The following is a 52,716-nucleotide window of genomic DNA, read 5'->3' as shown; positions in this document are numbered from 1 at the left end:
GGGACAGCGAGCAGTGCCAGCAGCGGGACTGAGCCCGGCTGGGGACAGAGGTCCCTCCGCAGTGACGGCAGCTAATGAGGCCAGAGCCTGGTGTCCACCCCGCCCTCATCCTGCACACCCGCAGTGGTCCCGCCATCGCTGTCATTACTTTAATTACTGCCTGCAATTAACCGCAGAGTCCCGGAGGCGATCACCCAGCGCCAGCCCCACAGTCCATAAAGCATTAACTGCACAGCCGGGAGCGGCTCCTGCCAGCTCCGGAACCGTGCCTGCTGTGTCCCGGTGTCCCCATGTCCCCATACGTGTCCCCACACGTGTCCCCGTGGCCCTATAAGTGTCCCCATGCCCACATACGTGTCTTTGTGTTCTCCTACCCAGCTCCCTATACATGCCACTACATCTCCACGTTCCCATACATGTCCCCGTGTCCCTATATGTGTTCTCATGGGCCTGTGTCCCCACACATGTCCCCACATCCCCCTGTTCCCTGTTCCCACACATATTCCCATGTCCCTGTGTCCCTATACATGCCCTGATGTCTCTACATGTGTCCCCATATCTCCATACGTATCTCCATGTTCCCCTGTGTGTCCCCATGTTCCCACTCGGTGACACTGGCAGCATCTGACCTGCAGTGGGGACAGATTTGGGCACATTCCCATCCTGAGGTCGCTGCTCAGCACCCAGTAGAGGGAGAAACCTGTGCCGGGCGTTGTCCCTGGAGCTGTGCTGAGCCGAAGGGCAGAGCTGCTGCTCATTGTCCCGCAGGGCTGGTGACGGTGGCACAGGCTCGAAATAAAGCTCGGGGGGCTGCTGGGGGGTCCAGCCCGAGGGGAGAGGTGCGGGCAGGGCGGGAGGTTGAGATCTGCAGGTCTGAGCAGGAACAGAGGCCACAGCGGGGACTGGTTGGGGTCGGAAGGGAATTAAAGCCCGGGCGGGGCAGGGGCACCTTCCACTAAACCGGGGGGCTGCAGCCCCTTCCTCCCTCTCCTGACCCCATCACCGCCTGCGAGTATCCCGCAGGGCTGGAGCCGCACCCACGGGGAATTTCAGAGTCTCAGCTCTCACCTGCCGTGTTCACACCCACGGGGAATTTCAGAGTCTCAGCCCTCACCTGCCATTCCCACCCGCTGTCCCCTCCCCTCCTGTCACCCCCCAGCCAAGGTGGCCGCGGCCCCGCAGGAGGGGTCAGTGGCCATTCGGGGTTCCAGAGCTGCCTCTCGCCTTTTCCGAGCATCGGGGCTGCGTTCGGAGGAAGGAAAGGAACTTCCAGCATCCCACCCCGTGTCCCCCCCGCAGCCACAGCGGGGGCTTTGGGCACCCGGGAACGAGAACGGCCGAGGTCACCCTGGCAACAGAGGCCAGTGAAGGCGACATTATCCCAATCAATGGCCCTCTGCAATTAGCTGACACCCCCCTCTCCCTCCGCGCGTCATTAAGTGAGCGCCGGGAGGCCGGGGCAGAGGGTGTCCCTGGGGCGCCGCGGTGGCTGTCCCTGTGTGTCCCCTCCCTGGCACAGGGTGGCTGTCCCGGTGTGTCCCCTCCCTGTCACAGGGTGGCTGTCCCTGTGTGTCCCCTGTCCTGGCACAGGGGGACTGTCCCTGTGTGTCCCCTCCCCGGGAGCTGCCCCTGCGCTCACAGGGAAGAGTTCAGTTCACTCCCGAGCCAGGTTTTTCAGGTTTTTCCCTCTCCTCGAGCGGCTCCAGGTGCCCCCGTTCCAAGCGGCTGAGCAGCTACGAAACCCCGTTTTATTTCGGAGAAAATAATAAATAAATAAATAAATAAATAAATGCAATAAAAATAGAAATAATAAAAATAATAAAGATAAAGATAAAGATAAAGATAAAGATAAAGATAAAGATAAAGATGGTGATTATGATGATGATGATAATAATAATAATAATAAATAATTTAGGAGCATTTCCGTGTGGGACAGGGATTGTTTCCCAGCCTGGGAGAAGCCCCATGAGTATACCCCCACCTCCAGCTGACACTTCCTGGGCTCCCATTTGTGTCCTGGAGTGAGTGATGCCCTCAGCACCCAGAACGTGCCTCCAACACCCAAAAGCTCCTCTCACTTCCCTCCCAAAACCTGCACAAGCACTGGCTGCTGCCCTCCTTCCTGCTCCTTCCTCTCTCCTCTTCCTCTTCCTCTGTCCCCACAGCCACCCCAGGCCAGGGGACAGCTCTGGGGAGGGGACAGGGCTGGTCACTGGTGCTCACCCTGTTCCTTGCCCACCCCGAGCCCCTGCTCCCCCGTTTGGCCAGTTCACCTCTCACTGGTAGCTGGAGGCTGCAGAAGGACCCCAGGCCCTGTGGTGACACAGGTGTCACTCAGCTTGTCCCATGGCAGGTTTAGGGCTGGCAACAGGGACCCCAATGCCTGGGGAGCATCACAGACCCCTGCAGTGCACTTTGGGCACAGGGCCATCCCTGGAGGGGACACAGGGCCATGGCAGGGGCACAGGACCATGGCAGGGACACAGGGCCATCCCTGGAGGGGACACAGGGCCATGGCAGGGACACAGGGCCATGGCAGGGGCACAGGACCATGGCAGGGACACAGGGCCATCCCTGGAGGGGACACAGGGCCATGGCAGGGACACAGGGCCATCCCCGGAGGGATGTCATCAAATCCCAGAGTGGTTTGGGTCGGGAAGGACCTTAAAGTCCATCCAGCTCCACCCTGCCATGGGCAGGGACACCTCCCCCTGTCCCAGGCTGCTCCAAGCTGCCTTTGTGTCCTGCTGTCCCTCCACACTCCTGTGAGTGCTGCTCCCTTGGGACCAGGGCTCTTAAAATCCTAAAAATCCCACCTGCTTCCACCTTGAGCCGAAGGAGACTCAAAGGGCCTCCGAAAGAGCAACAAAACAAAACGCTTTGGTCACTGCAGGGGTTCCCTGCTGGCACCTCAGGTGACTTGCACGGGGGGACACGGCAGGAGAAGAGGGGCCCAGGGGATGGGGTGGCACTGAGGTCCCTGCCGGAGCAGCCAGTGCCACAAAGGCCGGCGGAGGTGGCCGAGAACACGAGCCAGGCGTGACTTTTACAGCCTCCGGAGCAGCGCTGCCATCGCCGAGCCATCACCCGCGCGTTAAATAAAACACATTGCCAGTGAGGTCATCTAATGGCCCATTATTTTTTTATTTGAACTTTTTACCTTCACCTCTTCCTCCGTGCTGAATCAGCTCTTTGGCTCGGCACTTTAATTCCTGCCGCATTTGGGAGATTGATACGAGCTCCGGGGGATGCTGAGCTCCCTCCCGGCCCCGGGATGAGCAGGAGCAGCCGGGATGAGCCGGGGCACCCCTGGGTGAGGGGTTTGCACAGAGCCACGGTCCCCCCTGCTCGTTCAGCCCAGGGGGTTGGGATCGCGGCTTCATCCCTTTTTCTCGGCTCCTCCCGGCGGGCGGAGGGTCCGGGGGGGCAGCCGGAGCTGGGAGCGGGGCTGGGGAGGCTGCGGGATGAGGAATTACGGAATGGTTTGGATGGGGCAGCACCCGAAAGGACAGAGGGAAAACGGGCTGGGACCCTGCGGGGCTCAGACCCTGCTCAGCCCTCAGCCCGTGCCCGGGAGGCGCCGGTGTCACCCCGAGCCAGAGTGGTGATGTTGGGGGGACACCTGAGGGGCACCTGCAGCCCCCAGCAGCAAAACAGAGCCTTGTCCCCACTCCTGGCACAGAATCATGGAATGGTTTGGGAGGGACCTTAAAGCCAAGCCCGTCCCACCCCATCCCACCCCATCCCACCCCACCCCATCCCATCCAACCCCTGCCCTGGCAGGGACACCCCCACTGTCCCAGGCTGCTCCAGCCCCAATGTCCAGCCTGGCCTGGGGCACTGCCAGGGATCCAGGGGCAGCCACAGCTGCTCTGGGCACCCTGTGCCAGGGCTCCCCACCCTCCCAGGGAACAATTCCTGCCCAATATCCCATCCAGCCCTGCCCTCTGCCACTGGCAGCCATTCCCTGTGTCCTGTCCCTCCATCCCTTGTCCCCAGTCCCTCCCCAGCTCTCCTGGAGCCCCTTCAGGCCCTGCCAGGGGCTCTCAGCTCTCCCTGGAGCCTTCTCTTCTCCAGGTGAGCATCCCCAGCTCTGCCAGCCTGTCCCCAGAGCAGAGGGGCTCCAGCCCTTGCAGCATCTCCCTGGTTCCTCTGCACTGGCTGCAGCAGCTCCATGTCCTCCTGCTGCTGCTGCCCAGGGCTGGGGCAGCTCTGCAGGTGGGGTCTCACCTGAGCAGGCAGAGGGGCAGAATCCCCCCCTGCCCTGCTGCCCACGCTGGGGGCTCAGCCCAGCACAGGGGGGTTTCTGGGTCAGTGCCCATGGCTGGGGCAGCTTGAGCTTCTCACCCAACAACACCCCAAATCCTCCCCAGGGCTGCTCTCCATGAGTTCATCTCTCAGGCTGTGCTCAGGGCTGGGATTACCCAGACCCAGGTGCAGGACCTTGGACGTGTTGAACCCTTCTCCACCTTGGGGAAGGATCTCCTGGCAAGCCTGACCAGCTCCAGGATGGTTCCAGCACCTCCCCTCCACAACCCCACAACTTAGTCACAGGCAGAGCAGTCCAAGACTCAGGAATGTGCATCTAGTCAACACTCTTTTATTAAAAACAATTACAAAAAGTTACAGGCTACAATCGTTCTGTACAACCTAACCAAACCTCTGGTGCCTGGGGAGGTGATGGCAGCACTGGGCAGGACAGGCTCTGACCACACCCACGGCGTGGCTGGACACGGTTCCACTGTCCCAGGGACATCCCCTGACACAGGCAACCCCCCCAAACCCCCACCCCAAAAGCCTCAGTTTAGGCTGGACCCTGGGGGAAGGAAGGGGAGATGCTGGAGGTCCCTGGCAGGATTCCTGCCTGCCCCAGTCCCAGGAGATGGGGTTGAGCCAAGCAGCTCCACATGCAGGACACCAGCACAGTGTGGCCATGGCAGAATGGCCTGGCTTTTCCAGGGAAGGAGCTGCTCTGGGAGGGCTGGGAAGCAGGGGCTGCCTGCTGAGGAACAGGTGAGAGGCAAGAGCCAGATCTGAGACCTGACTGCTGCTCCAGGGACATTCCACTGCTGCAGCCAGGGGTGAAGATAAATGGGGGATAAACATGGGAAAGAGGCAGAAGCAGAACAAACCTTCCCTCCCCAGCTGGGAGGAACTGAACTCTGTCTCTCCCACAGCCTGGGCAGGAACAGCACTGATCCCTGCAGGCAGTGGGACACGGGACAGGCCAAGGTGTCCCAAGGCAGGGAAGGAGCAGAGCTGGATGTGGAGCACTGGGGGAGCAGCAGGGAGCTGCATCCCCAAAACCTGGGGTAAGGAACAGGCTGCCAGAGGAAACACAGATGGGCTCAGCAGTAACAGCAGTCTTTACAGCCCCACTTCTCCTGGTGGCTCCCAGAGCCTGGCAGAGAGGGTACCCCCTGTTCCCAAGGGCAGCTGAGCAGGACATGCAGGGGACACACAGCTGTCCCCAAACCCTGAGCCCACAGGGGTACAAAGAACCTGGCTCTGACAGGAACCAAACCCCAGCAGCTCCTCTGCCCCCAGACACAGGCAGCCCATGCCAGGGACACAGGGACACAGCAGCCACCAAGGGACACAATTCCAGTGCAGCCAGGAGAGAGGGGGGTCACTGCCCTGGGAAGGGGGTGAAGGTGCTCCCTGACCCCAGCTGAGACCCCATCCATGGGGATTGCTGCCCCCAGCTCTGCTGTCCCCAGAAGCAGCAGGGTCTGGGCAGAGGGAGCCACCAGTGCCACCCAGCCTGCTGGGCTCTGTCCCAGTCACCCCAGGGACAGTCACACTCAGCAGCTGCTTTGTCCAGGTGCCACACACAGCTGGGTCCTTCACCCTCTACACAACTCCCAACATGTAAACAAGTTGAAATGAAGGATTTTTCCCTATTGCTTCTGCCTGTAGCAAGTCCCTGCATCAGGGACAGGCTGGTGGGGAGTCCTGCACACTGCTGAGGCCACCCTTGGGTGTAACTTTGCCAGCATACCCCAAAAACCTTGTTCCCTGAACACAAGCTCCCTGGGGCCCTGCTGGAAGCTGAGGGTCAGGAAAGGACAGCTTGTCCTACCCTGCAGTGATGGGATGCAGGTTCTCCCTGGCTCTGGGAGCTGTTTGTCCCTGTCCTGCCACGTGGCTCCCTGAGGTCTGGGACTGCAGAAGCAGGTGCCAGCCAGCCCTCAACAGGGAGATCACCTGGGGCACAGCAGGTGGCAATTCCCAATCCCACCTCACTCCTCTCCCTCAGCTGCTCAGAGCCAGCTCCCTTGATTGCACCAGGATCTCTTCCCAGGTGCTTGATCCTTCCCACACCAGCTACACAATCCACTCACAGCTTCCTGCCCAACCTTCTTCCATCTCCCCCCTCTCCAAAAACTGCTTTGGAGTACAGAGGCAATTTAAGTTACATTTGGGGAAAAAAACCAAAAAAGTTAACGATCTACCTTGAACTGAACCAGAAAGATCCTTCTGCACATCTCCAACCTACCTCTAACAAGCATCTCCTAGGAACCAAGAAGATCTGGTTGTGCTACTCAAAACCACCTTGCCAGGCCCACAAGGCAGTGCTTGGACCCCAGAGAATCCCTCAGGTGGAATCTGAGGATCTGAGAGCCACCACCTGCACAGGGAGCTGCAGGTGTGAGTGCAGGAGCCCTGCTGGGATGGCTGGGGAGCAGGAACATGCTGCTGGCACAGGGGGACAGAGTGGCTGTGGGCATTTATTGCACTGCTTCTTCCCAGAGGTGCAGAACAGCAGAGACACCAGGAGCAGCTCATCGCTTCACTTTGGCATCCTCCTTGATCTTCCACACCATGAGCTCCATGCAGGCCCTGGCATCCTCACTGGAGTCATGTCCTTCCACTGGGGACACAAACACAGGCCTGGCTGTGACCCCAGCCCAGCACAGGGAGTTCCCTGCAGCCACAGCCACACCTGGGAGCAGCCTGAGCCCCAGCCAGGGATTTAAAGAATTCCACAGAATCACAGAATGATTTGTGTTTTATGGTTTGTTCAAGCACATCCAGTGCCAGCCCTGCCATGGCAGGGACACCTTCCACCCTCCCAGGGAACAATTCCTGCCCAATATCCCATCCAGCCCTGCCCTCTGGCACTGGCAGCCATTCCCTGTGTCCTGTCCCTCCATCCCTTGTCCCCAGTCCCTCTCCAGCTCTCCTGGAGCCTCTTTGAGCCCTGCAATGAGCTTTAAGGAGTCCCCAAAGCCTTTTTGTCTCCAGGCTGAACACTCACAATTTTAAACGTGTTTTTTTCCACTAAACCCACACTTTTTGCTGTGCTTCAGCCTGACACCATCAGCTATGGAAAAGCTGAGAGCTTCCCCAGCAGTGCTCAGGGAAGATGGAACAGGCCCCATTTCCAAGAGGAGGGTCCATCTCAGCTGACCAGAGAGAAGGGAGGCAGCACCTGCCTTGGCAGAGCCACCCCCAGCCTTCCCACAGCACTTTCTTTGTGCCACTCAGCACAGGGAGGGAAGCAGGCAGAGCTCTGCTCTCAGAACAGGGGTCACCCTGGAACCAGCTGTGGCTGAGGCTTCTTGTGCCAGCACATTCCAACTACCACACACAGCAGGGGGCAAGGAGCAAGAGGGTGGGCTTGGGGAGAGCAGAGAGGGTTGAGGGGAGCACAGGGGGGCACGGGGGGGCACGGGGGGGGCAGAGGGAAGCACAGAGGGGCACAGGGAGGTTGAGGGGGGCACGGGTGGCACAGGGAGGCACAGAGGAGCACAGGGGGGCACAGGGGCTCACAGAGGAGCACAGTGGGGCAGAGAGAAACACAGGGGGGCACGGGGGGGGCACAGAGGGGAGCACAGGGGTGCACAGAGGGGAGCATAGGGTGGCACAGGGGGGAGCACAGGGGGGAGCATAGGGTGGAGCACAGAGGGGAGCACAGGGTGGCACAGGGGATCACAGAGGAGCACAGGGTGGCACAGGGTGGCACAGGGGATCACAGAGGAGCACAGGGGATCACAGAGGAGCACAGGGTGGCACAGGGATCACAGAGGAGCACAGGGGAGCACAGGGTGGCACGGGGGATCACAGGGGATCACAGAGGAGCACAGGGTGGCACAGGGGATCACAGAGGAGCACAAGGGATCACAGAGGAGCACAGGGGATCATAGAGGAGCACAGGAGAGCACAGGGTGGCACAGGGGATCACAGAGGAGCACAGGGGAGCACAGGTGGCACAGGGGATCACAGAGGAGCACAGGTGGCACAGGGGATCACAGAGGAGCACAGAGTGGCACAGGGGATCACAGAGGAGCACAGGGGATCACAGGGGAGCACAGGGTGGCACAGGGTGGCACAGGGGATCACAGAGGAGCACAGGGGATCACAGAGGAGCACAGGGGGCACAGGGGATCACAGAGTGGCACAGGGGATCACAGAGGAGCACAGGGGATCACAGAGGAGCACAGGGGGCACAGGGGATCACAGAGTGGCACAGGGGATCACAGAGGAGCACAGGGGATCACAGAGGAGCACAGGGGGCACAGGGGATCACAGAGGAGCACAGGGGATCACAGAGGAGCACAGGGTGGCACAGGGGATCACAGAGGAGCACAGGGGATCACAGAGGGCACAGGGGGCACAGGGGGCAGCAGTCTCACCGTTGTCCTGGATGATGCGTTTGAGGTAGTCGGCCATGAGCGTGCGCAGGGCGCGCTTGTAGGGCAGCCCCAGGCGGTGGGGGAACACGATGGCCGTGTCCACCACTGTGCTGTGGATCAGCTGGGGAGCAGCACACAACTGGGTTAGGGCCCCACTGCCACAGGGACAGCCTGCAGCAGCCTCCTGCTGACCCCTGGGGCACTGCTGGCCCAAGCACAAGTCCCCTGGCAGGTGTGGGGACACAGCACTGCCACACACCCCCAGAGCCTGAACCTCACAGCCAGGGCACAGACATGCAGGGCTCCTGTAACTCAGGCAGGACAAGCCAGTCTTTAATCCCCCAGCCTGGAGAAGCTGGAGTAGCTCTGGACTCTTTCACAATTAAAAATTAAACTGAAGAATCAGCTGTTCACATAGCAGCCTCTGTGTGAGCTGCAGTGACCTTTCAACTGCTTCTCAGGATGAGGCAGCTCAGCCCAGTGAGTGGCATCACTGCCCAGGGCAGAGGATTGGAGCTGGGTAATGGTCCTGGTGCCTTCCAACCAAACCATTCTGGATCCTGAGGTGGGGACAGAAGTGGCAGGATGTGCATGACAAAGCAGGATGTGCACACTGCAGAGCAGGCCTGGCTTCAGGCTGCAAACCAACCCCAAACCCTCCCACCTGCCAGCACTGACTCAACAGGAAGTTTTTAACCAGCACCAGCTCAGCAAGGATGGAATGGGACAAGGAAATTCTATCACTGAATCACATCAGAGTGTTTAGAGTTGGGACTTTTTAAAGGGCTTCTACTCCATCCCCTGCCCTGACAGGTTCACCCCCCACTGTCCCCAATGTCCAGCCTGGCCTGGGACACTGCCAGGGATCCAGGGGCAGCCACAGCTGCTCTGGGCACCCTGTGCCAGGGCTCCCCACCCTCCCAGGGAACAATTCCTGCCCAATATCCCATCCAGCCCTGCCCTCTGCCACTGGCAGCCATTCCCTGTGTCCTGTCCCTCCATCCCTTGTCCCCAGTCCCTCTCCAGCTCTCCTGGAGCCCCTTTAGGCCCTGCCAGGGGCTCTGAGCTCTCCCTGGAGCCTTCTCTTCTCCAGGTGAGCACCCCCAGCTCTGCCAGCCTGTCCCCAGAGCAGAGGGGCTCCAGCTCTCTAATCCAGCCCCTCAGCTATGAATTGTCACCATGCTGGAGGAACTGAGGATGCTGAACAGGTCAAAGTGCTCCCTGCCCTGCACCAAGGGGCCTGGGGACAGCCAAAAGGGCCCACCTGACAAAGTCCATAATCATTGGGCAGGATGGCTTTTTTTAACACTGATTTCTTCCTCTCAGGCTAAGACAAGATTAATCCTTTGCTGCCCTGAACTCCATTCAATGGGACCCAGAGGAATGCAGATGAAGGCAACCCCATATCCTGAGCACAGGAGTGAAGAGCAGGGCCTAAGGGATAAAACCTGTGTCCTGTCCCAACATGGATGACTCCAACAGAACCCTGATAATCCCCTCTTCCTCTCTGCCTCCAGGCTCCAGCTCATGCTGCAGGACAACCCATAACTGGATCAGTCACAGCTCCACAACTGCCCCACAACAGCTGCACCTTAACAGAAACAACCTGCTCCACTCCTACATTATAAACCTGCCCACATTATGGATAATCTCCCCTGGACTGCTCTCAGCTCTGGCACCCTCCCAGACACACTGGTAATTACTTATGTAGATCAGGAAGACTGAGGAAACAGGATAATAAAGCTTTAAATAAAACTTGAAATGCCATCAGCACTTGGAACTTGCCACAGCCATTAGTGAGATATGGCTTTAGTGCCACAGCCCTTGGCCACTCTGCTGAGACACCCCAGGGCTCTGCTGGAGTGCTCTGGGCTCCTCCTCTTGGCAGCAGCTGTGGTGCTAAGAGAAAATCAAGCCTCTAAGAGGCCAAGGCAGTCATCTCGAGCTGATTTAACTGGAAATAATGTTTTTCTGATTATGATGAAGCCTCTCCAAGGCTGGGATAAAGGGTGCCACGGAGAGGTAAAGTGTTTTACAGGCATTAAAAGCTCCTGCTTCCAACCCAGCACTGGGGGCTGGCAGCCACAGAGGCTTCAGCAGGAGAGCTGTGGGATAAAGAATGGCTGAGGGGGGTTCTGGCATGTGAGCACAAAGACTTGGCTCCTGCCTGCCACACGCTTTCCTGGTGACCCAGGACACACTCCCTGGCAGGAGGGGGCTCAGGGATGGGCACACTGGGCTGATGAGAGCCAGGCAGGAAACAGGACAGGTAAAAAGTCAAAATAACTTCATCAAAGTAATATCACAATTCCTAGAAAAGCTGGTACAGAACAGAGAACAGATCTGGCAGGGGTGAGAGACAAATGATTTGGGATCAGTCATAGAATCATGGAATGGTTTGGGTTGGAAGAGACCTTAGAGACCTTCTTGTTCCACCTTCCACTAGACCAGACTGCTCAGAGCCCTGGCCAGGTCTGTCACCCTGGGCAGCAGTTGTCACTAAAAGTTCAGGTGACACTGAGTGACACACATGACCCCACTCCCTTGCCCTTCCACCACAACCAGCTTCACACAGGCTCAGAGACTGGACAAACCATGGAATCCTGGAATATCCTGAGTGGAAAGGGACCCTCAGGGATTATCAGAGCAGCCCCTGGCCCTGCCCAGACCCCCAACAACCCCCCCTGAGCATCCCTGAGAGTGTCCAAACGCTCCTGCAGCTCTGGCAGCCTTGGGACCATTCCCTGGGGAGCCTGGGCAGTGCCAGCACCCTCGGGGGGAAGAACCTTTCCCTGAGCTCCATGCCAAGGCCTGACACAGCTCCAGCCCTTGCTGGGCTCCTGTTCCTGGTCACAAGTGGAAAGATTGATATCTGCCCCTCCCCTTCCCCCACAAGAATGTTGAAGGCCAGGATGAGTCTCCCCTCAGTCTCCTCTAGGCTGAACAAACCCAGTACCCTCAGCTGCTCCTCATGAGGCTCCTCCAGACCCTTTCCCATCCTCACAGCTCCTTTGGCCACTCTCAATGGATGCATGGCTTTTTTACATTGTGGTGCCCAAACTGCACACAGGACCTGAGGCCAGCACACTCCTGGTCCTCCACAATTCCTAAATTTGAAGGAGACACCTAACACCCCCCCCCAGGGTGGGAAAGCACCACAGAGAGATGTGAAGGAAAACCAAGTTACCTTTAGTGCAAATAAGTCACTTTCCAAGCTGTGCCCTATGAGGATGGTGTCTGCACTGAACATGTTCAGTAGGACGGCTTGGACATCCCGCAGGGTGATGCTCGTGTTCTCCAGGTCCTCTTCTGTCACACCTGAGAATCTGCAGAGCAACAGGACACAGCTGAGGTCCTTCAAAGCCTCCTCTCAGCCCTTAGGGAGTGGTGGTCAGTGGAATTTCAACAATTGTTCCCAGCCATGCCACGTTCCTGAGAGAGCACAAAGCTCAGTCCCAAGGAAGAGCATCCTCAGCTGGTGTCACAGCCCCTACCTGGTGTTGTAATCCACCACCTTGGAGTCTGGCTTGACAAAGGTGTCATACACCACTTTCAGCTCTGAGTTGATCACAGTTACTCTTGTCAGCTCCAGTCCTTGCTTGGTGTAGCACTGCAAAGAACAGGGCAGATGTGATGAGAGGCACCAGGCCAACCACAGTGTGGGGTCTGCAGAGCCCCTCAGCCATTCTGCAGCTCCCAGAATGCAGCAAGGCCAGGCAGCAGCACTGCCCTGCATGGGCCAGTCAGAGCCTGCCAGGGCTGCACAGCCCTCCAGCCAAACACACCAATCAATAGGAGCTCATTTACACCTCCAGCACCAATATTCAGAGCAGAGAGAATGAGGTCAGGAAACAGCTTCCCTTCAGCCATTTGTGTCACACTTTAGCCAGCCCCAAAAAGCTTTGTTTTGGCTTTGGACCCACCATTTCACAGTCTAAGGCATAGATCCCAGGGTAGCCTTCAGTCGTGGGCAGCTTCTCAAAAGTCTTCACGAATCCATCCAGGCTCTCCTTGCGCCCGTCGTGCACGTGTTGCTGACAGGAAAACACAGGGACACTTGCTGATGACAAGAACAAGAAGCCAAAGAGCTCACTCTAACAAACATCTACTTCAATAAAAGTGGGGTTTTAATTTCTTAATGAGGAATGAAGTGAGCCTGAGAAGTTCACAACCCCAGCAAACAGCCATGGGCAGCCCTAATTCCAGTGGCAGGTCAGGGCTGGTGGCATTGTGCTGACAGTATGACATCACGTGTGTGGGGACAAGGAGCTTTCAATCTGGAGCACAACTAGTCAGAAAGGGGCACACTGAGGCTTGGCACTGATGTAATTCCAGCTGCTGGTTCCTGTGGCCAAGACAAGCCCAGGTGGAGGATCCCAAGCCCAACAGCCCTGTGTGAGCAGGAGCAGCAGGTGCAGGTGGCAGCAGACACAGCTCCAGAGCCTGTCTGTGTGTGCACCCACCCACAGCAGCCCCAGCCCACCAGCACCTGAGGCAAGAGGGGGCATTTCCAAGCACTCTGCACTGTTCCAGTTACAGCTCCAGGGTCAACAAGATCCAGCAGGAAAACTCAGGGAGTGATTTCACAAGTGGCCTGAGCCAGTGCATGACTGAGCTGCTGTTGCACCACAGCTACTCCCACACTCCTGCAGAGCACAGATCCCAGAGGTTATCCTGAACCCTCCTGGCAGCAGGGCTTCTAAGCTGGGTGAAGTTTAAAGGGGAAGCAGAACAGGTAACCAAGGGCAAGGCAGAGCTGTGATTGCCCTTTAGCCTGCTGACATGATTTATGTAAAACCAACCTGCACCACACCCAGAGGTGATGCTCTCCCTTCCTTATCCCCCAGTTGGGTTTTCTGTTGTGTTTATATTTTGTCTGTCCCTAAATCTCCATGTATTTGTGCACAGTCACAGCAGCCTGGGCAGAGTCTCCTTCACCATGCTCAAACCATGGAATCACTGAATCCTTAAGATTGGAAAGGACTCCCAAGATCATCAAGTTAATCCAGTAGCCCCACCATGGTCATCACTAAACCACATCCCCAAGTGCCACATCCAGATGGTTTTTTAACACTTCCAGGGATGTTGACATCATCACTGCCCTGGGCAGCCCCTTCTAATGCCTTACAACCCTTTCTTGTGAAGAAATTTTCCCTAGTACCAATCTAAACCTACCCCAGGCCACCTTGAGGCTGTTCCCTCTCCTCCTGTCCCTGTTCCCTGGAGCACAACCCGACCCCCCCTGGCTGTCCACTCCTGTCAGGGAGTTGTGCAGAGCCACAAGGGCCCCCTGACCCTCCTTTTCTCCAGGCTGTGCCCCTTCCCAGCTCCCCCAGACCCTCCTGGTGCTCCAGCCCCTTCCCCAGCTCTGTTCCCTTCCCTGGACACTCTCCAGCCCCTCAATTTCCTTCTTGTCATGAGGGGCCCAAAACCGACCCCAGGATTTGAGGTGGAGCCTCAGCAGTGCCCAGCACAGCTCAGGGCTTCCCATAGGTCTCACCCTACAAGGAATGAAACTGCTCTGGTTTATCTCAGGATTAAAGGCTGGAGGGATGAGGAACTGAGGACCTTGTAAAGCTGACATGTGTGGGCAGAGAGGAAACCAAAGCAGGATTTGCATATTTTCCTGCACAGGTCACTACTGCAGGTGCAGCCAGAGCACAGGAACTGCATCATTTGAAGTTAATGAGGCAGCTGGGCCAACTCTGAGGCCAATCTCTCCCTGTGCCCAGAGCCAGCACTGCTCAAAGGCCTCATGGATCACTGCCTCCCAGGTGCAAGGGGCTGCACTTGTCCATTCTGCACCCATGGCACAGACCCTGCTGTGCTGAGGGAATGGGGAGGGCAGCTCAGCAGCCAGGAGACAGCAAACACCTCTCCTCCACAGCTTCAGCCCTTCCCTCCCTGAGTAACACAACAGAACTGAGCAATGAAGTGAAAAAAAAAAAACAAACCTATCAGGTATTTTCTCCATCAGCTGTTGTTCTGAAATTGCCCAATTCTCCCTGGCTGGGAAGTTGCTCCTGTATTTGAGAGCAGCAGGTTTGGGTATCACAAAGAACAGCCACTGCAGGCTCCTGGAGCAGCACAGCTCCCTCCTGCCACCTCCTGCTTCCCTGCCTGCCTGGCTCCCTCCTGCCACCTCCTGCCTCCCTCCTGCCACCTCCTGCCACCTCCTGCCACCTCCTGCTTCCCTGCCTGCCTGGCTCCCTCCTGCCACCTCCTGCCTCCCTCCTGCCACCTCCTGCCACCTCCTGCTTCCCTGCCTGGCTCCCTCCTGCCACCTCCTGCTTCCCTGCCTGGCTCCCTCCTGCCATCTCCTGCCTTCCTGCCTAACTGCAGCAAACCCAGCAGGGACACTGTTGGTGAGGGAATAGCAAAGACTTATGAATGCCTAACAAGTAGTTCTGAAACAATAGATGAAATAGAGATGTTAGCAGTATTTGACATAGATGCTGAAAATAGTTATGTTAAGGTTTGAGGCCTCTTAATTTGTTTAGATAAAACCAAATAACAAACATGCCAAAGAAGCAGCAGATATCCTGTCTCAAGCCTGGCAGGAAAGATCTCAAGATAAGGGTAAAGCCATAAAACATGGTAATTTAGTTGTTCCTATAGGTTGCATGCAAATATTAGGAAATGAGTATATTGTATTAGATTGGTTATTGGAATTTAGAATATTCATTATGGAATTGTACTGCAAATGGAAAATCCTCCTGCTTCTGCCTTTTCTTCTTCTTCCTCTCTTCTCTCCCCACTCCTCCTCTCCTCCTCCTTGTTCTTATTACCTCTACTCTCTAACTTTTCTCTAAGCTCTCTCTTATACCCATGCCCTATAATAAAATACAACCCTGAAAAACAGCAAATAATAAGCTCCTGAGTCTGTCCCACGACCGTTCAGAAACCCCCCAGTCTCACAGGACACCCCTGTGCTTGGACAGATCCACTCAGATTTTTCTAACCAGCTCTGGGTACAGAGAATGGTGTCTTATCACAAATATTTTCTGCTTTCAAAGCCCTTCTTAAATACTGAAGGATTCTGTGCACCCCAATATCCCAACATCCCAAAATTTCACTGCGTGCTCTGATGCTGAGGAGTGGATTCAACCTTAAATCTACCAAAGGGTGCTCTGAAAACTGCATAAGGAGACTTATAAAAAAGAGAGAAAGGGACTTTTTATACTGGACACAGGGAATGGCTTCCCACTGCCAGAGAGTAGATGGGATACTGGGAAGGAATTGTTGGCTGTGAGGGTGGTAAGGCCCTGGCACACACAGAGAAGGTGATTTTAAAAAAATCCTAAATTCACATGAAAAAGAAAGAAAAATAACAACCTGATCCCATCCAATCCCACTGTGCAGGACAGGCTTTTATGGTGCCCAGAAAGTAATTCTGATTGTATGAAACCTTGAATTTTGCCCAGAATTCACCTTCCACCTCTGGCTTTTGGTTCTCCCCTGTGTGGCAAATAGAAAAATGCCACTAAAACAAGTGACAAGGAGTGTGCCCATAGAGCTGAGGGGAAGGCACAAGGCAGACTGGGGATGCCAGGCTGGACACCAACTCTCCTGCAGCTAAGGGAAAGAAAAAAGCACCTGTGCAAAGGTACCCCAAAGAGTGCTCTGCTCTATCAAACTCCACACCTGAGCAGGTTTGTAATTGTTTTTTCTAGTGCTGGGCTCCCTCAAAAGAAGTTCCATGACACTTTGGAGTTACAAACAGGCTCCTTGGGAAGGCTCCTCCACTCATTACAACCAAGGAAAAGCAACACGTCAGAAAAGATTTTTCCACCTAAAGAAAGTTACCTTAGCATGGGAATCTGGAAAGGAAAAGATGGGAAAAAGGCTTTGGCACATTACTGCAAAGGCTCTGAAACTGCTCCTTAAAAGAAAATAATCTCTTATTTCTCATTTTTTCTGTGATTCACTAAAGAACACGAGCTTTTCTATGTCCCTCAAGTAGATGAGCTGGGCAGCTCAGGATAAATGAACCTAGCTCACTCCAGACAGCTAAGTGTCAAATCCTGGATTTTCCTACCATTGCAGAGCAAAAAAAAATTAAGTTGCATTTGTTTTATCCCCTTAAGGGAAGCCACTGTTCTTCTAAAGGCTTAAGCAAGGATTTCCCAGCCATTGGCACTGTGAGCAGAGCACAAATGTCACTGAGAATAAAAAGGTGTTGTTCCATCACTTACTTTAGCAACCTGGCAGCCTGGTGACCCCACAGCTCCAGAGCAGCAGCTGTAGTGAGTCTCCCACCCACCTGGCACTGAAAGAGCAAGAGAGAAGGGTCAAGGAGAAGAGTCTTGTTAACAAGAGACCTGAACTTCAGCTTTCAGTGCAGATCCCCTGGATGAGCACAACAATAACGTGCCAAACACAAGGGGAAAATAACTGTGGATTCACAGGCAGCAATCTGAAGAGTTTAAGTCTCTGGTGCTCAGCCAGACAAACTCCAGAAGCCACTCGGATGCTGTGATGGAAAACCAGAGCAGAGCTCAAACTAGGTTAGTGCCTTGCTGCAAATGAATTCAGCCAAGATCAGTGAACTCCCCTGGGAGTGACAGACCTCTAATGCTCCCAGTCAGCCTTTCAAAAGGCTGGTTTGTTATTTTCTCAAAAAGCACAGGAAGCTTTTTTCCTTTACTTTTCTCAACAAAGATGAAGCAGCTCTGCTGCACCCCAGTGCCACACTCTGGCACCTCCAGGCCCAGCAGCTGCTGGTGAGGTGATGTCAGTGCCAGGCCCAGGAGTGTGACAGTCCCAGCAGGAGCTGAGGGCTCTGTGTGTGTGTGTGTGTGTGTGTGCAGGGCTGTGCTCACCTCGCTGCTTGCGCAGGCGCCCCCAGTGGTGCACACACTCCTCCCTGCGGAGGCAGCTCCCCGAGGCTGACACCAGGTACTCAGTGCCACAGCGACAGCAGATCCTGCTGGAGCCTGGGGACACACACAAATAGCAGCAGGTCACTGCAAACCCCTCACCTGCACAAAGGAAAGCAAATCACAACCACTCCGGCCCCAAATGATGGTAAATGGTGTTCTGTCTTAAAAAGGATTCTAAATGTTGGTCCAAACTCCCTCTGAAATCTGCTCCCCAAAGATTCTCCAGTGGTTGTGGTCCACATCAGCTGCCCCCAGCTCCAGCAAGGTTTGCTGCATTGTTTCTCCATGCACAGCAAATTATGTTGGAGTCTAACAGAGTTATTTTAAGAAACAGGATAAATAAGTCATTCTTTGGACATCAGAGCTAATGAAGCCTGGTTTCCAGGGGATCTGTGCCTTGTCACTTCCAAATGACATTTTAGCTCTTCCAGGGCACATCTTATCTGTCAGGATTTTCCAGCAGCTAAACCCAGGGGCACTTAGGGCAGGGTCTGGCCCAGCAAGGGGACAGTCTGCAGCTGCTCCCTCCTACACCTCTGCTTTTACTGCCCAAAATCTGGGGAAGGGAGATGCAAAAAGCCACTGTGAAGGAGCTGTCATTCTTCTGATCTCCATGCAATCCCATGAGTTTTGGTGTGAGCATTAAAGCTGTTAGCACATTCCCAGCTCTGCCCAACACCAGCCAACTGGTCACAGTGGCAGCAACAGCTTTAGTTAAACAAGGAAAAATTCAAAGATCTTGCAACATCTGCAGGAAACTACAGGAACAAACTAGGAATGTGAGCTCAGAATCATACAAAGGAGCTGGCTGGCTCCCTGGAAAAAAGGGCTCTCACAAATACAGCACTTGATAGTGTTAATGCAAGAGAGCTTTTGCCCAGGTTGCTTCAGCAACCACAGGACAAATGTAGGCACAAGGTGTTAACATGGATGAGCACTTAACACACTTTAGTGAGGTCTCTCCACTCAGATGCTCAGGGGAGCGTGGCAAAGCACCTCAAAAGAAATCCCCAGTCTGGCTTTTATCCCTGCTGCAGCACAGCCTGCTTCAGTCAGGTCTGAGGAACAGAAATCTTGCCATGAGTTCAGAAAATTCAGAGGAAGAAAACCTGTGGGATCAAGGCCAGGCTGGACATGGCTTGGAGCAACCCAATCTGGTGGAAGGTGCTCCAGGGGGTGGAATGAGATGGGCTTTAAAGTCTCTTCCAATTCAAACTATTTTGTGATTTTATGATCATTTTGTCCAGCTGCAGAAAGGGCTCTGGGGAACTGTGTGGCCCTGCCATGAGACCAAACAGCAAACTCTGCAATCCAGAGCAGCACAGCAGGACCCACTGCAAAGCCAGCCTGGCTCAGGGTCAGTCTCATCCCACCATAACAGCAGCTCACACAGACAGAGACAGAAAAAAATCCTTCCCTGGGAGAGGGGAGGGTCACCAAGTGCAGAGCAGGAGTCTCTTTCCAACCTGCTCAACTGCTGCTCTTTGGCAGCACAGATTCATGGAATTGCTAAGGTTGGAGAAGACCTTTAAGATCAACTATGAGCATCATCACCATGGTCACCACTAAACCATGTCCCCAAGTGCCACATCCACACAATTTCTGGACATTTATGGGGATGATGATTCCACCACTGCCCTGGGCAGCCTGTTCAATGCTTCACAACCTTTTTCAGGAAGAAATTTTCTTTTATATCCAATCTAAACCTCCCCTGGTGTGACTTGAGGCCATTTTTTTTCATCCTCTCACATGTTACCTGGGAATTAGAAATTAGAAACCTCCCTCAGGCTCACAGCCCCACAGACTGTAAATCTGGGTCAAAAATAGCATTCTCAGGATATGAAAGCTGAAGAAACTCTCCATGCAGGAATGCAGCAAAATTCTGCAACCGCTCTCCCCATCACAACAGGAGCAAAAGCTGCACACTGAGATTTTTTACACAGCTGTATCTTGCAGGAGGGAAGAGGCAGCAGAGCTTACAGTCAGTGAGTTTCTTCTCCTCTGCAGTGAAGAGCACAGCACGGCCAGGCTTGTCGGGGTGGGGCAGGGGGTAGCCGTTCTCCTTGAGCTGCTCCTCGGTCAGCAGGTACTCCCTGAGGCGCCGGTACAGGGCAGCTCCTGCACACACACACACACACACACCCAGCTCAGCATCACAGCCCTGCCACACCAACCCTCCTGCCCTGAGAAACTGCCCCTCTGCTCTGCAAACACTGCCTCAGCTCAGCAAGGGGATTTTGGTTGGGTGGTGATTCTTTGCTTCTGGTCATTAGGGGATAAGTTGATTTTTCAATTCTTTGGAAAAGGAGCGTAAGTCTGCAAAGCACAGCTGGAAGAGAATTCCTCCAAAAGGCTCATCTTCAGCTTTGTTGTTACTGATAGAATCAACTCAATCTGGGTTGCAAGGAACCTTGGAGATCATCCCATCCCACCTCTGCCCTGGCAGGGACACCCCCACCATCCCAGGCTGCTCCAGCCCCAATGTCCAGCCTGGCCTGGGACACTGCCAGGGATCCAGGGGCAGCCACAGCTGCTCTGGGCACCCTGTGCCAGGGCTCCCCACCCTCCCAGGGAACAATTCCTGCCCAATATCCCATCCAGCCCTGCCCTCTGGCAGTGGAAAGTCATTCCCACTTGTCTTGTCACTAAATGTGAGACTTCTCCCATTTTAATATTTAAATGCAACAGCTGATAATTGGTAACACAGCCCTCAAACACCCCTCAAAGACCACACACAGCTCCCTAAAAATTTAATTATCAGAAGTTTCTTCCTGCTACTGATTTCAGGCTGTTCATTTCATTTCACAGAATAATTACAACTTCTTGCACTCTGCTCAATATCTCCTTTGGCTGCTGTGTTAAACCCTTCCAATATTGCTGGGCGCCCTTTGATGTTGCTTAGCTGAGCTATACTGGCCCTTTTAAGCTTCCTCAATGTCAATTCCTTCTGCTCCATGGCCTCCCTGGCTCTTCTCTGATCTCCTCCACAATTTGCCTACATCTCTTGGCAACCAAAATACCCATAACTGATTTGAGCTCACATGAAAAATGCTCGTGGCACAACCCTTTGGCTACAATATGACCTTACTGTGACATTGCTGAAAGTGCAACTGAGCCCTGCAGAGATGGAGATTTTTAAGTTTGCCTTTTAATCTGACAGGCATATTGTTAAGAACTGCTTCAGGGCAAGAAAGTTAAAGTAAAATAATGCCCAAAGCACAAGAGGCAGCTCTGAATGGTTATTGATGCTCCATCAAAGCCAGCCAGGCTGCAGCAGTGACCTCACAGCCCCAGAGAGGATGGAAGGAGAGCCCTGGTCAGTGGTGTCACCTTCCCCCAAGGGACTCTGCAGCTCTGTGATGCAGCCAGGTAATAACTCCTGTCAGAGAAATCCCAGCACTTCAGGTTATAAAATCCTGGAATGTCCTGAGTGGGAAGGGACCCTCAGGGATCATCAGTGCAGCCCCGGCCCTGCCCAGACCCCCAACAACCCCCCCTGAGCATCCCTGAGAGTGTCCAAACGCTCCTGCAGCTCTGGCAGCCTTGGGACCATTCCCTGGGGAGCCTGGGCAGTGCCAGCACCCTCGGGGGGAAGAACCTTTCCCTGAGCTCCATGCCAAGGCCTGACACAGCTCCAGCCCTTGCTGGGCTCCTGTTCCTGTCCCAGAGCAGAGCTCAGCCCCTGCCCCTCTGCCTCCCCTGGGCAGGAGCTGCAGCCCCCGAGGAGTCTCCCCTCAGTCTCCTCTGCTCCAGCTGAACCAGCCCAGTGCCCTCAGCTGCTCCTCAGCCCTTCCCCAGCTCCCTGTCCCTCCTTTGGACACTCCCCAAGAGCTTTAGATCCTTCTGACAGTTGGTGACCCAAGTGCCCCCACAACTCCAGGTGAATGCACCAGCCTGATTCTGCTCCCCCTAAAGGTGTCACACCTCAGCTCCACCTTCACAAGTGACATCCCAGCAGAGGCTCTGACCTGTCAGGTCCTCAGCTCTCAGGCTCCCTGAGCGGTTCAGAGTGAAGCTGGTCTTGGCAGCAAGCTTCCCTCCCAGCACAGCCTCGTGGGACACCACCTTCTTGTTACTTGTCTCTGCAAGAAGGAACAGCACAGGGATCAGTCACCAGTGGGGGACTTCAGTCCTAGTTTGGGACATTACCCATGGGCAAGAGGAGGACTGTGTTTATCCTCTTGAACCCTTGTTTTGCTCCAGAAATGAATTCTTTGTGCCACATGCTGGCCCAGGATTTCCATTCCAGTGCTGCAGAGTTTTCCACTCACACTGTTAGCCCACTGCAATTTTGAGGGCAGCAAGGACACTTTCACAGTTCTGCTAGAAACTTGTAGCTGTCCCTGCTCACTCTGCACAGCAAGCCCTCCAACTGACCAAAAGCAAGAGAGGAGCCAGCACAGGAACAACTTGACCCCTTCATGTGCTGTGTGAGGGCATCACCCACCCCCAGCAAGCAGCTTTGATTCTGGGGCCTTGCAGACCAACCTCCCACACAGGATCTTTCAACTTCTTTCAGAAAGGAGCTTCAGAGCTCTAGAATATGCTCAGCACATCAGATAATGGCAAGAGGGGCTTTTTACTAATCATTAACTGGCAGCCCTCTCCTAAAGGCCAGCCTCCAAGTTCAGCTGCTCTGCCTAATGGCCAGGAACGTAATGAAGACAGAGGAGAGAAAAGGGAAGAGACCAGAGAAAAAAAAATTCACAAGAACAGCACAAATTGATTGTTTAATGTACCCTCTCGAGAGCCAATAATGAAATGTCTTAACCCTCTTGGTTTCTCTCTTGAAGCTTAATGTGTGTAACAGATTTCTGTGGTGATGGACGAGTCTATCACTTTGAAGGCATCATGTGAAAGTTACTCCATTAGCAGGGCTTTTCATTTGAAAGAACTTGTGCTAAAAAAAACCCCACCCGTGTGGCATTATCTCCATTTAGGCTGAGAAAGCCAACAAAGGCAGGACCTGCCTCTTGAAGGCCCATTAAAGCTTGCCAGGCTATAAAAAGCTAAACTGGAGCTGTTTGCCTTTCAGCATAATGCTGCTGAGAAATGGGTTCTGGCTTTTCAAACAAGTTTCCCTCTGGTTTGCAATGCCAGCATGTGGGAGTCCAGGGCATATCCCTGGCCTCCTTGGGGGTCTCAAAACCCCCCTGGTGAGGCTCTCAAAGACTCCTGAGTGAGACCCTGGTGTCTCAGGTGCTGAATTCTAACCCCTGGGGGAAATTACAAACCCAGAGGGAATGGAAACAAGCCACCAAAATTAGCAAAGTGTAAATTAGACTTCAGAACGTAGATAAATAGGTTTTTTGGAATGTTTATGATAAGGGACACGTGGCCAAGATGGAGAATTTGGGGGATGGACACCTTTTCCTCCTTCTTCTCCATGTCATCCATGTTGGGTGACACGTCGGCACTCTTGGATTGGATGGGGTCAGGGCTGGACCATTTAATAAAATTGTATTGTACTGGGAAAATTCTGTAAACATGTAATACATAGTACAAACTATATAAGATAAGCCCTGCCTTCACCAGGCAGATTCCACCATGGATGCCAGGCTGAAGAGACCAAGTAAAAGGTCCCTGAGATAAGAAACAATAAACAATCCCTGGAAAAAGAGAAAACCATCTCCTGCAATCTCTCACTGGCTGCTTCAGGGAAAGCCAGGGTTTGAAGCACCTCATGTCCCTCTGGGGTGATCTTGGGGCAAAGGAGAAACCCCAGCCTGGGACACGAGCAGGGCTCCAGTGTCACTCAGGTACCTACTGTTGCTGCTGGCCGGGGAGTTGGGCACGAGGCTGCGCAGCTTCTTCAGGGTGTTGACAGCCACGTTCAGGTAAATGTTGCGACTGGTGCTGCGCTCATAGGCCACCTTCTCCTCTGCCAGGGCCTGGGAAAGCACAGCTCATCAGCACAGCTCAGCACAGCTCAGAACACGGCTCAGAACAACACAGCTCAGAACAACACAGCTCAGAACACGGCTCAGCACACGGCTCAGCACACAGCTCAGCACACAGCTCAGCACACAGCTCAGCACACAGCTCAGCACACAGCTCAGAACACAGCTCAGAACACAGCTCAGAACACAGCACAGCACACAGCTCAGCACAGCTCAGAACACAGCTCAGCACACAGCTCAGCACAGCTCAGCACACAGCTCAGAACACAGCTCAGCACAGCTCAGAACACAGCTCAGAACACAGCTCAGAACACAGCTCAGCACACAGCTCAGCACAGCTCAGCACACAGCTCAGAACACAGCTCAGAACACAGCTCAGAACACAGCTTAGAACACAGCTCAGCACAGCTCAGAACACGGCTCAGAACACGGCTCAGAACACAGCTCAGCACACAGCTCAGCACAGCTCAGAACACGGCTCAGAACACGGCTCAGCACACAGCTCAGAACACAGCTCAGCACAGCTCAGCACACAGCTCAGAACACAGCTCAGAACACAGCTCAGAACACAGCTCAGCACACAGCTCAGCACACAGCTCAGCACACAGCTCAGAACACAGCTCAGCACAGCTCAGCACAGCTCAGCACAGCTCAGCACACAGCTCAGAACACAGCTCAGCACAGCTCAGCACACAGCTCAGAACACAGCTCAGCACAGCTCAGAACACAGCTCAGCACACAGCTCAGCACAGCTCAGCACACAGCTCAGCACACAGCTCAGCACACAGCTCAGCACACAGCTCAGCACACAGCTCAGAACACAGCTCAGCACACAGCTCAGAACACAGCTCAGCACACAGCTCAGCACAGCTCAGAACACAGCTCAGAACACAGCTCAGCACAGCTCAGAACACAGCTCAGAACACAGCTCAGCACACAGCTCAGCACACAGCTCAGCACAGCTCAGAACACAGCTCAGCACAGCTCAGAACACAGCTCAGAACACAGCTCAGAACACAGCTCAGCACAGCTCAGAACACGGCTCAGAACACGGCTCAGCACACGGCTCAGAACACAGCTCAGCACACAGCTCAGAACACAGCTCAGCACACAGCTCAGCACAGCTCAGCACACAGCTCAGAACACGGCTCAGCACACGGCTCAGAACACAGCTCAGCACAGCTCAGAACACAGCTCAGCACACAGCTCAGAACACAGCTCAGCACACAGCTCAGCACAGCTCAGAACACAGCTCAGCACACAGCTCAGCACACAGCTCAGCACAGCTCAGCACAGCTCAGCACACAGCTCAGAACACAGCTCAGCACACAGCTCAGAACACAGCTCAGAACACAGCTCAGAACACAGCTCAGCACAGCTCAGAACACAGCTCAGCACACAGCTCAGCACAGCTCAGCACACAGCTCAGAACACAGCTCAGAACACAGCTCAGCACACAGCTCAGAACACAGCTCAGCACACAGCTCAGCACAGCTCAGCACACAGCTCAGCACACAGCTCAGCACACAGCTCAGCACAGCTCAGAACACAGCTCAGCACAGCTCAGAACACAGCTCAGAACACAGCTCAGAACACAGCTCAGCACAGCTCAGCACACGGCTCAGAACACAGCTCAGAACACAGCTCAGCACAGCTCAGAACACGGCTCAGAACACGGCTCAGCACACGGCTCAGAACACAGCTCAGAACACAGCTCAGAACACAGCTCAGAACACAGCTCAGCACACAGCTCAGCACACAGCTCAGAACACAGCTCAGCACACAGCTCAGAACACAGCTCAGCACACAGCTCAGCACACAGCTCAGAACACAGCTCAGAACACAGCTCAGCACACAGCTCAGAACACAGCTCAGCACACAGCTCAGCACACAGCTCAGCACACAGCTCAGCACACAGCTCAGCACAGCTCAGCACACAGCTCAGCACACAGCTCAGAACACAGCTCAGCACACAGCTCAGAACACAGCTCAGCACACAGCTCAGCACACAGCTCAGAACACAGCTCAGAACACAGCTCAGAACACAGCTCAGCACAGCTCAGAACACAGCTCAGCACACAGCTCAGCACAGCTCAGAACACAGCTCAGAACACAGCTCAGCACAGCTCAGAACACAGCTCAGCACACAGCTCAGCACAGCTCAGCACACAGCTCAGAACACAGCTCAGAACACAGCTCAGCACACGGCTCAGAACACGGCTCAGAACACAGCTCAGAACACAGCTCAGCACACAGCTCAGCACACGGCTCAGAACACGGCTCAGCACACGGCTCAGAACACAGCTCAGCACACAGCTCAGCACACAGCTCAGCACACAGCTCAGAACACAGCTCAGCACAGCTCAGATACACAGCTCAGAACACAGCTCAGAACACAGCTCAGAACACAGCTCAGCCACAGCTCAGAACACGCTCCAGCCACAGCTCAGCTCAGCACACTAGCCTCAGAACACAGCTCAGAACACAGCTCAGCACAGCTCAGACACAGCTCAGCCACAGCTCGCACCAGCTCAGAACACAGCTCAGCACACAGGCTCAGAACACGGCTCAGAACACAGCTCAGCACACAGCTCAGCACACAGCTCAGAACACAGCTCAGAACACAGCTCAGAACACAGCTCAGCACAGCTCAGAACACAGCTCAGAACACAGCTCAGAACACAGCTCAGCACACAGCTCAGCACACAGCTCAGAACACAGCTCAGAACACAGCCCCCTCCCCCTGCTCACACAGCCCCACAGTCATTTGGCTTGGCAGGAACCTCCAAGATCTCTTTTTTCACTTTCCGCTATCCCAGGTTGTTCCAAGCCCCATCCAAGGTTTGAACACTTCCAGGGATTGGGGCAGGCCACAGCTTCCATTGCTTTTGGAGGAAATAAATGCCTGATTCTTAAAATACAGATTCACCCACCAAAAAAAAAAAAAAAACTGCCTGACAAGGAACTGAGTAATAAAGCAGAACATGGCACCAATATGTGCTGGTTGTGGGGTCTTGCTCAGGTAAGAGAAAAAAAAAAAATTTTATTTTAAACAAAGTGCTGGAAAAAGAACTTTCTTGTGAAACTTTTCCAAAGAGATGAATAAAAATTTCCTAATTAGAAAAAAAATTATTTTCCTCAAATTTTAACATATCTTAAATGGGTGTCATGCATTCTCTTTTCCCCAGTATAAAGTCTGCTTGGCTTAAGTATTCCAGAGCTGTCCTTGTTCCCAGGAAGATCTAAACCTGCATGTTTTTATCAAGTAATTCTTGATTCTTGTTCTAGGAACTGCCTGAGAAAGGCTGCTTTCCTCACTGTGGTGCAATGCAGGATCTTCACTGGTAAGAAAAGGAGGTTTGGCAAATGGTGACTCCTTGGATGCAACAGGAAGCTGGGAAGGTGGAATCCCACAAAAGAAATCCTCGTGGTGTCTGCTTTGCATTGAACACACCACACAATGTCCCACATTTACCCAATTAATGGCCAGGCTTTCCCAATAAAATGGGTTATCTTCTCAACTCTGCTTTTGGAGTCCTTACTGCTAGTAGACTCCTTAAAATCTCCTTAAAAGCAGCAAAAATAACCAATTCCCAACTAATTACATCTATCCCAAACACTCCCCTGTGCCCAACACTTTGATTCCAGGTGTTGTTTCTGGCTGCACCAGAGCAAAAAAGGTCTTTGACCACAATGCACATTCCTCTCCTGGGGTTATTAAAGGGATCAGGTAAGATTTCCAAATGAAGGGAAAGATGGGATTTCCTACTGGAAGTCCCCACTAGAATGACACTTTCTGTTGCCCAGTCTGGTAATATTTAATGAAAATTTCCTCAGCTGAACTGTCAGTGGAGTTTTCATGGAATCAGGATTTGGCTTGGAAGGGACCTTAAAGATCATCTAGTTCCCACCCCCAAGTTCCTGCAAGCATAAATCCAATCCAGTTTTCTGAATTTACTACCATTTTGGAAGGTCTTGGCCAAGGCAGAGGATGTCATTCCCTGCTGAAAACTTTATTCCTGAGAAGCAGGGATCTGTACAGACCTTGTCAAAGGCTTCCTGGGAGGAGGAGCAGAATTTCAGGCACTCATCAATGAAGAGATTGAGATACCTCTGACGAATGTTGGTTGGGACTTTAGCACCAAACTCTGTGGGAATAACAGGCCTCTGTAAAGTGGTGCTCTGGAGGTGAGAGAGAGAGAGAGAGAGAAAAAGGCTGGTCAGGCTCCAGGAGGCTGCTCTGAGGCTCTCCCATTTCCTGTTACTAATCATGGGGTGACTTCCTTTTTGAAAATCTGCCCAAAGCCAAACTTAACACGCAGCACTTTTGGTACTAAAAATACCACTTGAGGCTTCACCACCTTCAGTGCTTGAACTCCTTTAGAAAACAGCTGCATTTGACTCTGAAGTCAGCCAGGAGCCAGGGACTCCAGGGGAATTAGTCACAGATTCAGGGCAGGGGTGCTGACACTCCCAGTGACAGAGCAGCACAGGCTGAACTGGAGCCTGAGCACAACAGCAGCTTTGGGCACCACACACAGCCTGGGCTCTCTGGCTGTGAAGAGAGCAGGAGGCCTCTCCTGCCAGGCTGGCAGTCACTTAACCCAAACCCTTCCTAGGGCATTCCTGCAAACTGGGGGGTTTGCTTCATTTTTAATGCCAATCATGATGTTTCTAAAAGGATTTACCCCTTCAATTTCTTCAAAACCTGCATGTTGGACCAAGGTATGACCCACCACTGTAATTTTCCATCTCACACCAGTTTATTCCCCACATCACAGCACATCGGGCTTTTTTTTCAGAGAGAAAAATGTACATTAATCTCTAAAACACCCAATTGTTTTGTCAGTTGTTCTCCATCCCACTCAAAAGATATCCTTAAATCAACCATCTGCTGCAATCTGCAATAAAAACAGCTCTGTGCAAGATGTGAGCTTGCTCCAAGAGGAGCAACTGGTCCTATCTCAGTATGAAAAGTGCTCATTTCCCCCAGAGACTCTCCCTGTGATGCCTGTTCAAGGAGATTTGGTCCTTTTCATTAAATATTTAAATTCTCAGTCTTTAATATAATACCCTTAAGCATCTCTGCAACTCTGCTAAATATTTGATCCTTTCATTATTTCTCTTATTTTTAATCAGCTTCAAGTTCTATGTTACTATGGTGGCAGTTTGGGTGGGAAAAGGAAAAAATTACTTTTCACTCTTCTAGAAATAATCAGAGCAAGTTATGACAGATCTTGACACAAAACATCATCAATAAAGGGATTTTCAATCAAGTCCTGGCACTAACTGTGTTCTGCCATCCACTCCAGCAAACAGCTCCTTATGCCATGCCCAGGCTGCTCCAGAAGGAATTCTGCTCTGAATTGTCTCAGCAAGTGACAGCTTCCAAGTGCTCATGGAAAGGAGGGAATTAACAGAATCATGGAATAGTTTGGATGGGAAGGGGCTTTAAAAATCATCCCATTCCTACCCCCTGCCATGGCAAGAACACCCCCACTGTCCCAGGCTGCTCCAGCCCCAGTGTCCAGCCTGGCCTGGGACACTGCCAGGGATCCAGGGGCAGCCACAGCTGCTCTGGGCACCCTGTGCCAGGGCTCCCCACCCTCCCAGGGAACAATTCCTGCCCAATATCCCATCCAGCCCTGCCCTCTGCCACTGGCAGCCATTCCCTGTATCCTGCCACTTTGCTAAGGAACTCATAGCAAACATACCCGAAGGCTGGGCAGAGGTCCCAGGGGGAAAATAGAAACAAAACAAAAATAATTAACAAAGACAAAATAGTCTTTTTTTTGAACACCAGCAGCAGCAGCATGAATTTCAGTGCTCACATTTTACTATCTAGGTCACAGAGGGATATTATTCACCACCACCTGCCTCAGTGTGGCACACAGAGCCTGGGAAGGCCATGAATCCATCCCTGCCTTTTGAGCATGGGAGATTCCAACCCCCTGGCCCAAACACACCCAGGCCAGTCAGCACAAGAGAAGGCTCAAACTGGAGACAAGTGATCAATATTGACAGAGATCAGAGCAGCACTTAAGTATTTCTACCTTTTTAAGCTCCTACCCCTTGAGTGTTTAATTTTTTATACAATGCTATCTAGGAAAACCACAGGAAGAAACAAACCCACTTAATCAACATAATCAAAACACCACTTTCAGCAAGTGCTAAGTTTGGAACAGCAGGATCAAACATTCCACCCTCCTCAGGGAATGACAGGAAAGAATTCAAATTCCTCTTACCTGTAAGGAGGGAACATGTGCTACCCTTTTGGGCACGATGGTGCTGGTGGTCTTGGAAGCCATCCCAGCCAAGGTGCAAGGCTTCAGAGGAAGGGTGGGGGCTTCAGAGTCATGGGAAGGTGTGACACTCCTGCCACCAAGAGTTGCCTTACTGCTCCCGAGGCCTGCAGGGAACACAAAACACTCAGCTGCAAATCTGCCACTGGGCTTGGGGCTGCCACAATGAACTCCATGAACTCACTGTCCAAGACCAGTGCTGCAAGCTGTGATTTTCCCAAATCCAGGTCTCCAAAGGGATACAAATTGGGCAATTTTACCACCTTGCAGGCAAGGATGAGGAAATCTTCTGCCAGGAAACGTGTCTCATTTGGGTTTGTTTTGGGGTGACTGAGTCAGCAGAGTTTAAAGAGGTAACTCAGCTGACAATGTCAGCTCTGAGTCCTTCCACTACAAAGGGACAGCAATGAGCATTCATTAGCACTTCCCTCCTGCTCCTTCCACCTCTGAAGGTTTAAATGGAAATGGAAATGAAGAGAAAACACAGTTAAAGAAAGAAACAAAAAGGAAAGGCTGAAGTGAGGGAGGCTGGGTGAGACAGATGAGGCTGTACACATCTGACCTCCTGCTTTTCAGAACAGCTGGAATTTCTCAGGGAAAGACCTTCCACTGGACACTATCAACAAAGCCTCAAGTCATGGCCAGTCCTACACACCCCCTGACAGTTTCACACGTGCTCCAGAGAAATGCAAACACACCTGTGCCTTTGCCCAGGGGGAGGACAGGACAGACCCCAAACCCCGCTTACTTTGCTTGGCTGCTGCGGTGAGGGCTGCATTTGGCACGTGAGCAATCCTCCTCTTTTCTCCTGGCAAACAGAGAGAGGCCTTTTGAACAGCCCCAGCCAGCTGTGCTGCCTGCTGCTGAGCCAGCTGGATCCTCTGGTAGCACACCTCCTGGGCCGTGGGGGGACGGTAGGGCCGCACCAGCGGCTTGCTCGGGGGCTCTGCCTGCACAGACAAACAGCAGTTAGGGCCAGCAGCTCCCTCTCCATGCACACCCACTGCCTTCACTCACCCCAGAAAGGGCTCTCCTCCTCAAGCCCTCTGTTAGCAAGCACAGTTTTGAGAGCACAAGATCCCAACTGTCCTCCAGAACAGAATAATTAGGAGTCATCCTTCAGCAACATGGCATTTGTGATTCACGCTCTGGGCAGGGCTCCCAGCTCACTGGCATGTTCCTCAATTGGCAGGTGTTATTAATGAACTGCTTTTGGTGGTGTGATGTTCTCCATGGCCTGGGCTCTATCCACACTCTGAGCCTTGCCCTAGCACACAAACACAGCCCTGTGCCTGCTCTGCTCTCTACAGCAATGAAAAAGTGACAACAATTCTCCACTCCCCTCTGCCATACAACACTGAGCTCCACTGCTCTCTGCCTGAGCACCCCCTGATCCACCTCTGGAACTGCTGAAAAGCCTTCACAGATGTGTGTTTATGTGATCAGAGCATTACACAAAGTGAGCTCTGAATTTCAAACAGGCTCTGGCCCTGCCCACTTCTGGAGGCACCTCACTGTCTCAGCTGTTACAGCACAAACAGGTTCCACACACGATTCCTTTGATGGCCAAATTTAGGTTTGCAGGAAAAGTCCCAGAAATGATGTCAGCAAAGAGAGAAGTTTCCTAGCAGCAGAAGTGTGAGAGAAGCAACAGTAGTACAAACTTCTCCACTCTACTTAAGAGCCTTGGAAATGTGAGGGACAGACCTTCCCTCCTGAAATCTCCTTGGAGGAGGGTGGCCATTTTAACACCTGGGGCAAGCTGGCACCTCCTGCATTCCTGGTCTCTGATGCTGACAGCAGCTTCTGGATACCAAACTGAGTGCAGTCAGACATTAAATTATAATTACAGACTTCCAAGCAGGACAGGCCACTCATTTTCTGCCTCACCTGCAATTCCTTTGCCCCCCCCCCATTTCCCCTGGCAACCAACCCCAAACTCAGCTCCCTCCCCTTCTCCTGCTCAGTCCTTGAGCTATAAATCATGAGCAAGACTGAGCAAATATTCCACTTGGAGGGACACAGCAAAGCAGAGGCCTCAGTTCTGAGGGGAAAAGTGGCAGTTCAGGTGTGACAGCACGTCCTGGGAGCTGCTCTGAGCTGGGACACTGCAGGGAATGCAGGTTGTGGAGCTGCCCTGGCAGCTGAGCACACCAGATCGGCTCTGTTTGCCCAAGCAAAGGCTGTGCTGGGGCTCCCATCTTTGGAAAGCATTTTGGGATCAGCTGTCACATTAAGAAAATATATTTAAAGATTTGTACATGTCTAAAAGGCACCTCTTTACAATAAATATTTGAGTTAATGAATTTCCAAGCCATTTGCTTCAGTCTCTTATCTCTTCACTTTGGAAGAAAGGGCCCTTATCAAACCACATGAACAGGCTGGAGATATGTAGTTAAATAAAACCCATTGTATTGACCCCAGGGCTTCAAATTATTAAAGGCAAAAAAACCTCTCCTAGGCTGAGAGGAAAGGCAGAACAATTAATTTGGACTACCCAGTTCAAATTAGTGCACAAGCCTCCACTCTTATCCTGCTGCAACATAAAACTAATCTGTGCTCAGCACCTGGAGGGAAACACATTAAACCCTTAGAGAAAACATGAATTAAAATCCCAGGGAGAAAGGAATAAAAAAACCAGAATGTCTTCCTTGTTTTTTGGTTTTGGTGGTTTTTTTTGTTTTAATTCTTCTCCTCTGTATTTGCACAACTGGGGAAGAAGAGTATCCAAACAAATACTGCTGAGATCTTGGCTGATTGAGAACAGATGTAAAGTAATGGTTTTAAACATCTGACCAAATTCCTGCAGGATCTTTTAGATCCACAAGGCACAGAAAAATACCAGCAGACACAGAGTGACCTTGTGTCCAGTGAATTTTTATTGAAATCACTGAATGAAGCTATCCTGGAGAAAAATGAACACCCCAACCTATCCCAAAGGGTTACCAAGAGAAGAATCCACTCACTCTTCCCAGCCTTCCCTTGCTTTTAGGAAGGTTTATTAGAGTTTTGCTGCCACTCTTAACAGATCCTAAATATTGGAGTTTTTTGAGAAATTGGAAAGAGAGGAAATGAAACTGCCATAGACTGATTCCAGCACAAACAACTCCCACACTGCTGCCTTGGGAATGCAGCTTTTTCCAGGGTCAGGACAGAAAATTCTCACCTGGAACAACCTAAACACCTGCTTCTAAATCTGCACTTACATTTCCTTGTTTGACAAGATGAGAGATCCTTCTTTTCTGGCCAGGAAACAAGGTAGTTAAATTATCTTCTGTCTTTTCTTCATTTGCTTCCTCTTTGGATGGCTGGAAAACAAAAGAAGAGGAGAACAGACATGAAGATCCCTCACAAGAGGGAGATTTGGAAAGTCTCCCTTTGGGTTAACCTGACAGGGGACAGGTGAGAACACTTGGTCAGCTGCTGGGCCACTGACAAGAACCTTGTTGTGAGCCTAGGAGGCACCAAGGGACAGCAGCAGGACATTCCCAGCCCAGCAGCAGCCTGGCATGGGGCAGGATCAGCCTCACCTGCCACAGGAGCCCTGAGCAGCCCTTCCCTGGCAGCCACTCACACACCTCACCTCCCATGGCATCCTCAGAGTCCAGGGGCTCGGGGGTGGTTTGGTTTTTTTAAGAAGTTGGGAACTGACTCATTTCTGCCCTGGGCAGGTGCTGACACCTGCTCAACAGCAAACCACCCTATTGGTGCCCCCACCCCACATTTAGGGAAATGTTTTCTGCAGGTTTATCCACTGCTGTCACTGCAGGAAGACTCTGGTGACACAGCCCAGGTCACATCCAGAAACACAGCAGGAGGCAGAAGCACCTCTCCAGGCAAAGCTGACACCTGAGAGCTGCTCCTGGACAATGAGAACCACTTGGGAATCTGCTTGAAGTTCAACTCAATTGTTAATTGATACAAAACATTTCACAAGATTATTTTTCAAATCTCCAGCTGCTCTCCAGACAATCTTGTTTTCAGTTTTTTAAAACAACTCCTAGCAAAACTCTGAGATGAGCCTGAAATTCAGCAACAGAGCCCAAGCAGGATTTAGGGATGAGATTGGGCACCACTTGGGGTAAGGCTGTGTTCAGCACCTGGATGAGCACCTCACCCTGAGTCACTTGGCTCCCTGGGAACCCCAGAGTCTGTTAATTCACTGACATCCCAATAAACTGTCTCACAATGCAATTCTCCCAGGTGGAAAAGCACCACACTGCCCACACACAGCTTCCTGAAATCCCAGAATCCTGGAATATCCTGAGCTGGATCCCTCAGGGATCATCAGTGCAACCCCTGTCCCTGCCCAGACCCCCAACAACCCCCCCTGAGCATCCCTGAGAGTGTCCAAACGCTCCTGCAGCTCTGGCAGCCTTGGGACCATTCCCTGGGGAGCCTGGGCAGTGCCAGCACCCTCGGGGGGAAGAACCTTTCCCTGAGCTCCATGCCAAGCCCTGACACATTGCTGAGACCAAACAACACAGAGTTGTGGTGGTTTTGCACAGCCTGGTGCTTGGCAGCAGAGGGCAGGGGGTGGCACACAGGTGGCTGCTGTGAGAAGCTGCTGGAAGCTTCCATCATGTCCAGCAGAGCAATCCCTGATGGCTCTGAGGATGGACATGCTGCTGGTCAAAGCTGGGCCAATTAGAGGAAATGGTAACACCTCTGTGATAACAAATTTAAGAAGAAAATCAAAATAAAGTGTGTAGTTTTAATTCCAGCTACAGAAGAGGAGGAGGTGAGAACATGTGAGGGAAACAACATGGAGACACCAGGGTCAGTGAGGGAGGAGCAGGAGGTGCTCCAGGCACCTGAGCTGAGGTTCCTCTGCAGCCTGTGGTGAGACCATGGTGAAGCAGCTGTGCCCCTGCAGCCCCTGGGGATCCACAGGGATGCAGAGATCCATACACAGCCCCTGGGGATCCATGGGGGATGCAGAGATCCATACACAGCCCCTGGGGATCCATGGGGGATGCAGAGATCCATACACAGCCCCTGGGGATCCATGGGGGATGCAGAGATCCATACACAGCCCATGGGGATCCATGGGGGATGCAGAGATCCATACACAGCCCCTGGGGATCCATGGGGGATGCAGAGATCCACCCCCAGCCCCTGCAGGAGGAGCCCACAGCAGAGCAGGGGGTGCCTGGAGGAGGCTGTGACTGTGTCCCCCATGGAGAGAGGAGCCCTGCTCACAGGCTGGAGCAGCCTGTCCTTGAAGGCTGTCCATGGAAGAGTGACCCACACCCCAGCAGTTTTGGGAGGCCTGTGTGCCTGCAGGAGGGGCTCATGTGGCACAGAGAATTTCATGCAGAACTGTCTCTTCCATAGGAAGGACCCATGGTCTCACAGGGAAGGACTCACCCAGAGCAGCACAGGAAAATCTCAGTGATGAAATGACCAAAACTCCTGTCTGCCTGTGCTGTCAGTGGGAAGGAGGGAGGGGCTGGGGAGGAAAAGGTGTTTTAAGGGTTTATTTTACTTCTCATCATCTTCCTCTGATTTTGTTAGCAATAAACTCACTTTGTACCTCTAAGTTGAGTCTGTTTTGCTCTTGGAGTGTTCTCTCAACTCATGAGCCCTTCATTTGAATTTTTTCTCTCCTCTGCACAGCTGTAGCAGGGGAGGCCAAGTGAGTGACTTTGGTAGGTGCCTGGTGTTTGGCCAGTGTCAAACCACAATGGAAATTACTCCATAAACAAAAACAATACCCAATCCCACCAGGTGCCTCTCCACAGACACCCATCTCCCAAAGAAGGATCCTTGTGCTGCAGTGAGCCTCCTTCCCAAAAGAGCAGGAAAGCAAAGCTCAGTGCAGGGCTGCAAAGGAGCCACACATGGCTGCTGACTGCTGAGCTTGGTCACTCCAGGCCACAATTAACTATTTGCTCTGAGTGGCAGCTCCTGGTTCAGCACTTTCTGAATTTAGTGATCAGTAATTCCTGCTACAGATGATGTGCCTTTCAACTATTTTCTTTTTATGTAAATACTGTCTTTTTACCTCCTTAGTCTGAAGCCTCTGGTACCACTGGAAGAAATTTTACCCTCAATTTCTTGCTTGCAACACCTATAAGGTATCCAGAAATCCTGAGGAACTCCCTGTACTAAGCATTTAGAATAGGAAAGATGAATTTGGGGAGTCTCCAAAGTGTCTGACAAATACTGGACTTACTTGCACCAACTCCCTGTCCAGGTCCTACCTGCCCTGATGTTCCTTAAAGTCTGCTGCAACAAGAAGGCAGTGCCCAGACTGGCAATCTTAAATTGGCTTTGAAACCCCCAAAACTCACTCCCTGCAGCCTCTTCTCCAGCCATCCACATCCCCAAGGTTCTCAGGCCAGATGGAGACAGAAGTAATTGATAACCTTGAAAGGTGAAAGCCTTCCACACAAAAGGGAACTGAACCCTCACATTTCACAGGCCGCTTTCAATCCAGCCGGTAAATTCCAGGTGCAACACCTCCAAGCACTCAGTGAGGACAAAGAAAAGATTCTTCCAACACATGGAGTATCCATCCTCAGCTACTTGAGAAATGCAACACCACTAAACTGAACCAGAATCCTTCCACACCCCCAACCCAGCATTACCTGTTTCCCAGCTTCCCTTGTTCTTCATTTTTACATCTTAGATTCATTAAGATCCTGAGACACTCCTCCATGGGATCTGAACTCAAAGTCCACATCTTTCCCCAAGGATGGAGTAGTCGATGTCAGCAGAGCTGAGGATGATGAGGATGCCCTGGAGAGCCTGGAGCGCTTGGCTGTGCCCGTCCTGCCCCTGTCGCTGTCGGAGGCTGAGGCAGAGCCGGCCCCGTCCGAGTCGGAGCTCGCTGGGGGCAGGGAGGCCAAAGGCTCCCTGCCATCCTCATCCCCACTCTCATCTCCAAACAGGTCCACGTGGCTCAAACTCCTCTGCTTCCTGCCCTTCTTTGGCTCTCCCTGCCCTGCAGAACTGACCTTGTCCTTCCTTTGCTCCAGGGAGCTCTTGGTCCCTTTCTCCTTGTTTTTACGAGCAGAGCTTTCCTTGCCATTTTTCACATCACATTTGCTCTGTGAGTCCTTCTTGCTGCTCCCCACCTTCTCTGTGCCCTTGGTGACACCCTCGCTCTTGCTTTTCCCTGAACTGCTGCTGTTGGACTTGGATTTTTCTTTCTTACACCCATCCACTTTTTCTGACTTCTGTTTTTCAGGTTTTCTTCAAGTTCCCATCTGTTTTCACTTTGACGCTTTTGTCTTTGGCAGTTTTCCTCTTCATTCTTGGTTTTAATTTTTCTCTTTCTTGAGCACTTTGGTCTTTGTCTGCATTTTTATTTTTCTCCTTCTTCCCAGGCCTCACTGAGGCCTGGTGTTTTACTAACATCCATTTTCTTCCTTTTTTGTTTGTCTTTGGAGTCTTTGTTTTTATTTTCAATTTCCTTGTTGCTCTTACCAGAACACAACTTTGCTGCTTTTGAGCTCTGTCTGGTGAGTTCTTGGCCAAGATTTTTTCTGTGAATTTGGAAGGTTCTCCCTGTGCTGTGCTGCTTCTTTGCTCTCCTGAGAAGCAGAGCTATCCACTTTTGTGCTCTGCTCTTTGCTGGAGAACTCATGGTTTGATTCACTCTCAGAACCAGCTTTTGAGGGTGAACTACCAGAAGCTGTTTTATATTCCACCTCAGCCTCATCTTCAGAGGAGGAGAACCTGGCCAAGACCTCATCATCATCAGGATCTTCACAGAGCTTCTTCTGTGATGGAGAGTAAGAGTCCTCATAATCAGGGGCCCTTTCCCTTTTGGACCCCTTGGCTGTGGCTTTGCCCAACAGCCTGGCAGAGTAATTGGAAAGGGGATCATATTCCAAGTCTGTGGAAGGTTTGGAGTCATCAATCACATATTTATTGTTAGTGACAGTGCTGCTGTATTTTTTATTCTGTACTACAGCCTTGGGGACGTATTCCAGTGAGCTCCCTTTGGAGTGGGAGGAATCCAAAGTGTATTTACTGGACCTGCCAGCAGCAGCCAGAGGAGTGGGGTTGTAGTCTGAGTTATTGTTGAAGTTGTAGCTCCCTGGATTATACTCCAAGGAGGCAAAGGAATCATTCTGAGGCCCAGCAGCTGACACAGGTGTGTTTGAAATGAGTGAGGAGCCCTCTGAAGCACCAAACTCCTTTGTGGTTTCCAGCAGCTCCTCATACTTCTTCTGCTCCCTCTCCACTTCATTCTTCACAGCCTCAATGGCCTTGTTGACCAGCTCCAGCTCCAGAATGCCAGGTGTGACATCTGTAATGTCAGCCAGAGTGCCATCCTCTGCCTCCAGCAAGGGCCTGGGAAGCTCAGGGTTGTAGGGGTCATAGCCTCGCTCTGGAAAGAGAAAAAAAGTCATTTCCTGCCAGCAATTCAAGTAACATTTAAAAGAGGCCTTTTTAAAGTCTGCTCTGATCAAACCCCAACACTGAATGACACAACCAAAAGCCACATTCTTGCACCACAGAATAAATAAATGTTGGATACCAAAAGCCACCAGTGATGTTCTCTGGTCCAGACTAAACCAGATTGTACAAACTACTCCCAGGACTACAGATCTGTTAACAAGGTGCTTTTAATACTCATGGAAAAGCTCTATAAATTAAATATTCTTCAGGGCACCAAAGAATAATCACTGTATTAGGCCCAAGGGGAGCTGACTGGGCATCAATGAAGCCACCCAGGAGGAAAGAGGGTTCCAGGGAAAAATTGTGGATTAGATTCTCACTTCCCAATGCTGACACCTAAAGCCCACCAACAGCCTCCAAAATTCCTCAAGGCTCAGTGTTTCTCATGGCAGCTGCAGGAAAACCACTCTGATATGGACTGACAAACTGACAGCTGCTGGTAGGAAGGAAAAACTACAACAGGCAACACAACTCAACTACTGAGAGCAACCACCCAGACAAGAACACTGAACACCCAAAACATTTCCCTTTTCCACATTCCCCTTTCCAGAAAAGTCCCTTCAGTGGCCTCTCTCCCACATCCAGCCTGGAGAAGAGAAGGCTCCAGGGAGAGCTCAGAGTCCCTGGCAGGGCCTGAAGGGGCTCCAGGAGAGCTGGAGAGGGACTGGGGACAAGGGATGGAGGGACAGGACACAGGGAATGGCTGCCAGTGGCAGAGGGCAGGGCTGGATGGGATATTGGGCAGGAATTGTTCCCTGGGAGGGTGGGGAGCCCTGGCACAGGGTGCCCAGAGCAGCTGTGGCTGCCCCTGGATCCCTGGCAGTGTCCCAGGCCAGGCTGGACATTGGGGCTGGAGCAGCCTGGGACAGTGGGGGTGTCCCTGCCATGCTGGAGGGTGACACTGGATGAGTTTTAAAGTCTCTCCCAACCCACACCACTGCAGGACTCCAACAATGACAGCTGCATTTAGCAAACAGAAGCTACAGGAACATTAACAGCTGCTTTTTGACTCCAAACTGTTTCAAATCCTTGTTTTATCACAGTGTCTCTGGATGCTGATATTTTGTCCTCTGCTACAAGGAAAGTACTAAAACTGGCTCTCCAACATGGATATGCAGAAGAACCAAATAATGAGCAAAGAGACAGAAAACAGAAAATTAAAAACCTCTCAGGTCTAAGAGGGATGAAAGAACTTCTGTTAACAGAACCAGACAGTGTTGAAAGAGCCATTTCCACCATTATCATAAGACTGAAGGGTTTGGGGTTTTTTGGGGAGGTGGGGGTGGGTTTGGGGTTTTTAAGAGAGGATGCATGAGTGCACAACTTCCTTTGGCAACAGGAAAAGGATATGTCTAGCAGTTGGCAGAACTGGCCCCCAAGGAAGCAGAATGAAAGAGGCTGGGTTAAAATAAAGGCAGCAGTTTCAGAAAATACTTTTTATCCCTTTGGGTTTGTGAAGTTTTCTTGCAAACCAATTAGCTCCTGATTAAACAGGGACTCTGGGCAATGGCACTGTGATGTCACCAGCTTCCACAGGCCTGTCTGAGCCCTGCTCAGAGCCAGAAACGTGGGGAAGAGGAATAAGGCTCTATTTCTAGAACCAGTTCCCCTCCAGCTATTGCAGAGAGCTGTAATGATGACACAAAGAGCATTTCCAAACCCAGGGTGTGCTCCTGCCTTGGACACCCAGCACAGCCAGGGACAGAGGGAGGGAGCAGGTGACAAACTGGGCAGCAGGCACTGGACTGAAACTCCTGGTTAGAAACTTTGAAGAAAAGCAGGTAACAAGGAAAAAAAAAAAAAAATCATGAACAAACCCACATGCAAACAGCAGCAGCACCAAGGCGAGGATATGTGCAGATGATCAGAATTGTTAGGGACAGTATCAGCCTAAGGAGGGATAAGGAGCTGGCAGCTCTCCATGCCCAGCAGATCAGCTCTGACCACAGTGAAACATCAGCTCCACACCTGGCAGAAAGACTCAGTGCACTGAAACCTGGAGGAGTCAGCTACTACCTCTAAATCAGGACTGAAACCTAAAATTCAGCACAAATATTTTAAGAGAACAGCTGAAAGACTGATAATTCATGCAAGGTTAAATATCAGATGGCCTGCAAACAGAGAACACAGAGTCTGGATCTAGAGACTTGCCCCCAAAAAGCAACAGACCCTAACCAAACAAAAGCCATCCTGTCCATGCAGAAAACCAAACTATTTAAAATATATCAGGATCAGAAAAAGCAGAGGGCAGCCCCAGCACAGACATGGAGACTGCTGCTCATCTCTACACAAAACTCCTGGCACATTTTCTGTGGCCAGATGAAAACACAGATTATAACCTCAGGACATGCCACAGGCTTTGAGACAGGGCAGGGAGAAAGAGAGCTCTGTGGAGTGTGGGGGAGGCCTGATGGACTCTCCAGCACTGCTGATCAAAGGCTGCTGGCATGAAAGCCTTGGCTCCACAATGCCCATCAGCACCATCCCCTCTGGCCACAGGCAGATAATGCAGCAGAAACATGGCAGGAGGGGTTTTATTTACACAAAAACACACACAAATATATATGTGTGTGTGTGTGTGTGTGTGTGTTGTGTGTGTGTGTATGATGAGGCACAGACACACAAGTCTCCAAACATTAGATGTTCAACCAACTATGTGAAACCAAATCAGCTTTCCAGCTGCCAAACTAGACTCCCAGGAACCAGGGAAGGATCTTCCTTCCTGCCACTGGGATCTGATACTCAAAGGAATCTGTTTCATGTTTTCCTTTATTCCTGTTCCTTTCACTGGCCTGGACACTCAGGGTGTACAGGATGAGCTACACTGGGGTTGCTGCTCTGATGTAACAGATGGCTGCAGCTCTTGAGGGAGCAAAAGGACTGAGAGGCACTCAGTGAAATAATTCTTTTTGGAGGGATGGAAAGCAGAGCCTGCTCTGACCCTTAGGAATCATGAGATAATGAGATGCCAACTCCTTGCAGGATTGTGAACTAAACACTTTTTAAAGTACAAGCTATTTTAATAAATTAATGTATCTCATACTAAATAACCCCTGGGAAACAAAAGGTGAGGTTACCATCAATATTACAGAAAACAAGTTATTAATATTTTATGCAGAACCTCAATGAACATTTTATTTAACCCAGAACTGCTTTAGAACACACCCAACTGAGCTGTGCTTAAATGAGCCATTGCAGCACAGAAAATATGGAAGCATAAAACAAGATTCTACCTAAAAAAAACAGGCTGATGGGGTTTTTTCCTGCTTACTGTCATGTTGGTTGAGGCCTCAGTTCCAAGGTGGAGTTGGATTATTACAAAGCTTCCCTGAGCCAGACTCCTCACTGGTCCTTCTAGTTTGGGCAATGGGCAAGGCCAGTAAACAAAGCTGACATTAAAGAAGAGTGGGAGGACAAGGTCACCTGTGTGAAGGTAAAACTTATTTTACAGTGAATCATTCCAGAGAAAAGTGTTCTCTTTTTTTTTCTTCCCTCTCCAGCCCTACCACAGCACATACCTGAGATGCTTTAAATACAGAAAAGCCCAAATATGTGACAGGTGCTGGTTCAGTGCAGACCTGCACATTTTGAAAAAGGAGTCCAGCTCTTGAATGCATGTGAGGGACAGAGTCCCAGGATGGTTTGGGTTGGAAAGGACCTTAAAGCTCATTCAGTTCCACCCTTGCCATGGCCAGGGACATCTTCCACTATCCCAGGTTGCTCCAAGCCCATCCAACCCTGGACACTTCCAGGGATGCAACAGCCACAGCTATACTGGACAACTGGAGGGCAACTGCTTCTTCCAGATCCAACAGAGCTACTCAGCTGCTGCTGCCAGACCAAAAGGCTGCAAAAATTAGAAACTTCCAGATTTACAGCAATTAGGAGTTCAAAACAAAAGGCTCTGCTGGCCAAGCTTCAGAGGACCAGCGTGGGTCAAAAGACATTGAACACTTCTTGTAGTAAACCCACAGGAAGGACACTGAGGGGCTGGAGTGTGTCCAGGGAAGGGGCTGGAGCAGCAGGAGGGGCTGGGGGAGCTGGAAAGGGGCTCAGCCTGGAGAAAAGGAGGCTCAGGGGGTTCTTGTGGCTCTGCACAACTCCCTGACAGGAGGGGACAGCCAGGGGGGTCGGGCTGTGCTCCAGGGACCAGGGACAGGAGGAGAGGGAACAGCCTCAGGCTGGGCCAGGGGAGGTTTGGGTTGGATTTTGGGAAAATTTTGTCACAGAAGAGGGTTGTCAGGCATTGGCACAGGCTGCCAGGGCACTGATGGACTCACTGTCCCTGCAAGTGTTCAAAACTCCTGTGCATGTGGCACCTGGGGACGTGGCTCAGTGGTGACCATGGTGGCTGGGCTGACTGTGGGACACAATGGTCTTACAGCTCTTTCTGATTTTCAAGCCCTGCTGCTGCTGAGTCCATTCCCCTGGGTCACCTGCAGCTGGCAACAAAAGGTGCATTCACAGGGAGGTGGGGAAAGTGGAAGCTGTTTGGAGACTCTTTGGAAAAGGACAAAATAAAGGCATTTTTATTTCACAACACCAGAACAGCTTTGTTGGCTTAAGAGCTCACTGTGTTTCCAGTGCCAGCACTAAGCAGAGGGACAACCTCTGTGACTGCAGAAAAATTATCACCACTGCAAAAACCATTCTGAGCTTTTCATTTAACACTTCACAGAAGGGACAGTGGTTCCTCAAGAACAAAATGTTTCTGAGAGGCTTTACCAGCAGCCTGAGTTCTGCTACTCTTCAGAATTAAAGAGCACACAAGAAATGGCAGCTTTTGGCACAGAGCTCATTTGCTGGGACCCAAAGCAAATTTCTAGCAATTAATTTAACAATAATATGCAACCACTTGGAAATAATTAACACTGAGATTTAAAATAGTAGATTTCAAATAATCACCCAGAGGAAATGGGTTAGGAGGGCAGGGAAGGACAGCTAAGAAAAATGTTTCTTCAGCTTTAAATTTAACCCCAGTCCAAGGATTTGTTTTGCTCCTTTTTTGTGTTTCTGAAAAGTGAATCTTATTATAAAATTAAGTGTTAAGAGCAGTGTTAATAACCTTGTGCTGGTCAAGGAACACCAGCAAGCAAGGTCTGAGAGGTATTAGAAGCAGAAGAATCCCTGTGCATCCCACTCCTTGGATTTGTTCCTCCAGGGGAGGTATTTAATGCCACAGCCTCAAAGTACACCATGAACCCCTACAGTTATTTCTCTAATGGAAAAAAAGGATGCAAATATGAGAAAAGAAAGTCTGATATTAGCAAGGCTGAAAAAAAGTCTGAACAGTCATCTCTCACTCTGGGGGTATTTTTAGCCCTGCTGGGACCCAGCCAGGGCAGTGCTGGTTTCTCCAGGTGTCCCCATGGGCTGAGCCCAGGGTGACAGAGCACAGGGAGGGGGACACAGCACAGGGACAGGAGCAGCCAGACACCACCTCTGTGCTCAGCCATCCCAGCTGAGGGCAGGCAGTGCCCAGGGAGAAATCATGGAATGGGTTGGGTTGGAAAGGACATTGGAGCCCATCTCATTCCTGGACACCCCCCACTATCCCAACCCCCATCCAGCCTGGCCTGGGACACTGCCAGGGATCCAGGGGCAGCCACAGCTGCTCTGGGCACCCTGTGCCAGGGCTCCCCACCCTCCCAGGGAACAATTCCTGCCCAATATCCCATCCAGCCATTCCTGTATCCTGTCCCTCCATCCCTTGTCCAAAATCCTGATCTCCTGAGAAGGGACCTGCCCAAGAGGGTTCATTCCAACAGCAGCAGCTCCAGAGGGTCCTTCCAGAGCTGGAAGCATTACCAGGGAACAACTCACTCAATAGAAAACTCATCAGGGCACATCCCACACAACCTGGGATGCAGCACCCATCTCTTCAATTTATTCAAGACAACACAGCTTTGGGCAGTTTTGTCTCTGGTGCAGCAAATCAAGAATCTCAAAGGTCCTCAAGGCACTGAATGTGGCAGCTTCACCCTCCTGGTGGCCTCCAGGGAGTCCCCAAGGACACCTGGGGCTGTCACTGCCTCCCAAAGCAACACCAATGCAGGGATGCAAAGGCCAGGATACAATGACCTGACCACACAAACTCATCATTCCCAAAATCACTGACAGTCCCACCCACCCTGATGTGAAACAGCAAAGAGCATCAAGGTCTGTGACACATTTTCCTAAAAGGAAATCACACCACTGGCACATTTCTCCCATAACTTAGGAAAGAATGTGAGAATCCCAACTGGTTGGATTGGCCAGAGCAGGCAGAGGACAGAGACTGGCACCCAAAATACACCCTGACCCCACAGCCTGTCATGCACTGGCTGGAAGGAATCTCACCATTTGAAAATCTGCATATTCAATGTTTGGGTTCTCATTTTAGCAATAAAGTTACTCCTCAAAATATAAGAAAAGTTGAAATTCTGTTTGGGAAAGAAAACCGAAAAAATAAAAACAACAACAAAACAAACTTAACAGAGACTTTTTTTTTTTTTCCTCTCTAAGAAAAAGCCTAGAAACCATTTCCACATTGCCTGTGTAATGTGCTGGATAAAACCAAGGATCTACTCAAAAATGCAATTAGCAGAACAAGTCTTCTTTTCAAAGAAGAAAAAAAAAAATTAAAATATTTCAAGTATTTTGGTGACTTCTCTCTATTCAACTTCTCTTGAAAACTTATTCCAACCAGTACAGTCACAAGCAGCAACACCCACCAGCCCTTAACTTTCCAGCCTGTCTCTGGTGTGCTCCAGATAAGTTATCTTCTCAACAGCTGTTTTATTCTTTAACCAGTGTAGGTGAAAAATTCCCACTTAAGAGAAAAAACAACAAAAAAACAGCCAACCAAAAGCCAACTATTTCAACTTAGTTTCAACTAAACATTTGGAAAACAAAGTTAAAAGCTAAAGAAAAGCACCTTTCAAGCTGTACTGCATTAAAACACTTCAGCTGTGACGTATGAAAGAGTAAAAGTAAAACTTAAGTTGTTTTTAAAACAACTGGCTTTAAACAATTCAGAGGCTGGAATTAAAACTCTGCAGTTCCTTTAGGTCTTGGACACCTGCAGCTGCAGAGCCACTTTAAACCATAGAACCCAACAGCCCCAGCCCAGTCCTCTCTCCAATAAAAATCCAAATCCACATGGCAATGCAAACCCTTGTAAACCAAACTCTCCCAAGCCAATGCGAGCCTCTTGCACAGTCCCCGCGCTCCAGAAGCAGAAGCTCCAGGACTCGGGACTCTGCTCAATGAATGGTGACCACGTGAAAGCCTCCCTGGAGAAGTCGCTTCTCTCCAGCTGCTCCTTCCCAGCCGCAGCCCCAAACCTCGACCTCACCCCGCAGGAAGCCAAAAACCTTCACCAAGAGTTACCTGAGGTGCCCGGGGTCAGCAAGCTCTGCAGGTATTTGTTCATGGCGGGGCTGCCGGCGGCAGGGCTGCTGACACAGCGCCCGGTGCCAGGCGGGGCAGGAGCCGCGCGAGTCCCGCCTCCATCCCCGTGTCCGCCAGGCTGCGGCGACTCTGCCAGGGCTTCCCCAGCCAGCTCCTCCTTCCCAGCGCCGCTGCCCTCACCGTGCGGGTGGCTGTCACCTCCTCCTGTCCCCACTCCCTCATGCACACCTTGGTGGCTCCCCAGCCATGCATGCCCGAGCCGGAGGGGCGGCAGCGCTGGCACACAGCCCGGCCCTGCCTGTCGCTGCCTGCCCGAGCCCGCCTCAGCCGCCCAGCAACGCAACGCGCTCCGGGACAGCCTGGACTAGGGAATGGGGCTTCCCACTGGCGCTGGGAGATTAAAAACTGCGTCGGAGGAGTGTTCAAATGTCGGGGAAGATATCCCACAGACAGAGGAGCTGGGATTCACCAGCGCTGGCACAACTCCAGCTGGCTTGATGGAGATCTGCTCCCACCTCCTGCTTTTCACACATCTGGAACTGCCCCACCTGCGGAGACTCGGATTCGGGGTGGAATCTCCCCACAGCCACAGAAAGAGCAGAAATGGGAAGTGTCCTGTGAGCCCCCCACTGAAATCCCAGCACAAAGAGCATCTGCACCTGCCCCAGCCGACTGCAGGGAAATCACCACCAATCCCAAACTGCTGAAAATCTCATCCCGACCTCACCACCGACTTCTCACTCTTCATTTCAAAACTTGGTTAAAAATAAAATCCACTGGTGGCATTTTGGTAATTATTCTCTAAAGACAAATGTGGGGGGGGAAAAAAAGCAGAATTGATGGCCCCTCCCAGTTTATAGACTGGAGCACCCAACACTGAACACCTGCTTTGCTCTGTCAGTGAAATGATACTAAAAACTTCATGGGTTTCCACTTCTGCTGTAGCAAATACAGTAAAATAAAAGCTCTTTGCTGAGATGATGTTGCACAACATCAATTCCAGGAAGGAAAACTCACTGGGAAAGGCCTTTTTTTCATCCCTTCTACACTCAGTGTGAACATGGCTGCAATGTGAGTCTAAATCGCAGCCTGTGCTGAGGCTGCTCCCACCACACAGCACAGCCCCTCAGCAAAGTGCTGTGTGAGGAACCTGACAATGGCCCTGACCCTGTGCTGACATGTGGGGTGATTAAAGCTGGGTTTTAACTTTTAAAGAGCCCCTTTAGGTTTTACCAAGGATCACAGAAGCATTGAATGTCCTCAGCTGGAAGGACCCTCAGGGATCATTGATCCAGCCCCTAACCCTGCCCAGACCCTCCAACAACCCCCCCTGAGCATCCCTGAGAGTGTCCAAACACTCCTGCAGCTCTGGCAGCCTTGGGACCATTCCCTGGGGAGCCTGGGCAGTGCCAGCACCCTCGGGGGATCATCCTGGTCACAGCCATCCTATGTAGCTGCTTTTGGGCAGAAGAAGGGAGAGGTGAAGTGACTCCCTGCACGAGTGACACGATCCAGGGTTCAAGCAGGGGAGAACAGCCCAAGGATTTCTGTACATTTGATCTGAGTCCAACACTGTAGCAGCAGCTCAGTGTGTCAATCACACAAAGGAGCAGAACTCTGTCCCTGACACCTTCCACAGATTTGATCCTGGTCTAACCTGCAAAGCTTTGTACACCCAGATAGAAAATCCACACAGCAAGAACACTGCTCCACAAGCTTTGGACCACATCAGGAAACTGCTGAGAAGCTCAGTACACTCCACTGAACAGAACAAAGTACTTCAGGCAGGGTGCTGAAAGCCAGGCTGGCTCATCCTATCCTACAAGAACACAAGGATCAGAACCTGAGAGAGTGACTGGAGCTGTGTCAGGCCTTGGCATGGAGCTCAGGGAAAGGTTCTTCCCCCCGAGGGTGCTGGCACTGCCCAGGCTCCCCAGGGAATGGTCCCAAGGCTGCCAGAGCTGCAGGAGCGTTTGGACACTCTCAGGGATGCTCAGGGGGGGTTGTTGGGGGTCTGGGCAGGGACAGGAGCTGCACTGATGAGCCCTGAGGGTCCCTTCCACTTCAGGATATTCCAGGATTCTGTGATCAATGCAGACAAAGAGCTCAGAGCTCCAGACCTGGAAGCAGCTCTGGGTTCAAAAACATCCACAGCTGAAACACCCCCTGACAGCATCAAACCAGCACACCAGGGCTGCCTACCTTAAGATATTTATGAAGAGCTGTATTATGCCTCTTTTATGTCTTTCAGCATACTCAGGACCTCAACTTTAAAGAGAGACCTATTTTTCCCCTCTACAGCTCTTGAAAAGACGCTTTTAGGACTGAAGGCAGCTCTTCCCTCCTCCTTAGAGCACACGCTTTCAAAGCACTTCACACACATTCAATAATCTTTTCATCCTGCTCTGAAGCAGGTGGGTTTTAGTCGTCTCAGAGATGGAAAAAGCACTTCAGCCAAGTCAGGATGAGAATTTGCAATCTGCAGATTCCCAGTCCTGGACAGAAAACCCCATCAGTCTCAGTGCTCAGCACAGAATTTTCACAAACCTCCAAGGCAGCCACATTCTGTCACCACACAGGCAGAACCCTGCAATAAAACACAGGAACAGATTCCCACACCAAGCATTCCATGTTTCAGACCCCAGTTCAAAGCCCTCACTCTCCATGTTTGTATTTATGGACCTGCTTGCAGACAGGAAGGAAAAGGAATGCCTGGAACATCCAGACAGCAGCAGCCAGGGGAAACTCAGTCCTCCTGCTGCTGCAGATCTCCAGGGGCCATGGAGGGCTCTGCAAAACTGTCCCTCAGTGCCTGGGAGCACACGAGCATGTGCATGAAAAACAGGGATCATGTTATGAACACCTGAACCTTGGCAAGTCTGGAGAGGTGAGGGTGGGGAAAAAAAAGGGGGGAACTGTGCTACATCCCACTAATTCCTCTTTTCACATCCTCTCTGCCCCATCTGGCACATGCCCCCCCTCCCAGAACTGCCAGGCCCAGCTCCACTCGCAGTTTCCAAAAGCTCCTTTCAAAGCCACGAAACTGCACCAAGAGTTTTGGGGTTCCTGCCAATCCTCCAGTGATCCTCAAACATCAAAGCCAGCCCCAGCCTCAAATCAATATGCTTAGCAGGCTGCTCCTTTAGATGTCATCCTTTTTTTTCTAGGCACCTTCCCAGAAAACACCAATCTGTGCTATAGCTCTTGGTGTAGAAACTCACTGGCATTGGCAAAAAAATGAGGCTTTTAAAGGTTCTCTATTGAGTGATGTGATTAAATAGGTCAGATCTGCCCGTGTGCATGGTTAGGAGGCTACTTCAAAACAAGACAGGCAGTTCCCCTGGCACTGAGAAGCCCTGGGGGATGGAGAACCTGCTCCCTGAAGATGGTTGCCTGGCTCTGGCTGAGCTACTACACCCTCTAGTGTAAATCCTACAGATCCTTCCAGGTGACAGGAGCCCCAGGCAGGCAGGGAAATGACAGGAGCACTTCAACCAGAATCCTTCCCAGGAAGCTGAGCCAAGCACTGCAAAATAACTGCAAGAGTCTCCTGCCCCTACAGGAACCAGGAACATTTTGTGGTTAGCTGGAGACTGTTCTAAAACCCTGAGACTGCAGCAGGTCCATTGCTCATCACCCATTTCCCAATGGGAATCACAAAATCCCAGTCCCACCCCAGCCATGGCAGGGACACCCCCCACTGTCCCAGGCTGCTCCAGCCCCAATGTCCAGCCTGGCCTGGGACACTGCCAGGGATCCAGGGGCAGCCACAGCTGCTCTGGGCACCCTGTGCCAGGGCTCCCCACCCTCCCAGGGAACAATTCCTGCCCAATATCCCATCCAGCCCTGCCCTCTGGCAGTGACAGCCATTCCCTGTGTCCTGTCCCTCCATCCCTTTGTCCCCAGTCCCTCTCCAGCTCTCCTGGAGCCCCTTCAGGCCCTGCCAGGGACTCTCAGCTCTCCCTGGAGCCTTCTCTTCTCCAGGTGAGCACCCCCAGCTCTGCCAGCCTGTCCCCAGAGCAGAGGGGCTCCAGCCCTTGCAGCATCTCCCTGGTTCCTCTGCACTGGCTGCAGCAGCTCCACGTCCTCCTGCTGCTGCTGCCCAGGGCTGGGGCAGCTCTGCAGGTGGGAGTCAACACAGAATCAATTCAACATTAAAAAATGGCTGGAGGCAAACCCTGAGCTGAAACAGAACTCCCAGATCCCTGTTATGCCAGCTGTGCCATGTGCTGGCTGCCAAGAGGTTGGGAAAGAGGCAGGAGCAGGCTCTGAGGCTGCAGGGAGCAGCCTGGAGTTCAGCCTCCTGATCCTGCTGCTTTCACAAGTGGCACAAACTTCCCCTTGGGAAACCAGACCCAAAAAAAACCCCTTCTCTAAGTGCTGTAGATTAGGCTGGATATCAAGAAAAATTCCTTCATAGAAAAAGATGTGAAGCACTGGAAGGGGCTGCCCAGGTCAGTGGCTGAGTCCCCATCCCTGGAAATGTCCAGACAATTGTGGATGTGGCTCTTGAGGCCATGTGTGAGTGGTGACCATAATGGCTGAAGGTTGGATTTGATCAACTTGGAGAGCTTTTCCAACTCTTACTCCCAAAACTCAGGCTGCTCCTCCATGCCTAACAAGGCACTGGGATATTTTCTTTCCTTCACACTCAGCTTCCATCAGCACTTCCAGCCAGCTCTGAGAGCCTCACACACTTTCCAGGGACACACAGAGGTTTTCCCTTCCCTACTTCAAACTCCAAACCCAGCCCCAGCTGTTATCAAGCACAGCAGCACCTGGTACAGGCCAAAATAAGCAATTCCAGTTCCAAAATGGACACTTCACAGATATTTAAAGACATGCAGGAACAGCACACTGAAGGATAATTATAACATCATCTAAAGAACCATCCTAAAGCATTCTAGGGAGCTTTTAAAATTCAAGAGAACATGGAAATTGGCAAAAAAATTGTCTTTCTAACAATTATCTGCCTGTGAAAGCCCTGAGAAAGCTTCTTTTATTTTAAACTAAACTACTTGTAGTGGTAAGCTGGCCTAGTAACCAGGAGACATCAATAATTAATCCTCTTGCAAACTTGAGAGCAACCCAAAGTTAAGTAAGCACACAAAAAACACAAACTGGGCTTTGTTTTGGCAATTTCTGCTTCAGATTATTAAAGACTGTCCACACCAGCGTTATTATCCCATTATACCTAACAGAAATAACAAAGCTATGACAAAAAGAAAAGCCATCAGTGTTCTAGGGAGAAGAATGAAGGCTTTTTTTCTCCCAATAAATCAGCACAACGGCAAATAATGTGTATAAATAAATCACAAGAGTTGCTGGAAGAACGGACAACAATAGCTCACTATTGACCCTTGTGAGTCCCTTCCAACCGGGGATATTCCGTGAGATTCACGGGTTTTTGTGCCAGGCAGCCTTTGAGAAGCCGGGCAGTGCTGTGCGCCCGCAGAGCCCTGGCTGCGGCGGCACAGCCGCGGTGCGGGCGGGTGGCAGCAGCCCTGGGACCGAGCGCTGACACCTCAGCACCACGAGAGCCGAGCGCCCGCGGCGACAAAGAACGGGCTGAGCCCGTGGGCAGCGGGGATGGCGCCCGCCCGGGCCCAAAGCAGGGCCAGGAGCTGCCCGGGGCGCGGCCGAGGGGACAGCGCGGCGCGGGCCGGGCTGCAGCGGGGCAGCGACACGGCCGGGCAGCGGCTGGGGGCACGGGGAAGGTGAGGGGCAGCGGCCTGCGCCGTACCTGCGCCGCGTCCCAGCGGGAGCCCCACGCTGGGGTCGCCCGAGGCTCCGGAGGCTCCGCACGGCGCCGGGGCCACCGGGGGGTGACGGAAGTGGCAGTAGGGCCTGCGGCACCCCCGGCCCGGCCCCGACCCCCCGGCGTTGAGGAACGGGCAGTCGATGCCGCGGAAGTAGCCGGTGGATCTGAGCATCCCGCCGGCTGCAGGGCGGGAGCGGGGCCGGGCGGGCGGAGGAGCCGCGGGCCACCGGGACGCGCTCCTGCTTCACACGGCCGGTACCGGCCCCGCCGCCATCTTGGGAGCGCCGGGCGCGGCGGCGAGGACCCCGCGACGCCGCTGCCCGCACAGGGCTGCCCGCGGCGCGCCTGACCGCGGGGCGGGGCGGGGCGGGCTGAGGGAGGCGGGAGCTGCCACAGGATCCGGGAATGGCCGCGGGAGGATCCGGCGCGATCATTGATCCTGCCCAGACCCCCAACAACCCCCGCTGAGCATCCCTGAGAGTGTCCAAACGCTCCTGCAGCTCTGGCAGCCTTGGGACCATTCCCTGGGGAGCCTGGGCAGTGCCAGCACCTTCGGGGGGAAGAACCTTTCCCTGAGCTCCATGCCAAGGCCTGACACAGCTCCAGCCCTTGCTGGGCTCCTGTTCCTGTCCTAGACAGTTCAGACCTGGATGTGGCTGGAGCCAAGTGTTCTGTACTTTGGGAAAGGGTTTAAAACCCAGGATCTGTGCAATCAGACTCTGGAGCCCTAATTAATACCTGAGAGCCCAAATTCAGAGTCCAGAGCCCAAAGCTGGGCACGTTGGTCACTTTTCTGCCCAGCCCAGCCTTACCCCTGACTCCCAGACCAGCAAAGGCAGATGATTTACAGGAGCCCTGGAACTGTCTGCAAGGTTAGAATTGGGGCCCAGATCTGCACATCAAAACAGATTCCCCATAAATTACTCTGTTAAGGCTTTTCATGGAAGTTTTGCAGGGATTCAAAAGGATTCAAGAAAATCCTGTCCCTGTCCCAGAGCAGAGCTCAGCCCCGGCCCTTCTGCCTCCCGCCGAGGAATCTCCCCTCAGTCTCTGCTCCAGATGAATCGCGGCGTTCCCGTTCCGGTTCCCGTTCCCGTTCCCATTCCCGTTCCCGTTCCCATTCCCTTTCCCGTTCCCGCTCCCGCTCCCGTTCCCGCTCCCATTCCCGCTCCCGTTCCCGCTCCCATTCCCTTTCCCGTTCCCGCTCCCATTCCCGTTCCCGCTCCCATTCCCGTTCCCGTTCCCGTTCCCATTCCCTCTCCCATTCCCGTTCCCGCTCCCGTTCCCGCTCCCATTCCCGTTCCCGCTCCCATTCCCGTTCCCGCTCCCATTCCCTTTCCCGTTCCCGCTCCCATTCCCGTTCCCGCTCCCGTTCCCGCTCCCATTCCCGTTCCCGCTCCCATTCCCGTTCCCGCTCCCATTCCT

The 52,716-nt window shown here is 52.3% G+C and overlaps 1 protein-coding gene across 1 annotated transcript; it reads right to left on the bottom strand.

The window, feature by feature from the left end:
- Positions 1 to 6,713: 6,713 nt before the first annotated feature.
- On the bottom strand, positions 6,714 to 51,607 carry REXO1 (RNA exonuclease 1 homolog). The gene is given in 23 exon segments (XM_079328528.1): positions 6,714 to 6,874; positions 8,640 to 8,760; positions 11,827 to 11,965; positions 12,134 to 12,249; positions 12,563 to 12,673; positions 16,835 to 16,908; positions 17,462 to 17,575; positions 19,502 to 19,639; positions 21,490 to 21,603; positions 23,289 to 23,412; positions 27,466 to 27,603; positions 29,667 to 29,830; positions 30,472 to 30,673; positions 32,930 to 33,031; positions 36,317 to 36,327; positions 36,330 to 36,396; positions 36,398 to 36,421; positions 36,423 to 36,448; positions 36,451 to 36,922; positions 36,924 to 37,055; positions 37,057 to 37,215; positions 37,217 to 38,067; positions 51,274 to 51,607. Coding segments are annotated over 23 exon segments (3,678 nt in total). The 5' UTR covers positions 51,464 to 51,607; the 3' UTR covers positions 6,714 to 6,785.
- Between the last annotated feature and the right edge of the window lie 1,109 nt (positions 51,608 to 52,716).

This window comes from Erithacus rubecula (genome assembly GCF_903797595.1).
Source record: "Erithacus rubecula genome assembly, chromosome: 28".
Classification (NCBI taxonomy): domain Eukaryota; kingdom Metazoa; phylum Chordata; class Aves; order Passeriformes; family Muscicapidae; genus Erithacus; species Erithacus rubecula.
The sequence above is the reverse complement of the archived record's forward strand: the minus strand, read 5'-3'. Positions and strand labels throughout refer to the sequence as shown.